The sequence below is a fragment of the Schistocerca gregaria genome, chromosome 8 (genome assembly GCF_023897955.1).
Source record: "Schistocerca gregaria isolate iqSchGreg1 chromosome 8, iqSchGreg1.2, whole genome shotgun sequence".
In the NCBI taxonomy this organism is placed as follows: domain Eukaryota; kingdom Metazoa; phylum Arthropoda; class Insecta; order Orthoptera; family Acrididae; genus Schistocerca; species Schistocerca gregaria.
In genome coordinates this window covers 101,816,153-101,888,241 of record NC_064927.1, presented here as the reverse complement: position 1 = coordinate 101,888,241, position 72,089 = coordinate 101,816,153, and the positions used below count along the sequence as shown (strand labels likewise).

The 72,089-nt window shown below is 56.2% G+C and overlaps 1 protein-coding gene across 1 annotated transcript; it reads left to right on the top strand.

The window, feature by feature from the left end:
- Positions 1-21,400: 21,400 nt before the first annotated feature.
- Positions 21,401-22,444, top strand: LOC126285054 (uncharacterized). The gene has a single exon (XM_049984377.1). It carries the CDS (start codon positions 21,401-21,403, stop codon positions 22,442-22,444), a length of 1,044 nt encoding a protein of 347 aa, XP_049840334.1.
- The last annotated feature ends 49,645 nt before the right edge of the window (positions 22,445-72,089 follow it).

Genomic DNA, 72,089 nt, shown 5'->3' with positions numbered 1-72,089 from the left:
ACAAGGCAACCGACCGACCACGACAATCAACACCTTCCCGACGTTCTTTGATGGCCCTGAGAAGGGCCGTTTTTGTTTTTGTCCGGGACCGCGCGACAGCCTCTGGTTGCGCGCCGGCCACCAGGCGACGGTGTCAAGCGCCAAGCGCCAACCGCCAAACCCTTCCCTGCCCTTTTTACTTCTTCTTCTTGGGCGAAGCCTTCGCCTTAGACGGCGTCGCCGTCGCCTTCTTCGGGCGCGGCGCCTTCGGCTTCTTCGTCGGAACCTTGGCGGCCTTCTTCGCCCTCGACGGCGACTTGGCCTTGGCCGGCTTGGCCGCAGCCGCCTTCTTCGCACCCGCGGGAGCGGCCGACGCCGCAGACGCCTTCTTGGCGGCGCCCGCCTTCCGACCGGTCGCCGCCTTCACGCCGCCAGCCTTCTTTGCGCCGGCCGCACGGGCCCCCTTCTTCTCCTTGCTGGCTGGAGCGGCGCGCTTCTTCTTCGCACCACCGCCACCACGAGCCTTGCCGCCCTCGGCCGCCCCGCCGCCGGCGCCGGCAAGCTTGAAAGAGCCCGACGCGCCCTTCCCCTTCGTCTGCACCAGCTCGCCAGCCACGACGGCCGACTTGAGGTACTTCTTGATAAAGGGCGCCAGCTTCTCCGCGTCCAGCTTGTAGTGCGCGGCAATGTACTTCTTGATCGCCTGCAGCGACGACCCGCCGCGCTCCTTCAGACTCTTGATGGCGGCCGTCACCATCTCAGAGGCGCGCGGGTGCGCAGGCTTGGCGCGCGGCTTCTTCGCAGACGACGCAGACTTGGCCTTCTTCGTAGTGCCGGTGGCGGCGGGTGCCGCGGCAGTCTCGTTCGTAGCCGCCTGGTCTGCAATCTTTTGCTTGTTCTCTTTTTTTTTGTTTCGCTTCCTTCTCTCCTTCGACGACGCACAACAGCGAGGGGCGCGCAGCAGAGAATAGGCGCGCACGCGCCTGGCCCAGCCAGTGTCGCGGGCGGGCGCGGACGGCCGAGAGAGCGGCCGCCACTCGGCGCGCCGCCGCGCCGCCGCGCCGCGCCTCTCGCGCTTGCTACCAGTCGCTACGGGGATGTCGACGCGTACAGACCACGTTAGCTGCGCTCAGGAGGGGAGTGACCGCCGTGCGGTGGGGCTTGCCCCGCCGCCGGCACCGTCAGTCACTCCACCGGTGACGACCAGGCAAAGGAGGACGGGAAACGATCTATTGACGACCACGGCACGTGAACTGGACTTCGCAGCGGAATATTCCACGGACACGTCGGTCGAGGACGACGCTGAACAGCAGTTTATTTCCAACCTCCGTCAGAGTGACAGACGCTTGAGAGGAAAATTGCGCCAACGTCCTTCAACATCGCAAATCGACGAGGAAGGGTTTGTCCGCCCTCCCAAGAAGAAAGTGGCACGAAATCGGCAGGCAGTTTCTGATGACGCGATCGCCCTGCAAAATCGTTTTGAGGCTATGGAAGAAGGCGACGAGGGAACGAGTGCGGCAGCGCCGCCGGAACCACCGACACAGCAGCAACGTCCTGCACCGCCGCCACAGCAGAGGATACCGCCCATCGTCTTACAGTATCCTGCAGATTATCGCACGTTGTACGAGTGGCTTAAGCAGCACTGCAAACAGTCCTTCACCGCTAGGCAGGCCGGCGGGGATAAGCTGAAGGTGACGCTGACTCACACGGACGACTACATGACAGTCATGGATATGGTTGGCGCCCAGGGCATCGCCTGTTATACTTTCCCGATGGTGCGCCCACCGGTTCTGACAGTTGTCATTCGAGGGATTCTCAACTCCCTTCAAAATGACTATGTGAAGGAGTCGCTTGAAGAGCTCGGTTTCGTGGCCACCGTCGTGGACTACCACAAGATTCCTGGCACGAACAAGAAGTCAGGCTTGCGGGTCGTCGTGCTGCCTGACACGGACCGCCATCGTGAAATTTTTCAACTGACCAGGCTCTGTGCCCTGGCTGTGACGGTGGAGAAACTTCGGAAATCACGTGGAGTCCTGCAGTGTTATCGCTGCCAGGGCTTCAACCACGTCGCTCGCCATTGCACCATGCCGGCTATGTGTGTCCGTTGCGGCGGGGGTCACGAGAGTAAGATCTGCACTCACCCTCGGCAGGAGCCTGCGAAGTGTGGCCTTTGTGGTGGGAACCACCCGGCCAACTATCGTGCTTGTCCGAAGCACAAGGAGGCCAGTCGGCGCCAGCGTGGGTTACCACCGTTGAACGCCAAGCGCCGCTCACCGCGAGGCGCCACTAGGAACACCGTAACGTCCACACGGGCGGCAGCAGACTCTCGCGCGCAGCCGCCTACCTTGATGGAGCGGCGCCGAGCCTACGTCGTGCAGCGCTCTACGGCTGCCGATGTCGCCAGGGGTGGGGTTCAGAACCCCGCTCTTGCTCCTGGTTTGGACCTGTCGCAGACTTCTTTTCCGGTGTTACCACCGCGTCGCCTTCCGGATGCTGGCCGTCAGCACCCCTCCGGGAGTCAACCCCTCGATGCCGACTGTGACGTGAAGACTCTTCTTCACACGATGCTTGCTGCTCTTGCGGAGATGACCAAGGCCATTCACGCACTCCCAGCTACTATTGCAGCCGCGGTCGAGGCGACCGTTCGAGGAGCACTACGTGCAACCAGCGAAGCACCCTCTACCCAGCATGGCCAGAATTAGACGCCTGGAGGATCTCTGCATTGTTACTTACAATGCCAACGGACTCTATCACGACCTCCTGGACCTGCGGCAGTTCCTTCTTGACCATGACGTGGATCTCTGCCTTGTCACGGAGACCCATCTAAAGCCTGCACTCCGGGCCAACATTGCTAACTACCGGTGCTACCGTACTGACCGCCTGACGGCTGGGGGCGGCACTGCTATCTATGTCAAAGCCAGTATTCGTCACTATGCTGCACCCACGCCGCCGCTCCAGACCTTTGAGACGACGGCGGTCGCGGTTGAGACCTCTGCCGGCCTCGTGACTTTCATCGCGGCCTATCGTCCACCACGTGGACCTCTCAAAATGGATGAAGCCCGAGCGCTGCTCCAAGTTCGTGGCCGGCTCTTCGTCGCAGGCGATCTCAATGCAAAGCACGCCGCGTGGAACTCTATCACCACAACGCATAATGGCCGGCGACTTCTTCGCGTCCTGGACCAGGTGGACGCCTATGCCTGTGGGCCAGACACTCCCACCTGTTTTCCATCCAGGGGCGCTCCGGATGTCCTGGACTTTGCGATCACCAAAGGGCTGCGGCAGTTTCTCACAGCGGAGTCAATCCATGCGCTGAATTCGGATCACGTCCCTGTCCTCTTCAGGCTTGCTGTTACCCCATCGTCACAGCCTGCTCGTCGGGACCTCAAGAGGACGGACTGGGACCGTTTCCGTGCCCGCCTCACGAATTCTGTTCATCTTCACCCTGAGGACGACGCTCGCGACGTGGACTGGGTGGTTGATGAATTCACCGCCGCTGTGGGGAATGCTTTGGATTCTTCCACGCCGCGCCCTCGACGATCTCCACCGCCACGGCCTGGTCTTCCACCGGACATCCTCGATCTCATCCGTGAGCGAAATCGGCTTTTCAAGGACTGGCGGCTTACACGGGACCCTCACCTGAAGCGGCATGTCAACTTTCTCCGCCGGACCATCAAGTCCGCCATCATTGAACATAAGAATCGTCAATGGGCGTCGCAGCTATCCTGCTTCACACCGGATGCCCACTCCTGGGACGCTGTAAGGTTTTTCACCAAACGGAAGACCTCCGTTCCTCCTCTGGACGTTCCTGCCGGCGTCGCTTATGCACCTTTAGACAAGGCCAACGCGTTGGCCGACGTCTTTGAGGCAAACTTTCGCCCCATCGATGACCCCATCGATCTGCAGCATGTTCACCACGTGGAGGGGGCTATGGCCACGTACTTGGCGGAAGACACTGGCGAGGAGGACGATCTGCTCGTTCCCATCACTCCGGCGGAAATCAAGTCCACCGTTGCTGCCTTATCGTCGACCAAGGCGCCGGGTGCTGACGACGTTCCTGTGAGGGTCCTAAAGGAGTTGCCGCACATCGCTTTCGTGATACTGGCCACTATCTTCACCAGCATCATCCGGACGTCCACTTACCCAACACCTTGGCGGCGTGCGATTGTTGTGGCTGTTCCTAAACCGGGTAAACCCCGTCAGGATCCTCGCAACTACAGGCCTATCAGCCTGCTGCCTCACCTCAGCAAAGTCTTCGAGAGGCTTCTGCTGCGCCGCTTACGGGACTTCCTGGACCACCGTCGCATTCTTCCGCCTGAACAGTTTGGCTTTCGGAAGGGGCATTCCACCTGCCACCAGTTGATCCGTGTGGTGGAGGAAATTACCCTCGGCTTCAACAATAGGGAGTTCTGCAGCGCCATCTTCTTGGATGTCTCGAAGGCGTTTGATAGTGTGTGGCATTGCGGGCTGCTGTATAAACTCAAGGACTTGGGCTTCCCGAAGAAGATCGTCCATCTCCTCGCCTCGTACTTGCAGGGACGCCGCTTTCAGGTGCGGATAGGCGACGCCCTGTCCTCGACTCGGCTGATAACGGCTGGCGTTCCGCAGGGCTCTGTCCTGGGCCCCACGTTGTATTCCATCTACACGTCGGACCTCCCTCGGTCTCCCCGCGTCGAGAGGGCCCTGTACGCTGACGACACCCTTCTCTACACACGTAGCCGCTGGCCAGCAGCTCTCCGCCGTCGGTTGCAGGATGCATGCTCTGACCTCGAGACGTGGGCGACGAGATGGCGAGTCTCCTTTAATGCCCTCAAGAGCCAGGCCGTCATTTTCACCAGACGACGCTCGCCGCAAGTCCAGCCGATCCGCCTGTTTGGTGTGGACATTGAGTGGACCGACGCCGCCACCTACCTGTGGGTCATTATGGACCGTCAACTGACGTGGCAACGGCCGGCAGCGGCTGTCCGCCTTAAAGTGCACCAACGTCTGGCGGCCTTGTACCCCCTCCTCAATGAACGATCTGCTCTCTCCGTGAGGAACGGGCTTCTCGTCTACCGTCTCTTTATCCGCCCTGTGATGGATTACGCCAGCGCTGTCTGGGGCAACGCCGCGACTAAGCATATTCATCGCCTTCAGCAGCTACAAAACAAGGCCCTCCGCCGTATCTTTCACGTTCCTGCCACGTTCCCATCTCGCTTTCTCCACGAGGCAGCTCAAGAAGAATATGTTCTGGCTCGTTTTCAATGCCAGGCCAGACTTCTTTATCGTTCTGCTGGGGACTCTGCAAATCCACTCATCCGGAGCCTCGGTGCCCCGTCTGATGACAGAGACCGCTATAAGCGGCCCAGTGCTATACTTACTCGCTAAGGTGCAGAGTATAGCCCTCTTCTTGTAATTCCGGTTTCTCCACCGCCTGCATGCTGACATATGAATGAAAGTGATGTCCATTCTTTCCTTATATAAATCTGCTGTTAGTAGTAAATGCCTAATTGGTAAACACTACATTTCCTAAGTTGAAGACACTCTGATGATGCGGACCGGCGGCGCTTGCTACCGCCCAACGTCCGACAGCCTGCGCGGAGCAGCAACCACCCGCGCCATTCAAACCACCGAGGATGGGGCTACACACACCGACACCACGGTCGCCAACCAGTCGCCGCGGCGGCGCCGCAAACCACGGCCAAACTGTAGCTACCGCGCGCCACAGCCTGGGTCGGCCCGCCGAGAATCGCCGCCCCCGCCCAAATGCCGCCCCCACAGCCCCAGCCGACAACCCGCCACAATGGCCAAACCTTCGTCAAAACTCCCACACCGTCGCCGCGGCAGCCCGGCCACCGCGGCCGGCGCCACAGCCACACGAGCCGAGTCGTGCGGCGATGACGGCCGTGCACAAACGCACCTCCGCCGCCCCATCGCCTTCCGCCGTTTTCCTGATCGGCCCGCAGCCATCGGGCCACGGCCGCGGGCCGTCCTCCTCCTCTCGCCTCGCCCGCCAACACCCACAGCCCTTCCAACACATTTTTTCTTTTTTCTTTTTTTTTTTTACGATCGCCGCCTGCGCAACATGGCACCGGCCGACGGAGCGCCAACACCCCCGAAAACAAAACAAAACAACAATAAACAAACAAACAAACAAAATAAATTACCAGCCAGCCCCAACTACAGACATACCGAATCTGCCCTCACAGCCGACCTTACACGCCTCAACGTCGAACAAAGGTGGTTTCTTTCTTTCACGGTTACCTTACCTTAGGTTACGTTAGGTTAGGTTAAGAAGGCGTCAGGGTTAGGTTAAGCGTTGACGTGACGTCACGTCACGTGTTAACGTCGGCGTTAAGCTAAGGTTGCGGTCACGTACGTTAGGTTAAGGCGACTTGGGGGTTGGCTTAAGAGCTTAGGTTAGGTTACGTGAGGTTACGTTAGGTTAGGTTAGGTTAGGTTAGATGGCTGCGTTAAGGGCTTAAAGAAGTTAGGCTAAGGCGTCGAGGCGGCCGCACCCCCTTAGCTGCTGCGGCTCGGCCACGCCACGCTTTGGGGTTTCATAAGGTCGCGCGGCGGGTCGTCGGCACGCCGCAAAGGACAAAACTACAAGACGACGTCGAAAAACAAACAACAAGTAAAAAATAAATGAGTAAAATAAACGACGCCGACAGGCGGGGATCAGCAGAACGAGCAGATTCCGGAGAGCGAACGAGACACGCACGCACGCACGCACACGCACACACACACACACACACACACACACACACACACACAAACAAACCCCCCCGAGCCGAGAGAGCACAGCACCACGTGTCGGCCGCCGCTCACCCGACTCGGCTGGGCTGGGCTGGGCTAGGCTGGGCTGGCGGCCGGGCCGGATTGCACGTACGGCTACAGCCACTACCCGTACACAGCCGCTCTTCACGCAACACCAACCAAATGGCGCGCCCGCGGCTCGTCGCGGTCGCAGCCGCAACGCCACGGCGGCACACTTTCGGCACCACCGTTTTCGCGCGCACCGCAAACAAAACGCAGCCGACACACACAGGAAAAAAAAAATCGACTCGCCCAGTACGACAAACGCGCACGCCACCCCACCCACCAACCAACCAACCAGTCGTCGTCGTCGTCCCGAAAATCAAACAAACTCTCAAAAGCACAGCCCCTGCTGCCAACGACGCAGGCGCCACGCAGCTCCCTTCCCGCCACACTCGATTCGCAGCGCAACTCACCCGGCACACCGTCAAACGACGGGCTCGCCGCATCGCCGCAACCTACACACCTTTCCCGCCACGACGCACAGCCCCACCAGACGCCCGTGCCGCAACGACACTACTGCACTACCACTACCGCACTACTCCTCTCGCCCTTGCCATACACAACACAACACGCCAAAAAATGAAAATCAAAATACAAACAAAAACACCGCCCCCACGACCCAAACACATGCACGGCACGCCAACACACGTGCACACCCCACACGCGAGGCAAGGCACGCAGCAAACGGCGTCCCCTCCGCGTCGCGCCATCAACCTACACACACAAGGCAACCAACAACAGCCAGCCAGCCAGCCCCACTCTCACGCCGCAAAAACAGAAAACACACCGAAACCGCCAAACGCCGCACATTCGCGCTTCGCACTTACCACACACCTCTCGGCAGCCGTTTCTCACACAACGACGCGACGCGACGCGACGCGACGCGACGCACATACATCATCACGGGCTACGCACGCACACCGCGACCCACTTTTTTACGACGCCCTCGGCAGAGCACACGTGCCCACAACAACGCCGCCCACACACAGTCGACACAACGACGCAGCGCGCAGCAGACGCGGCCGCAACACATACCTCCCCGACGACGCGCCAACACCGCCAGCCACTGCTCACTCGCCCAAGCAACCCGTGCACACAACTGCCACACGCGTCCACCACGCCGCCGCCAACCACCCACCCGCCCGCCAGGGGGCGCTCACGTCCGCGACAACAGCGCGGCACGGCCGGGCCGATTCCCGAACCGGGCCGAGCCGAGCCGCCGCCTCTCCACTCGGCACGCCACGTCCTGCTTGCAAAACACATGGCTCGTCCCTCTGTACACACAACGCGGTCGCCGCCGGCATCTATCTACCTGCGCATCGAGCCAGGCTGGCAAGCCCAGACTTAAATAATGCACTTCACCAGCCAAACAAACCCACTCTTCCTGTCTTGCACAGCGCATGCAACTGCCCCAGGAGCCGGGCCCGCCGCCAGCGTCTCCTCCTCCTCCTCCTCCTCTGGGCACAGGTGCGGTGCGGTGGCCGCCCGTCCAGCCACCCAGCCAGCCAGCCGTTCCCACTGCCGCGCACCCGCCCCGCCCCTGCTCTGCAGAACAAGAAAAAACGAAAAAGTACCAACACACGCACCCAAAGCGTAGCCAGACAGACCAGCCTCTCCAAGGCCACACACACGCAAAAAAAAAAAAAACAACAACAACAAAAAAATAAAATAAAATAAAATAAAATAAAAAAGAAAAAGCAAGCTGTCGCCTCGCCCCCGCCCGTCCCCCCACCACATGCCCACAAACACAACCGCCACCACGTTCGCCCCCTCCGCTTGTTTTCCTTTCTACAATTTCCCTCTTTTCCACCCAATATCCCGCCGCGGTTTACGGGCACCGGCCGATTTTGCGCCCGCCCACATGTGCCTACTCCCCACCACCATTTCCTCCGCAGCCCGCAGCCCACTTTTCCCCCCTCCCTGCCCACACCACACCACACCGACGTGCTGACGTCGACACGCACCCAAGACAGGGGCCACGACCGTCTTTTTTCCTGGGCCCATCCCCGCACCGCACCGCACCGCACCTCCTTCCAATCAACGCTGTGGCGCCTGTGTCCGCGCGAGACGCGTGCGCGCCGCCTCTCTCAACATCCGTCCGCCGTCCGCCGTCCGCCGGCCGGCCCGTTTTTCGCCCCCAGGCCATCCGTCAACCACCACTGCCCCTGCCCCTGCCCGCCCCGCACCACACCACACACCGCTGCTTGCCCTGGCCGTTGCCACCAAAGGCGCCAACCGCAGCCCGCGCGCGCCAGAAAGAGATGGCAAAACTACAGGGACCCAGCCGACCGACGAAAATCAGAGCAATTGGCCGGGAGGATCAAAAAGAGAGCTCCAAAAACCACCGTAGCGAGGCGTGGGAGGAAACGTTACGAGAAGCAGAAAGGAACCAGGAAAAATTCTGGAAAATTCTTAAAACTCGAAAACTAAACACGAAACATCTATACAGCCGCTCCATGGGGAAGGAACGTGGAATAGTCAACGACCCCACAGACCGAGCTGAAGCACTGGCGGATTCACTAGAAAGGCAATTCCAAGCACCAGATGCGGTAGATGACGAAACTGATGACCACCAGGAAATGGTACTCAGAAGGGTAAAACCGCATCCTAAGTGCCCCGATCAGAACATCTTTCAATCCAATAAACGCAGAAACCCCATATCTTATCACATCACAAACATACATCCTAAGAAGGCATCAGGCCCAGATTCCATCAAACCGCAACTACTACATCATCTACCTCCAGCAACTATCAATTATCTATCTAACATCAATATATAATGCTTGCTTCAGACTTAACTACTTTCCCAAAACTTGGAAACAGGCCCGAATCATCACATTACCAAAGCCAAACAAGGACTTATTATTTCCGCAAAACTATAGGCCAATTTCCTTGTTAGACTTCCTTGGAAAGGTTCTCGAAAAGCTCATTCAAACTGAACTGAAGAAATTCTTAAAGGATAACAACATAATCATCCCAGAACAATTCCGATTCCGCGAAGAACACAGCACCACCCACCAGGTGACCAGACTAGTCGAGCACATATGTCAGGCCAGAAACATTAGACACAGTACTGGAGCAGTCCTGCTTGACATTGGAAAAGCATTCGGATAACGCCTTATCTACAAGCTCCACCAGTACAACTGCCCCATCCACATTATTGCTTCTTCTCTCCGCAACAGAGCATTCTATGTCCATGTACCAGGAGCGGCAAGTAACATTAGATCCATAGAGGCTGGAGTCCTGCAAGGCTCAGTGCTGGGGCCCATTCTCCACTCAATATACACAAACAGCTGGGAGGACACTTGTCACTATTTGCAGACGACACTGCAGTCTACCGCAGCAGTTCTAACCTGCAATATAGAGTCACAAAAATAGAGCAACACCTACAATCCATCCAGAAATGGGCTAACCAATGGAAAAAAAAAAAACAATAAATGCGGAGAAAACCCAAGCAATACGATTCACATTCAAAAGAATACCTCCTAACCTGCATATGCGCTTCAGAAATAACAATCTTCCATGGTCAGGCACAATAAAGTATCTAGGCATCAAGCTAGACAAGAGGTTGACATTTAGATACCATGTTACACACATTTGTAACAAGGCTGCAGGAGCAATATTCAGACTGTACCCAATCATCAAAGGAAACAGAATAAATATGCGCGCCAAAAAGAAAATCTTCAAAACCGTCATAGGAACCAGCCATCACTTACGGCTCTGAAATCTGGTCCAATGGCCGCAGACACCAACATAACAAAAGTAAAAAAGGGTGCAGAACAAATACTTCAGAATTGCTGCTGATGCTGCCCGGTACCAGACAAACCGAGACATATACACAAATCATAACATACTCAAAATCCCGGAAATCATCCAAAGAAAATCCATAAAGTTTTTCCACCAAACCACGGATTCGAACCACCCACTCATCAGAAATCTGGGACAAAATCCACCCGACCCAAGAACGACATTTCCCATCACGACAAAACACCAGAAACTACAACATACCATGATAAACAAAAATAAAATAAAAACACCATAACACTCACTTAAACAACAAACATCTACACACACCCAAGAGACCCTATCATCCCATCATTTTGTTACCCAACATAATCAGACAGAAGGCAGGGATCAAGGACAGATCCGGAATTCGAGTACAGGGGTTAAAAATACCCATCAGACCAGCTCTCTCTCTCTCTCTCCTCCTCGCTTCTCCGTGCCGACGCTGCCCCGCACACGCGTTCGCGTTCGGCCGACACCACACGACAGGTCTTTGGGGCCCCGCCACTGCGCACACGCACGCCTCCTCCTCTTCCGTTGTTCTTTTTCGCTTTTCTTTTCTCCCCCGCCCCCCGCTCTCACCGCCACATCCCGCAACCCTTGGGGGATGTTTCCCAACATCAACGCGCCCCAATTCCACTCTCTGCCCGTGCCGCACTCTCCACTTTGCTTCTCCCCGTCCCCTACACACACGACTACCGAAACCCCGGTTGACACACCTTCTCGTAGGACACGGGTGCGTGCATGCGTTGTCTTGACGGTGACAGCAACAGCAACAGCAACGATCCGTCGTTCCCATTCCCCCCCCCCCCCCCCACTCGGTTAAGAACCATGTTCAACCCACACTACACAACAAGGGGGGCACACACGAACGCGAAAGAAAGGGCAGGGCAGGGCAGGGCAACTATCTCGTACACATTCTTCCTCAGAACCCACATATCACATCAACGAACGGGAGGGCAATTGCGGACTCAGCCGTGTCAGGCAAATCCAACCAACACCTCCCACGGAAACCCTGACACTAATCCAGCAGTACGTCCACATACATCGCCACACCAAATACGGGTGACGAGTGAGCAACAAATGGAACAATACACAACAAGGCTGACCTAATAAAAACTGCACGTCACGTCATACCTTCCAGACAGACGCAGTTCCGACGGGACGGCGGAACCGTATACGTACCTTTCATCCACAACAACCGACCGACTGGACACACCCGCGTCTCCAGCCAGCCAACCACCAGGGCCACACAGCCCGCAAGTTTCAGCGTCAACACTTCTTAACGTACGATGCAAACTTTTCAAAACATTGCCACACACACACCACGAAAAGCGTCAACCTCTCTCACACTGGATACACTCAACACTTTTTGTCGGCGGAGCTTGAGGCCAACGGTTGACACACCCCCACCGGCCACACAGTTTCCCTTTGAAAATTGCAGTGAGGGAGACGCGGCATTACGAGAGGGTTGTTTCCGAGAGCGCGAACTGGACGGAGCTGCGACGCCGCCGCCGCCGACGACGACGACGACGACGACGAGGGGTAATGAATGCAAGCAATGCCGCATGACAGCCTATCACCAAAGTTTCACCCACAACTGCACAGGTCCCACCCCCTTTTCGCGCCATACTAGTGCCGATCGTCAATTACAGCTCACGGTGTTCGCATTTGCCACTTGACGGGGGGGAAAAGAAAACTAACATCTGACACGCCATGTGTTTCTCTCTCTGTTATATCTAGGTCATTGGGCAGCCACTGTAAAAAAAAAAAAAAAAAAAAAAATTTACGATATGGTTGGGTAAGTGATTTAAAGACAACAATTGTGGGTCACACACCATAGACCATTTCGATAGTGTTCTTGTTTTTCTCTTTTTTCTTTTTTTATCGCTCAATTGAAATAAAACCTGGGGATGATGCGATGCTGCGATATGGCACAACGTCGTCCATTGTACAACTCGGGAACAAAAAGAAACCAATTCAGGGAACGTTCGTTCCTTCACAACGTTTCTTTCAACGCACTTGGTCTTTACCATCCTGTATTCAAACACATTTCCTTTCATCAACTAGGGCATTTCCATAACAGTTTGTTTCCGTTTCTGTGAGCACAATACTGCTTCTTCGACGTCATTTCACCATCTTAACTAGACAAACAACAAATAGGAAAAAAAGCCTTGAGAACCCCGTCCACCAAATTTCAGTTAGCATGGCATCAAGATTCTTTTCCGGGGAGTGCAGTGCAGCTGACGCTGCTCAGACCATATACAGTCGCCAGTCTCACTGAACTCTTGCGCATTCTACGCTACGTGACAATGCGTGGTCCCACGTCCAAAAATGAATGAATGAATGAATGAATCAAACCCGCCCAGAGAGCGTCTTGTGCGAGGGGACACACAGGGGACACCACCAAAGTTAGAGAGAACGTTTCCACCACGGCAGACACTTACACTTACAGCAGCCGCGCCGTTACGCGCTTTTCTTTTTTTCCCCACTGCACACCTCCGACACCACGGGAACGTTCACCGTCTCGTTGCCCTACACTGGCGTTTCTTTTCAACCCCCCCACCGTATTCCTCGCACCCCGGACATTCGACCGATCACAAAGTGCAACCTCTCGTTACCGTCGGGTGCCCCTCTTCATCCCCGGGGAGACGGACCGGATCACCGGTGCCAACAACAAACAAAAACAAAACAAAAAAAACAACACCACCACCACCACCGACGCCGTCGTCTCGCGTCACCTCACTCAACTGAACGGAAAATACACGTACATCCAGAATGACGACACCGCCTCCACAAACAAAAACAAAAACAAAAACAAAAAGCAGACGTCAGACGTCAGGTCGAAAGAGGGTACCGTACGTTGTGGCGCGTGTCTCCTAACTCACCTCGCGCGTACTAATACAATACAATGGGTGTCTCCTCACGTTCACACAGACCTCCACGCTCCACTTTTACGTCGCCCAACCAAGCAACCAACTAACTAACTAACTAACCCACCCGCTCGGCGTAGAGCAGCAGTAGGCGGCAACGTGTTTCTCATCCTCGCCACCAACGGTGTGACATCCGACAATCGCGGTTTGCTTTCCTTTCTTTCTTTCCGTTCCACACCTCCGGCCATACCATACAAAGGGGACAAAAAATATATCAAACAAGCCAACTCCAGCGATCCGCCCCACTAACACCAACACCAACACGTCTCGAAACACCCACGCCCACTACCCGGCTGTGGCTAAAGTGCGTATCCCAACGTCACACCAAAACCAAAGGCGCCGGCGCCGCACCACAGCTACAGCTACAGCTACAGCTACAGCTGTGCCGCCGTCCACCCGCTCACAACAACAATTCCGCCCTTCCCGCAAAGGCATTTTGGTGGCCCTGAAAAGGGCCGTTTTTTTTTCTTTTGCCGCTCTCGCCGCGCCGCGCCGCGGACGAGCCTCCTATTTCCAAGAGCCACCTCCTTACTTGGAGCTCGTGTACTTGGTCACCGCCTTCGTGCCCTCGCTCACCGCGTGCTTGGCCAGGTCGCCAGGCAGCAAGAGCCGCACAGCGGTCTGGATCTCGCGGGACGTGATGGTCGAGCGCTTGTTGTAGTGCGCCAGGCGAGAAGCCTCGGCCGCAATGCGCTCGAAAATGTCGTTCACGAAGCTGTTCATGATGCTCATCGCCTTCGACGAGATGCCCGTGTCAGGGTGCACCTGCTTCAGCACCTTGTAGATGTAGATGGCATAGCTCTCCTTCCCCTTGCGCTTCTTCTTCTTGTCGCCCTGCGAAATGTTCTTCTGTGCGTTGCCAGCCTTCTTGGCGGCTTTCCCGCTAGTCTTGGGCGGCATCACGAACAAACAGGCAGGTAGGCACGCAGTCAGTCAGTCAAGCGCTCCGCTCTAGTCAGCGTCTCCCCACACAGTGGCACCCGCCGCGTGTGGGTTGTCGGATGGGTTCTAGGACCCTGTTGTTTTGAAGGACCGAGACTTAATTTAGCTCCTGCCTTCTGTCTGATGTTTTGGGGAACGAAACTGATGGTTTGGTGTCGTCTTGAGTGTTATTTTGTTGTGTACCTGTAGTCGGATGTAGTTTGCTTAGATGTGGAATTGTCGAGTGATTGTTATTTTCGGGAATTTGGTGATGGTGTGCTCTGGGTTTATACCGATGATGCGGATGTGGGGGTATTGGGAGGCTGCGGCTTTGGTGAAGAATGATTCGGATTTCTGCTTGATGATGTCGGTGATGTGGGGGAAGTTTGTGAGGTTGTATAGATTTCTGTTTGACTGATAACGGGGTGCATTGGTAGCCAGTCGGAGAAATCTGTTGTGAACTGCTTGCACTTTCTTCAAGTTCTTGTCGCTGGTCAGCGACCAGAGTTCCGACCCATATAAGATGGCTGGAAATACTATCGTCTTATACATCTTTAGTTTAGTTCTAATAGTTAGCCCATTCCCTTTCAGTAGTGGATACAACTGTGATATGGCTTGGGACCCCTTGTTGCAGATTTGCGTGATGTGCTGTTTGAAGGTCATTCTCTTATCAAAAACTACTTGCCAGACTAGATCTGTGTCGTTAAACCTAATAATGATGTTTGGACTCATCCTCCGATGTGTGAACATGATGGCTTGAGTCTTGGTGCTGTTTATTATGACCTTCCATAGGTTTGCCCACTTCTGAATTATCTCCAGGTGCTCTTGTAGTTTCCTTGCGATAAAGTGGAGATTTGGTCCACTCCTATACAGGGCCGTGTCATCAGCAAAGAGGGAGAGTTGACCTCCTCTTAGCTGTGGTATGTCATTTGTATAAACAGAGTAGAGGACTGGGCCCATTACGGAGCCTTGCGGTACTCCAGCTTCTACCTGTTTGATCGAGCTGTCGGCTCCTGATAAGCGCACATAGAAGGTGCGGTTTCGAAGGAAGGAAGTTAGCATGTGTAGGAGGTGTTTAGGACAGCCGTATTCATTGAGCTTGTATGTCAGGCCATAGTGCCAGATGCGGTCGAAGGCTTTCTCTATGTCGAGAAAGACCGCGCCCGTACTATGCCTGATGTTTTTGGCCTTGCATATGTATTCAGTTAGTCTCATAGCTTGGTGTATTGTGCTATGTTCCTGCCTGAATCCAAACTGTTCCGGTATGATAATATTGTTCTCTTTGAGGAATCTGTCCAGTTCTTTCAGAATGATTTTTTCTAGCACTTTCCCCAAGAAGCACAGGAGTGAGATCGGCCTGTGGTTTTGAGGAAAGAGGTGGTCCTTCTGTGGTTTTGGAATCGTTATTACTTTAGCTTTCTTCCATGGGAGTGGGAAGTAGTTCCTTTCCAGGCAAGCATTTAGGATGTGCGTGATGAATTCCAGTGTGTTTGGTGCCAGGTGTTTGAGGTGCAATGGGCTGACTTTGTCTGGGCCACCTGCTTTCTTGTTGCCTATAGTTTTTATTATTACGCTAACTTCCTCCGCTTCTACTGGTCTAAAGGATGTTGTGACTGGGGCCCTGAGGATCCTGTTGACACAGGCGATCACCTGCTCTTCATGGTCGTCGCTCTCCTGATCGTTCGTATTTGGTGTTCTGAATTGTAACTCCAGGGAGTCGGCCATAGCTTCCGCCCTTTCTTGTGGTTCATAGACTATTCCATTTCTACCGTGGAGTGGTTGGAGCGAGGTGTTGCCTGTTTTTCGTGACTTGATGACCCTCCAGAACTTATCTGGTGTGCTCTCCATGTCCGTTAGGAGGGCTTCCCAGCAGATGCTTCTGTGTGTTTGGAGTTCCCTCTTGACCCTCCTGGCTAATCGGTACATCTGTGCCCTGTCGGCTGGGTCTCTATAATTCTGCCACCTATGCCTGTAATATTTCTTCTCAGCTAAGAGGTCCTGTATATGATGTGGTAGATCAGTTCTGGAGGTTGTATGCGCTATAGTTACCGTGGCCTTCCTGCCACACTCCGTTATGACCTCCGTTATCTCATCTATAGCCCTGTTGATGTCTCTTCGAGAGCGGAGTTGACCCACAGGTGGTGTTGACTGTTCAGTTAAGTTGGTATACCTCTCCCAGTTCGTGTGTGATGTTCTTATGGTCCGTGTATCTACCTGTCTTGTGGGGTCACCTCCTAGAGTGAGGATCACTGGATTGTGATCAGAGTCTAGGTCGTTGATGACTCTGATCGATGTCTGGAGCCTGATGTTCTTCAGCAGGTAGATATCTAGGATGTCTGGCCTATGTTGCGAATAGTAAGGGTAGTGGGTCGGAACATCTGGTGCTATCACAGCAATGTTTCTGCGTGCATTTAGGTATGGACGCAGAATCCTGCCATTTCTGTTTGTGGTTCTACAGTGCCAGTCGCCGTGTTTAGAGTTGAAGTCTCCACCTAGGATAACTGTGTCTGCTTGGTTGAATAGGATATCCAAGTCGTCCGTTTGGAGGTTGGGCGTCCCCGGCGGGTTGTAGACTGCCGCGATATTCATCAGTCTGCCTCCTATTTTAGTTTCTATGGCGGTGGCTTCAGCCCTACGCAGTCCTGGCAGTTGTACCTGGCTATAGGCTAATCTATTTTTGATGAGCACAGCCGTCCCGCCTCCAGGTCTATTCGGCCTGTCCTTTCTGACGACTGTGTAGTTTCTGATTTTAAAAGAGGTGCTTGGTTCTAGGTGGGTCTCCGTGATTAGGGCGATGTCTACCCTGTGCGTATCAAGGAACTCCTGCAAGGTGTTCCTCTGGTCTAGAATTCCATTTGCATTCCAAGTCATGATATTTACCTCCTGATTAGGGGCTAAGAATGGAAACAGCAGCAGTGAAGATAATACTGATTTTTGAGATTGGATCTGTTGCTTGTCGGAGTTTTGCTGCTGTGTCCTGAATTGTATGCAGTATTTTTGGTATGTTGAATTGGGACAGGAGGCCTAGGATGTCCCGCAGGTCGGCTCCTAATCCGGCTGTGGCGGGAGGAGCAGTAGAATTTTGTGATTCATCAGGTGCTACGGTGGCTGAGGTGGAGGGGGTTGGCTGTGCTGTTGTTTGCGTAGCCCAAGGATTTGATAGTGGGTGTCTAGTGTTCCGGTTTTTCATTTTTGGAAAGTTCTTGGGCCCATTTCTGGAGCTGGGGGTGGGGGCGGGTTGGTTTGAGCTGCCTTCAATTGTGACCTGGCCTGTCGCGCCTGCACGATCGCTAACCGTGTGGGGCATTTTGTGTAATTTGCTGTGTGGGGGCCTTTACAGTTCACACAGGTGGGGGCGGTTTCGAACTTCTTTGTGCATTCCTTTGACTGGTGGTCTTTGCCACACTTTACACAGTTCGGTCGAAGGTTGCAGTGTCTGGCTCCATGTTGGAACCCCTGGCAGTTGTGGCACTGCGTGGGGCCCTTTGGTGTTCTGTACGACTCGACATTTACTTGTAGGTGCAGTAGTGATTTTAATTGATATATTTTTCTAGCAGCTTCAGTGTTCTCGAGGTGAACTTGGAAATTCGGCTGGAGCCGCTTTTCCTTTGCTCCTTCGTCCATAGTTGCCATCTGGGCCACTTTCAGTACTGGGAAGTTGAGTTCTAGTAGAGCTTCGTGTACCAAGGCTGGGTCCATGGTTGCTAGGAGCTTCTTGATTACCACATTTAGTGGTTTGTTGGGGGTCATTTCGTGTGTGTAATATTGGATTTTTTCGTTCCTCAGGAGAGAAATAAGCTTGTGGTAGTCCTGGGGATGTGAAAACTGGTATGTGACCTTTCCCCCTCTGGAGAGAGTTTTCATGGATCCCTCTAGTTTCGGTTTGATAACTCCTAGTATGTTCATGTAATTCTTTGTGTCGTGCACTACAATCGGCGGTACGCGCGGTTGTTTTTCTGTGCTTTTGGCGGGAGTTGGTCGGTCTCCTGCGTCATCGTCCTTGAGTACACTGAATTTGTTTGCAGTGGGAACCTGTGCTACAAGCTGCTGGTCAGATGGTTGGGAGAGCATGGCGTCCTCGTCAACTACCAGGCGCCCAGGATCGGATTCTAATTCAGAGTCACTGTCGGTTATAATGTCGTCAGACTTTCTTTTCGGTTCTGTGGCTTCCTCACACTGGTTGGTATCGATCGGACGCTTTTTTTTGTTTCGTTCATCCCCATTATGCAGTCGTGTGTGTGTGCATTGTCTGTACTATGTTCTGTGTGTTCTGTTTGGGCTGTATATGATGTGCTGGCCGCGGGAACCCCAGTGGGCACCGCGGCGGGCGGAGATGGTTGAAGGAACGTTTCTGATATTTCAGACAGTCGGCTGGGATGCGTTATTAAGTCTGCCTTTGCCTCTGAGTACGCGGGCTGGTCCCACGTGAAGGGGGCCCTGGCCCTCGAAATCCCTAACTAACGCTAGAATCTGGCTAATCCAGAATCGCCGCCTGCGTTTTGCGAAAGCACGAGGTCGGTGACAAAGCACGCAAGTCCCAAGCAGCAGAGGTCGCTCCCACGTGGCGAGAGCGGCGGTCGGGTTTTCCCCAGGCGCGCAACACAATGGAGCGCGGAGCGCAGTAATAACAGCGTCCGCTCTCCTCGGCTACACGACTCGGAAATGGGCCTGGCACCCGCCGCACGCCGCCGCCGCACCTTTACCAGCTCGCCCTGCTGCGGCCGCCGACCAATGGGGCGGCTCGCACCGTTTGCGTTGTGCTTTTCTCGCTTCTTTCGAAACTAGCCCATCGCCATGTCTGGACGCGGAAAGGGAGGCAAAGTCAAGGGCAAGTCAAAGTCCCGCTCAAGCAGGGCTGGGCTCCAGTTCCCGGTCGGCAGAATCCACCGCCTCCTGCGCAAGGGAAACTACGCCGAGCGCGTCGGCGCCGGGGCACCCGTCTACCTCGCCGCCGTCATGGAGTACCTCGCGGCTGAGGTGCTCGAGCTGGCCGGAAACGCGGCCCGCGACAACAAGAAGACGCGCATCATCCCGCGCCACCTGCAGCTCGCCATACGCAACGACGAGGAGCTCAACAAGCTCTTGTCGGGCGTCACCATCGCACAGGGAGGTGTCCTGCCCAACATCCAGGCCGTCCTGCTGCCAAAGAAGACCGAGAAGAAGGCCTAAAAGAGAAACAGCGCAATCGGCACCGCCGCGTGCTCCCTTGGCACGCAGCGCGCCATTTGCCGCCTCGGCTCGGCTCAAAAACAAAACAATCGGCCCTTTTCAGGGCCACCACACAAACCTAGGTCCAAAGCAGAATTCCAGTCGTACGTCGCACCACTTCTCTCTCTCTCTCTCTCTCTCTCTCTTTCTGTGTACGGTTTTTCCTTCTTACACACACACACACAGGCGCCGCCATCTTGTACACACGTACTTAGCCACCTCCTCCACTCCACGCACGCACAGTCTCGCGACCATAACCAGCACACATGGCGCACAACAACACACCTCAAAAATAACCCCTCGGCACTCAGCCGCGCCGCAACACACAGCCCATCCACCGACAAAAAGCATACAAGCAAAGAGGGAGGGAAGTAAGGAAGGAGCTGACACAACGCAAGGGCACGCTTCCTTCCCTCCCAACCGCACCGCACCGCACACCACGTCAAAAAACTCCAAACAAAACTAAAAGGCCAAGTAGACTAAAAAAGAAAAAAAACAACCAGCAACACAGACTCTTTCGCACTTTTCAACTTCCGAACACTGTGGTGGCCCTGAAAAGGGCCGTTTTTCAATCTCTCTTTCTTTCCTTTCCTTCCTTCGGTCTCACACCGCCTAACCGCCGAAACCGTACAGGGTGCGCCCCTGCCTCTTCAGGGCGTACACCTCGTCCATGGCCGTCACAGTCTTGCGCTTGGCGTGCTCAGTGTACGTCACCGCGTCGCGGATCACGTTCTCCAGGAACACCTTCAGCACTCCGCGCGTCTCCTCGTAGATCAGACCAGAGATGCGCTTCACGCCGCCCCTGCGCGCCAGGTGGCGGATCGCGGGCTTCGTGATGCCCTGGATGTTGTCGCGCAACACCTTGCGGTGCCGCTTGGCGCCACCCTTGCCGAGCCCCTTTCCTCCCTTGCCGCGGCCTGTCATTCTTCTTCTTCAAGCGTCTCAACCACAATAATATACAAAAAAAGCAAGGCAAGCTCCTCACCCGGCGCTAGCGAGTCGGCTACGGTTGTGGCGCCCAGCGCGCGCGCCGCCCCCCTATATAGACTCTGGGGCCCCGCGGCCCGCCCTCCCCTCCCCCCACCACGCGCACCGAGGGCATATAAGCGCAGCACCGGGGCGCGCGGGCCCGCCCGCCCCGACCCCGCCCGCCCCGACCCCGCCCCGTCGTGTTCCGTCCCCGGCGCACTCCGAGCTAGTATGTCGAACGGAGCAGACGTGACGCGCGCTGCGAAAGCAAAGAGTGTGGCGGCCCGCCGCCAGGTGGCACCTGTGCCGCCTGCGGCCCCGGCCGGCCCCTCATTTACGACGGACCAAGCTATGGAGGAAGGACATCCGATGATGATGACCGCCGCTCTGAACACGGACTCCGAACCGGATTTAGTTATGGATTTAGCAGACTCTGAAGACGACTACGAAGACACACGTTCGACTGCGAGTGCCGCCACGGCCTCTACGACGACTTCTCGCCGCAACCGCGGCCCTGACACCGCCTCCCAGAAGCGGGATCAACCGGACGATGCCTTTGTGCATCCTAAGAAAAAGCGGGTGGCGAGACAACGCCCAGCACCGGCCGCAGAAGCGGAACTTCCTGTTGCCAATCGGTTCGACAGCCTCGACCATGACGAGCATCCGGCCCCATCAGACGCCACTGCCTTGCAGCCCGGCCAGCCGGCCGCGCCGTTACCGACTTCGACGTCCACAGGCCGCATCCCGCCTGTTGTCATGCAGTTTCCCCCCTCATATCCGGCGTTCTACGACTGGCTGTCGGAAAGAATATGAAGCAGCCTTTCTCCTGCAAGCAGACGGGCGGTGAAACAGTGAAGATCACTCTCTCGTCGTTGGATGACCATCGAGCAGTGATGGGCTATGCAGGCGACGCGGGCCTACCGACGTACACCTTCCCGGTGGTCCGCCCGGCCATCCTACAGGTAATCCTGCGCGGCGTCATTCGGACGCTGCCAAATGACGTCCTCAAACAGCAGCTGCAGAAGATGGGCTTCGCGGCTACCACCGTCGAATACCACCGCATGCCGGGCACAAACAAGTTGTCTGGCCTCCGACTAGTCATCCTACCAGACTCGACCGACCACCGGAAGATCTTCCAAGTGACGCGACTGATGGGCCTCGTCATCTCAGCAGAGCGCCTCCGAAGGACCCGTGGCAACATTCAATGCTTTCGCTGCCAAGGGTTCAACCATGTCGCTCGCCACTGCACATTCCCCTACCGATGTGTGAAGTGCGCGGGCGACCACGACTTCCGCTCCTGCCCAGCAGCGAAAGAGACTCCAGCCAAATGCTGCCTTTGTGGCGGTGACCACACCGCCAATTTTCGGTCTTGTCCGGCACACAAAGCCGCCAGCCGACGCCGACGGGGACTTCCGCCGCTCCCCAAGACAGCTCGAAGAAGACGCTCTGAGGCCGGCGGCCGACAGCGCCCAGCAGCACCCCCATCCAGTGCGCCGACGCTCATGGAACACCGGGCGGCCAAGGCCTTAGGGCCGCCCCCTCACGCTCCAGCCGTATTGACACACGATGACGCCGACGCGCCCTCTGCCGCACCACCTCTGGCGACTGCTGCGTTCCCGCCCCTGCGAGAGCAACGCCGTCCTGCCGCCTGGGCTCGCCCAGCACCGACAACACGCCCAGATGGCCCTGACGACATACGGGACCTCGTCGCCCTCATGCAGACAATGACAACTGCCATCATGGAGATGAACATGGCCATCCAGCAACTGCCGACAACCCTTGCAGCAATCGTGGAGAGCACCGTCCGCGGTGTGCTCCTCGCTTCCGGAGTCCAACAACATCAAGATGGATAGACGACCTCACGCAACAGATCTCCAGGTCATGGTGTTCAACGCCAATGGCCTCTGCCGCGACCTTCACGAGTTCGAACATCTCCTGCGGACGCAAAACGTGGACATCGCTCTGGTCGGGGAGACCCACTTCAAGCCTGGACTGCGGACCAACCTGGCAAACTATTCCTGCTATCGCCACGACCGACCGACCCGAGGGGGAGGCACAGCGATCTACATACGTCGCGGTCTTCGCCACTATGCCGTCCCACTCCCGCAGCTACATCAGGTCGAAGCCACGGCCGCGGCAGTTGAGACCACTGACGGCGCCATCACATTCATCGCTGTTTACAGGCCACCACGCCGACCTCTCAACAGGGAGGACATCCGTGCCCTGCTTCACCTACCGGGCCCGCTGTTCCTAGGAGGCGATCTTAACGCCAAGTCAGCTGCCTGGAACTCTATCCGGGGTACTGCAAGCGGCCGGCTGCTGCTCACTCTTCTGGAACAAGAGGACTCGCACGCGTGCGGACCGGAAGAGCCGACGTGCTATCCCTCAAATGGAGCCCCTGACGTGCTTGACATCGCCATAACCCGCCGTCTGCGATATCAACTGTCGGCCGAGGTGCTACACGCCATGCACTCTGACCACCTGCCAGTGATGTTTGAGCTGGGTATCGAGCCGTTCAACAGCCCACGACGTCCAAACTACCGGCGCACAGACTGGGGCGCATTCAAGAACGATGTCCGCCGACGCCTGATGCACCCGCCGCCTGCAGCGGATGACGACGTCGATGCAGCTGCCGAAGTCTTCCAGGAGGCGGTCAGCACCGCCCTCGCAGCCGCCACTCCTCTGTCCGCCGCCACTGCACGCCGCCGCCCGCCGATACCGCCGGCTGCCCTGGACATGATCCGCGCCCGAAACCGGCTACTTCGGGAATGGCGAGTAACGCGGGAACGCCGCCTCAAGCGCCGGATAAACGAACTTCGCCGCTACATCCGGACAGCAGTCGAAGAGCACAGGAACTCCGTCTGGGCCCAGCGCCTTGCTGCCTTCTCCAGAAGCGCGGAGGACTACGGCTGCGCCCGCCATTTCACTGGTCAGAAAAGGTCGACTGTGCCCCCTCTCCAGACACCGACAGGCGCCGCCTACACACCGGTGGCGAAGGCAGACGCCCTTGCGGATACCTTTCAGGCCACATTCCGCCCGCTCGACGACGATGTCGACCGCCATCTTATCGACCTGGTCGACGCAGAGGTGCCCACCTTGCTGGCCCGCCACGATGAAGAAGCTGACGCTCAACCTGAAGTCTTCTCCACAGCGGAGGTCGCTGCGCAGCTGCATGCCCTCGACCCGAGCAAGGCGTCGGGCGAAGATGAAATTCCCAGCCGTGCCCTACGGGAACTGCCTGCAGAGGCTGTGATATTTCTCACAGCCCTCTTCAACTTGATCGTGCGCTGCTGTACCTTTCCGCGCGCCTGGACCCGCGCGATCATCGTTGCTGTGCCCAAGCCGGGCAAAGACCGTCGCCTGCCCGCCAGCTACAGGCCCATCAGCCTGCTTCCGCAGGTTGGGAAGGTGTTCGAACGCCTGTACCTCCGCATACTGCAACACCACATTGACGCCTACCAGCTGCTGCCACCGGAACAATTCGGATTCCGGGCTGGCCTGTCCACGGAACTGCAGCTCATCCGTGTTACCGAGATGATAACAGAGGCCTTCAATCGTCGGCACTACTGCGCTGGCATCTTCCTGGACGCCTCGCGCGCCTTTGATAGCGTCTGGCACGCCGGTTTGCTTTGGAAGATGCATTCCCAAGGTTTCCCGCCCGCTGTACTCCGACTCATCGCGTCCTTCCTGACTGGCCGCACCTTTCGGGTGCGGGTTGGCGACGACCTTTCGTCCCCTCGGCCTATCCTCGCGGGGGTACCGCAGGGGTCAGTCCTCGGGCCGACTCTCTACGCGCTCTCCACAGCTGACGTTCCGCAGCCACCTCAAGTAAAGCGGTACATCTACGCCGATGACCTCGCGTTCTTCGTCTCGCATCGGCGGGCGGAAGTCGTCCACTGGCGGCTGCAGACAGCCTGCGATGCGCTCCTCTCCTGGGCATCCCGATGGCGACTCCACTTCAACGCTGAGAAGAGCCAGGCAGTATTGTTTACGCGGCGGCCGTCACCCCACCACGCCTTCAACATCCGGCTTGGCGGGAGGGCCCTGCCTTGGAGTACCCAGGCACATTACCTGGGGGTCACCCTCGACAGCCACCTCACCTGGCAACCCCAGGTCACTGCTGTCAGGAAGAAGTTTGATGCCAGGCTGGCCCAACTTTACCCACTTCTCAACGAGAGGTCCTCTTTAACGGTGGAAAATGGCCTGCATATCTACCGGCTCTTTCTCCTGCCGCTTCTCCACTATGCCAGCGCTGCATGGGGCAATGCTGCACATTGTCACCTCCATCGGCTGCAGACAGCTCAAAACAAAGCGCTCCGAAGGGTCTTCCACGTGCCCTGGATGTTTCCGGCACCTCCACTTCACGCAGCGGCGGATCTCCCCGAGGTCCTCCCTGGCTTCCGCATCAGAGCGCAGAAGCTGTACGACAGAGCCCATCACTCGTCCGCGGACTTGGAGCGCCGCAAGACCAGAGAGAGTCGTACCAACGCCCTGTAGCACTTCTTCGCCGCTAGGGCCTGACTCAATTTTTCATTCTTCTTTCTCTTCTTTAATTCTTTTTCCTTCTTTGGCCTAGCGCCACCTGACGTCCTCCTAACTTTCCCACCCTGAAGCCAAAACCCCCAGCTGAAGTCCAACCCACATTTCGGCTTTGTCCACTGCCGATGGAGGCAATGCCCATGGGTAATATCCTCCTCCTACCCCCCCCCCCACCTCTCTCACTTGAGAGGTCTGCAGCAACGGGTGTGCGACGCGCGGGCACGTTGTCAAGGCAGCACCGGACGCCGTCGCGCACGCATATCCACGCCGCATCCGCATCCGCAGTAGCCATGGCCCGGACAAAGCAAACGGCCCGCAAGTCCACCGGCGGAAAGGCGCCGCGCAAACAGCTCGCCACCAAGGCAGCGAGGAAGAGCGCGCCCGCCACCGGCGGTGTCAGGAAGCCCCACCGCTACAGGCCGGGCACCGTCGCCCTGCGAGAAATCAGGCGCTACCAGAAGAGCACAGAGCTGCTCATCCGCAAGCTGCCATTCCAGCGCCTAGTGCGCGAGATCGCCCAGGACTTCAAGACCGACCTGCGCTTCCAGAGCCCTGCAGGAGGCCAGCGAGGCCTACCTCGTCGGCCTCTTCGAAGACACCAACCTGTGCGCAATCCACGCCAAGCGAGTCACCATCATGCCCAAGGACATCCAGCTCGCGCGCCGCATCCGCGGCGAGCGCGCCTAAACCGCACACCGCCAAAAAAACAAACAAAACGGCCCTTTTCAGGGCCACTAACGTCTCTCCGTCGCGAGCAAAACTTTGTCGGTCGCAACGACTAGTTCCCCACTCACTCCAGTCCAGTCGTCCCACCCCCGGCACGGCTCGGCCCGGCGCCGCCGTTTCCAAAAAAAAAAAAAGCACCGCACCGCACCGGCCGAGGCAAGTCGCAAGCGTCAAATGCGCCACCCACACAGACCACGAGACAAAACGTGACGCCCGGAAAGCAAAGCAAAAAAGAGTATTCCAAAACCACCACCAAGACAAACAAACAAACGCGGCGCAAAATAAATAGGTAAAAATAAAAAATAAAATACACTTTAACACCAACCACAACCGCGCGCCGCCGCCCACGCCCGCCAATGACCCCACAATCCAACCACCGCGGCACGCAAACAACATCCACACATGAAACAAACAAACGCCAGCAAGCAAGACAGACAACAACAAGGCAACCGACCGACCACGACAATCAACACATTCCCGACGTGCTTTGATGGCCCTGAGAAGGGCCGTTTTTGTTTTTGTCCGGGACCGCGCGACAGCCTCTGGTTGCGCGCCGGCCACCAGGCGACGGTGTCAAGCGCCAACCGCCAACCCTTCCCTGCCCCTTTTACTTCTTCTTCTTGGGCGAAGCCTTCGCCTTAGACGGCGTCGCCGTCGCCTTCTTCGGGCGCGGCGCCTTCGGCTTCTTCGTCGGAACCTTGGCGGCCTTCTTCGCCTTCGACGGCGACTTGGCCTTGGCCGGCTTGGCCGCAGCCGCCTTCTTCGCACCCGCGGGAGCGGCCGACGCCGCAGACGCCTTCTTGGCGGCGCCCGCCTTCCGACCGGTCGCCGCCTTCACGCCGCCAGCCTTCTTTGCGCCGGCCGCACGGGCCCCCTTCTTCTCCTTGCTGGCCGGAGCGGCGCGCTTCTTCTTCGCACCACCGCCACCACGAGCCTTGCCTTCTTGATAAAGGGCGCCAGCTTCTCCGCGTCCAGCTTGTAGTGCGCGGCAATGTACTTCTTGATCGCCTGCAGCGACGACCCGCCGCGCTCCTTCAGACTCTTGATGGCGGCCGTCACCATCTCAGAGGTGCGCGGGTGCGCAGGCTTGGCGCGCGGCTTCTTCGCAGACGACGCAGACTAGGCCTTCTTCGTAGTGCCGGTGGCGGCGGGTGCCGCGGCAGTCTCGTTCGTAGCCGCCTGGTCTGCCATCATTTGCTTGTTCTCTTTTTTTTTTGTTTCGCTTCCTTCTCTCCTTCGACGACGCACAACAGCGAGGGGCGCGCAGCAGAGAATAGCCGCGCACGCGCCTGGCCCAGCCAGTGTCGCGGGCGGGCGCGGACGGCCGAGAGAGCGGCCGCCACTCGGCGCGCCGCCGCGCCGCCGCGCCGCGCCTCCCGCGCTTGCTACCGCCCAACGTCCGACAGCCTGCGCGGAGCAGCCCCCAACCTGCGCCGCAACCACCCGCGCCATTCAAACCACCGAGGATGGGGCTACACACACCGACACCACGGTCGCCAACCAGTCGCCGCGGCGGCGCCGCAAACCACGGCCAAACTGCAGCTACCGCGCGCCACAGCCTGGGTCGGCCGCCGAGAATCGCCGCCCCCGCCCAAATGCCGCCCCCACAGCCCCAGCCGACGACGCGCCACAATGGCCAAACCTTCGTCAAAACTCCCACACCGTCGCCGCGGCAGCCCGGCCACCGCGGCCGGCGCCACAGCCACACGAGCCGAGTCGTGCGGCGATGACGGCCGTGCACAAACGCACCTCCGCCGCCCCATCGCCTTCCGCCGTTTTCCCGATCGGCCCGCAGCCGTCGGGCCACGGCCGCGGGCCGTCCTCCTCCTCTCGCCTCGCCCGCCAACACCCACAGCCCTTCCAACACATTTTTTCTTTTTTCTTTTTTTTTTACGATCGCCGACTGCGCTACATGGCACCGGCCGACGGAGCGCCAACAACCCGCCACAGGCGAAAACAAAACAAAACAACGATAAACAAACAAACAAACAAACAAAATAAATTACCAGCCAGCCCCAACTACAGACACACCGAATCTGCCCTCACAGCCGACCTTACACGCCTCAACGTCAAACAAAGGTGGTTTCTTTCTTTCACGGTTACCTTACCTTAGGTTACGTTAGGTTAGGCTAAGAAGGCGTCAGGGTTAGGTTAAGCGTTGACGTGACGTCACATCACGTGTTAACGTAGGCGTTAAGCTAAGGTTGCGGTCACGTACGTTAGGTTAAGGCGACTTGGGGGTTGGCTTAAGAGCTTAGGTTAGGTTACGTGAGGTTACGTTAGGTTAGGTTAGGTTAGGTTAGGTGGCTGCGTTAAGGGCTTAAAGAAGTTAGGTTAAGGCGTCGAGGCGGCCACACCCCCTTAGCTGCTGCGGCTCGGCCACGCCACGCTTTGGGGTTTCATAAGGTCGCGCGGCGGGTCGTCGGCACGCCGCAAAGGACAAAACTACAAGACGACGTCGAAAAACAAACAACAAGTAAAAAATAAATGAGTAAAATAAACGACGCCGACAGGCGGGGATCAGCAGAACGAGCAGATTCCGGAGAGCGAACGAGACACGCACGCATGCACGCACACGCACACGCACACACACACACACACACACACACACACACACACACACAAACAAACCCCCCCGAGCCGAGAGAGCACAGCACCACGTGTCGGCCGCCGCTCACCCGACTCGGCTGGGCTGGGCTGGGCTGGGCTGGGCTGGCGGCCGGGCCGGATTGCACGTACGGCTACAGCCACTACCCGTACACAGCCGCTCTTCACGCAACACCAACCAAATGGCGCGCCCGCGGCTCGTCGCGGTCGCAGCCGCAACGCCACGCCGGCACACTTTCGGCACCACCGTTTTCGCGCGCACCGCAAACAAAACGCAGCCGACACACACAGGAAAAAAAAAAAAAAAACAGAGCGCGACACAGGCGGCTGCGCACCTTTCGCCAGCCGGCAGGCAATCGACTCGCCCAGTACGACAAACGCGCACGCCACCCCACCCACCAACCAACCAACCAGTCGTCGTCGTCCCGAAAATCAAACAAACTCTCAAAAGCACAGCCCCTGCTGCCAACGACGCAGTCGCCACGCAGCTCCCTTCCCGCCACACTCGATTCGCAGCGCAACTCACCCGGCACACCGTCAAACGACGGGCTCGCCGCATCGCCGCAACCTACACACCTTTCCCGCCACGACGCACAGCCCCACCAGACGCCCGTGCCGCAACGACACTACTGCACTACCACTACCGCACTACTCCTCTCGCCCTTGCCATACACAACACAACACGCCAAAAAATGAAAATCAAAATACAAACAAAAACACCGCCCCCACGACCCAAACACATGCACGGCACGCCAACACACGTGTACACCCCACACGCGAGGCAAGGCACGCAGCAAATGGCGTCCCCTCCGCGTCGCGCCATCAACCTACACACACAAGGCAACCAACAACAGCCAGCCAGCCAGCCCCACTCTCACGCCGCAAAAACAGAAAACACACCGAAACCGCCAAACGCCGCACATTCGCGCTTCGCACTTACCACACACCTCTCGGCAGCCGTTTCTCACACAACGACGCGACGCGACGCGACGCGACGCACATACATCATCACGGGCTACGCACGCACACCGCGACCCACTTTTTTACGACGCCCTCGGCAGAGCACACGTGCCCACAACAACGCCGCCCACACACAGTCGACACAACGACGCAGCGCGCAGCAGACGCGGCCGCAACACATACCTCCCCGACGACGCGCCAACACCGCCAGCCACTGCTCACTCGCCCAAGCAACCGTGCACACAACTGCCACACGCGTCCACCACGCCGCCGCCAACCACCCACCCGCCCGCCAGGGGGCGCTCACGTCCGCGACAACAGCGCGGCACCGCCGGGCCGATTCCCGAACCGGGCCGAGCCGAGCCGCCGCCTCTCCACTCGGCACGCTACGTCCTGCTTGCAAAACACATGGCTCGTCCCTCTGTACACACAACGCGCCTGCCTGCGGTCGCCGCCGGCATCTATCTACCTGCGCATCGAGCCAGGCCGGCAAGCCCAGACTTAAATAATGCACTTCACCAGCCAAACAAACCCACTCTTCCTTTCTTGCACAGCGCATGCAACAGCCCCAGGAGCCGGGCCCGCCGCCAGCGTCTCCTCCTCCTCCTCCTCCTCTGGGCACAGGTGCGGTGCGGTGGCCGCCCGTCCAGCCACCCAGCCAGCCAGCCGTTCCCACTGCCGCGCACCCGCCCCGCCCCTGCTCTGCAGAAGAATAAAAAACGAAAAAGTACCAACACACGCACCCAAAGCGTAGCCAGACAGACCAGCCTCTCCAAGGCCACACACACGCAAAAAAAAAAACAACAACAACAAAAAAATAAAATAAAGTAAAATAAAATAAAATAAAAAGAAAAAGCAAGCTGTCGCCTCGCCCCCGCCCGTCCCACCACCACATGCCCACAAACACAACCGCCACCACGTTCGCCCCCTCCGCTTGTTTTCCTTTCTACAATTTCCCTCTTTTCCACCCAATATCCCGCCGCGGTTTACGGGCACCGGCCGATTTTGCGCCCGCCCACATGTGCCTACTCCCCACCACCATTTCCTCCGCAGCCCGCAGCCCACTTTTCCCCCCTCCCTGCCCACACCACACCACACCGACGTGCTGACGTCGACACGCACCCAAGACAGGGGCCACGACCGTCTTTTTTCCTGGGCCCATCCCCGCACCGCACCGCACCGCACCTCCTTCCAATCAACGCTGTGGCGCCTGTGTCCGCGCGAGACGCGTGCGCGCCGCCTCTCTCAACATCCGTCCGCCGTCCGCCGTCCGCCGGCCGGCCCGTTTTTCGGCCCCCAGGCCATCCGTCAACCACCACTGCCCCTGCCCCTGCCCGCCCCGCACCACACCACACACCGCTGCTTGCCCTGGCCGTTGCCACCAAAGGCGCCAACCGCAGCCCGCGCGCGCCAGAAAGAGATGGCAAAACTACAGGGACCCAGCCGACCGACGAAAATCAGAGCAATTGGCCGGGAGGATCAAAAAGAGAGCTCCAAAAACCACCGTAGCGAGGCGTGGGAGGAAACGTTACGAGAAGCAGAAAGGAACCAGGAAAAATTCTGGAAAATTCTTAACACTCGTAAACTAAACACGAAACATCTATACAGCCGCTCCATGGGGAAGGAACGTGGAATAGTCAACGACCCCACAGACCGAGCTGAAGCACTGGCGGATTCACTAGAAAGGCAATTCCAAGCACCAGATGCGGTAGATGACGAAACTGATGACCACCAGGAAATGGTACTCAGAAGGGTAAAACCGCATCCTAAGTGCCCGATCAGAACATCTTTCAATCCAATAAACGCAGAAACCCCATATCTTATGACATCACAAACATACATCCTATGAAGGCATCAGGCCCAGATTCCATCAAACCGCAACTACTACATCATCTACCTCCAGCAACTATCAATTATCTATCTAACATCAATATATAATGCTTGCTTCAGACTAAACTACTTGGAAACAGGCCCGAATCATCACATTACCAAAGCCAAACAAGGACTTATTATTTCCGCAAAACTATAGACCAATTTCCTTGTTAGACTTCCTTGGAAAGGTTCTCGAAAAGCTCATTCAAACTGAACTGAAGAAATTCTTAAAGGATAACAACATAATCATCCCAGAACAATTCCGATTCCGCAAAGAACACAGCACCATCCACCAGGTGACCAGACTAGTCGAGCACATATGTCAGGCCAGAAACATTAGACACAGTACTGGAGCAGTCCTGCTTGACATTGGAAAAGCCTTCGGATAACGCCTTATCTACAAGCTCCACCAGTACAACTGCCCCATCCACATTATTGCTTCTTTTCTCCGCAACAGAGCATTCTATGTCCATGTACCAGGAGCGGCAAGTAACACTAGATCCATAGAGGCTGGAGTCCCGCAAGGCTCAGTGCTGGGGCCCATTCTCTACTCAATATACACAAACAGCTGGGAGGACACTTGTCACTATTTGCAGACGACATTGCAGTCTACCGCAGCAGTTCTAACCTGCAATATAGAGTCACAAAAATAGAGCAACACCTACAATCCATCCAGAAATGTGCTAACCAATGGAAAAAAATAACAATAAAGGCGGAGAAAACCCAAGCAATACGATTCACATTCAAAAGAATACCTCCTAAGCTGCATATGCGCTTCAGAAATAACAATCTTCCATGGTCAGGCACAATAAAGTATCTAGGCATCAAGCTAGACAAGAGGTTGACATTTAGAGACCATGTTACACACATTTGTAACAAGGCTGCAGGAGCAATATTCAGACTGTACCCAATCATCAAAGGAAACAGAATAAATATGCGCGCCAAAAAGAAAATCTTCAAAACCGTCATAGGAACCAGCCATCACTTACGGCTCTGAAATCTGGTCCAATGGCCGCAGACACCAACATAACAAAAGTAAAAAAGGGTGCAGAACAAATACTTCAGAATTGCTGCTGATGCTGGCCGGTACCAGACAAACCGAGACATATACACAAATCATAACATACTCAAAATCACGGAAATCATCCAAAGAAAATCCATAAAGTTTTTCCACCAAACCACGGATTCGAACCACCTACTCATCAGAAATCTGGGACAAAATCCACCCGACCCAAGAACGACATTTCCCATCACGACAAAACACCAGAAACTACAACATACCATGATAAACAAAAATAAAATAAAAACTTCATAACACTCACTTAAACAACAAACATCTACACACACCCAAGAGACCCTATCATCCCATCATTTTGTTACCCAACATAATCAGACAGAAGGCAGGGATCAAGGACAGATCCGGTCCTTCGAGTACAGGGGTTAAAAATACCCATCAGACCAGCTCTCTCTCTCTCTCCTCCTCGCTTCTCCGTGCCGACGCTGCCCCGCACACGCGTTCGGCCGACACCACACGACAGGTCTTTGGGGCCTCCTCCTCTTCCTTTGTTCTTTTTCGCTTTTCTTTTCTCCCCCGCCCCCCGCTCTCACCGCCACATCCCGCAACCCTTGGGGGATGTTTCCCAACATCAACGCGCCCCAATTCCACTCTCTGCCCATGCCGCACTCTCCACTTTGCTTCTCCCCGTCCCCTACACACACGACTACCGAAACCCCGGTTGACACACCTTCTCGTAGGACAGGGGTGACAGCAACAGCAACAGCAACGATCCGTCGATCCCATTCCCCCCCCCCCCCACTCGGTAAAGAACCATGTTCAACCCACACTACACAACAAGGGGGGCACACACGAACGCGAAAGAAAGGGCAGGGCAGGGCAGGGCAACTATCTCGTACACATTCTTCCTCAGAACCCACATATCACATCAACGAACGGGAGGGCAATTGCGGACTCAGCCGTGTCAGGCAAATCCAACCAACACCTCCCACGGAAACCCTGACACTGATCCAGCAGTACGTCCACATACATCGCCACACCAAATACGGGTGACGAGTGAGCAACAAATGGAACAATACACAACAAGGCTGACCTAATAAAAACTGCACGTCACGTCATACCTTCCAGACAGACGCAGTTCCGACGGGACGGCGGAACCGTATACGTACCTTTCAGCCACAACAACCGACCGACTGGACACGCCCGCGTCTCCAGCCAGCCAACCACCAGGGCCACACAGCCCGCAAGTTTCAGCGTCAACACTTCTCAACGTACGTTGCAAACTTTTCAAAACATTGCCACACACACACACACACACCACGAAAAGCGTCAACCTCTCTCACACTGGATACACTCAACACTTTTTGTCGGCGGAGCTTGAGGCCAACGGTTGACACACCCCCACCGGCCACACAGGTTTCCCTTTGAAAATTGCAGTGACGGAGACGCGGCATTACGAGAGGGTTGTTTCCGAGAGCGCGAGCTGGACGGAGCTGCGGCGCCGCCGCCGCCGCCGCCGACGACGACGACGACGAGGGGTAATGAACGCACGCGATGCCGCATGACAGCCCATCACCAAAGTTTCACCCACAACTGCACAGGTGGCACCCCCTTTTCGCGCCATACTAGTGTCGATCGTCAATTACAGCTCACAGTGTTCGCATTTACCACTTGACGGGGGGAAAAGAAAACAAACATCTGACACGCCATGTGTTTCTCTCTCTGTTATATCTAGGTCATTGGGCAGCCACTGTAAAAAAAAAAAAAAAAAAAAAAAAAATTACGACATGGTTGGGTAAGTGATTTAAAGACAACAATTGTGGGTCACACACCATAGACCATTTCGATAGTGTTCTTGTTTTTCTCTTTTTTCTTTTTTTATCGCTCAATTGAAATAAAACCTGGGGATGATGTGATGCTGCGATATGGCACAACGTCGTCCATTGTACAACTCGGGAACAAAAAGAAACCAATTCAGGGAACGTTCGTTCCTTCACAACGTTTCTTTCAACGCACTTGGTCTTTACCTTCCTGTATTCAAACACATTTCCTTTCATCAACTAGGGCATTTCCATAACAGTTTGTTTCCGTTTCTGTGAGCACAATACTGCTTCTTCGACGTCATTTCACCATCTTAACTAGACAAACAACAAATAGGAAAAAAAGCCTTGAGAACCCCGTCCACCAAATTTCAGTTAGCATGGCATCAAGATTCTTTTCCGGGGAGTGCAGTGCAGCTGACGCTGCTCAGACCATATACCGTCGCCAGTCTCACTGAACTCTTGCGCATTCTACGCTATGTGACAATGCGTGGTCCCACGTCCAAAAATGAATGAATGAATGAATGAATGAATCAAACCCGCCCAGAGAGCGTCTTGTGCGAGGGGACACACAGGAGACACCACCAAAGTTAGAGAGAACGTTTCCACCACGGCAGACACTTACACTTACAGCAGCCGCGCCGTTACGCGCTTTTCTTTTTTTCCCCACTGCACACCTCCGACACCACGGGAACGTTCACCGTCTCGTTGCCCTACACTGGCGTTTCTTTTCAACCCCCCCACCGTATTCCTCGCACCCCGGACATTCGACCGATCACAAAGTGCAACCTCTCGTTACCGTCGGGTGCCCCTCTTCATCCCCGGGGCGACGGACCGGATCACCGGTGCCAACAACAAACAAAAACAAAACAAAAAAAACAACACCACCACCACCACCGACCCCGTCGTCTCGCGTCACCTCACTCAACTGAACGGAAAATACACGTACATCCAGAATGACGACACCGCCTCCACAAACAAAAACAAAAACAAAAACAAAAAGCAGGCGTCAGACGTCAGGTCGAAAGAGGGTACCGTACGTTGTGGCGCGTGTCTCCTAACTCACCTCGCGCGTACAAATACAATACAATGGGTGTCTCCTCATGTTCACACACACCTCCACGCTCCACTTTTACGTCGCCCAACCAACCAACCAACTAACTAACTTAACCCACCCGCTCGGCGCAGAGCAGCAGTAGGCGGCAACGTGTTTCTCACCCTCGCCACCAACGGTGTGACATCCGACAATCGCGGTTTGCTTTCCTTCCTTTCTTTCTTTCTTTTCCGTTCCACACCTCCGGCCATACCATACAAAGGGGACAAAAAATATATCAAACAAGCCAACTCCAGCGATCCGCCCCCCTAACACCAACACGTCTCGAAACACCCACGCCCACGACCCGGCTGTGGCTAAAGTGCGTATCCCAACGTCACACCAAAACCAAAGGCGCCGGCGCCGCACCACAGCTACAGCTACAGCTACAGCTACAGCTGTGCCGCCGTCCACCCGCTCACAACAACAACAACAATTCCGCCCTTCCCGCAAAGGCATTTTGGTGGCCCTGAAAAGGGCCGTTTTTTCTTTTCTTCTGCCGCTCTCGCCGCGCCGCGGACGAGCCTCCTATTTCCAAGAGCCACCTCCTTACTTGGAGCTCGTGTACTTGGTCACCGCCTTCGTGCCCTCGCTCACCGCGTGCTTGGCCAGGTCGCCAGGCAGCAAGAGCCGCACAGCGGTCTGGATCTCGCGGGACGTGATGGTCGAGCGCTTGTTGTAGTGCGCCAGGCGAGTAGCCTCGGCCGCTATGCGCTCGAAAATGTCGTTCACGAAGCTGTTCATGATGCTCATCGCCTTCGACGAGATGCCCGTGTCAGGGTGCACCTGCTTCAGCACCTTGTAGATGTAGATGGCATAGCTCTCCTTCCTCTTGCGCTTCTTCTTCTTGTCGCCCTTCGAAATGTTCTTCTGCGCCTTGCCAGCCTTCTTGGCGGCTTTCCCGCTAGTCTTGGGCGGCATCACGAACAAACAGACAGGCAGGCACGCAGTCAGTCAGTCAAGCGCTCCGCTCTAGTCAGCGTCTCCCCACACAGTGGCACCCGCCGCACGCCGCCGCCGCACCTTTACCAGCTCACCCTGCTGCGGCCGCCGACCAATGGGGCGCGCGCGCAACCGGCCGACGCACCCGAACCCATAAAGGACCCCCACCCCGCCGGCGCCGGCACGCGCCACGCGACGCGACGTACGCACGCACGCGAGTCTGCGCTGAGATGTCGGAGCGAGAGGATGTCCGTACAGCGAAGGGTGTGGCGGATCGTCGTCCGGCAGAGGTTGCTTTGCCGGCGGCCCCATCCGGCCCCCCACCTAAGACGACCCAGGCATCGTCATTGGACACGACTATGGATTTCGAGTCGGCTGCACTGCAAGTACCGCTGCCCGAATCTGACGACGAGACGGCGGCACGACAAGAAGCGGCCACCTCCACCAGGACGAAGAAAAGGAGGGCGACCACCGCCACAGGAACTACTCGAGCCCCTCCTAAGGGAAAGAAGGCAAAACCGGCGGATGTCGTCGTCGATGAGGAAGGTTTTCAACTCGTCAAACGGCCGGCGAGGAAGGCTCAACTGTCATCTGCACCGCCGGTTCCGACGACAAACAGTTATGATGAGCTCGCTGAGGGTGTGGAGTTACCTACTCAGAAGAGTGAACCAAGGCCGCCGCCTATTGTGGTCCAACATACTGAAGACTACGACGGCCTCTACAGGATGCTGCTTCGTCTTGTTGGCCAAGACAACGTTGTCATCAAGCCTGCCGGCACCAACCTGTACAAGGTCACGCTGAAAACAGCTGATGACTACAGAAAGGTTACGGCTGCGTTCGGAGAACAGGAAAAGCCGTTCTACACTTATCCGTCGGCAACGGACAAGACGCTAAAGATCGTCTTTCGAGGGTTCCCTCGAAACTACAGCCTGGATCACATCCGGCAGCAACTGGAGGATATGGGCTATGGATTTGGACTCAGGTCGATAACCCGCCTACCGTCTCGCCGAACCAGAAAGGAGACGCCGCTGGTCCTAGTGGTCACTTGTGATATCCCACACAACCGTGGGCTGTGGCAGGTCACGAAGATAGCGGCGACACCAGTCACTACGGAAAAACTCCGCTCGAAGAGGGGAGAACCTCAGTGCTACAACTACCAAATGGTTGGGCATGTAGCACGGTTCTGCACGCTACCCCCACGCTGTGTTAAGTGTGCAGGGGAGCACGCTAGTCGCGACTGCACACGGCAGCGGACAGATGGACCGCCCAAATGCGCTGGATGTGGGGGAGAACATGTTGCCTCTTACCGCGGCTGTTCCAGCTTCCAACGGGCTGCGGCACGGAGCCGTGGCCAGCGCCCTGGCTCAATAAAGCGGCCTGCACCAGTCAGACCTGGAGTCAGTTTTGCTGCTGCTGTTTCCCCTGGCTCCTCTCCGCAGGCCCCCGTACCTGCGACGGCGCCAGCCACTGTTGCAACAGCTGCAGACAACAAGAAGGCCCGCCGTCCACGAGGCACAGTGCGACCACCAGCACTGCGTCCTGATCAGCAACAGAGTGAAGACCAGGGACAACACTACCGCTTCCAACAGGGACGCCAGGTTGTCGTCGTGGAAACCCCAGCTCAACACCCACACACTGCATCTGCACCCTCCCAGGCGGCCGATTCCAGCATGGAAGAAATGAAGCTCCTCCTGCAAGAACTTCGGGAGCTTCTCAGGGATATCCCGCGGCAACTCATCGCCGCTGTTAGTGCAGCCGTTCAGGCAATCACCACCGGACCACTGAAGACCCAGCATGGCCCGTAGTCAACGAGGAGTCACTGTATGCGTGTGGAATGCCCAGGGCATCCGCACCCAAGATGGCGAATTTCGTCAGCTGCTGCGAGATGAAGCCGTTGACATTTGCCTCGTCTCGGAGACTTTTCTCAAGCCTGGAGTTCACGTCCGAGCAGCGAACTACGTGTGCTATCGGACTGACAGACCAACTCATGGCGGTGGTACTGCGGTCTACGTCCGGACTTCACTGGCGCACCATCAGATTCAGCTTCCGCCACTACAAGCGATGGAGGCAACTGCTGTAGCTGTTGACACCTCACATGGGCGCATCACGTTTGTGGCTGTCTACCGTCCACCTGGCAGGCAGTTACTCCAACAGGACGTTGAAGCGCTGCTGACATTACCTGGAAAGGTCTTTGCTGGCGGTGATTTTAATGCAAAACATACTGAATGGCATTCTCGTCTTACCAACAACCACGGACGAAAACTTCTCCGAGTCGCACAGCGGTGGAACGCCATCATCCTCGGACCTCATGATCCCACCCACTTTCCTAACAATGGTGGACCTCCAGACGTGCTTGACATTGCGGTGGCCAAGGGGGTGCCCTATGTTATATCTGCCAGCACTCGCAACGCCTTATCCTCGGACCATGTTCCAGTTATCTTTGACATCGATGTCGATGCTCAGCCAGTGTCGCGGAGAGGAATCCAGACCAGGAACACCAACTGGATCCGATACCAGGAGCTGATCGCTGAGGGCCTCCGAGATGCACCAGATGCTGCTGAGGTTGGAGTTGATGGCTATGCCCGATTCCTTCAAGACTGTGCTATACAGGCGGTGCACCGGGCCACACCGCGGCCGCGATCCGAACCACCTGACCGATCACGGCAACTGCCACCACATCTAATGGAGGCGATAACCACCAAAAATCGCCTATTCCGTGAATGGCAGCTGACACGAAACGCAGCAACGAAGAGGGCACTAAACCGGATGAGGAGAGAGATAAAGGTTGCCATTGCAAATCACCGCCATCAGGAATGGTCCAACCGCCTGGCCACTCTTCGGGTTGATGATGGTACTGCTTGGAAAGCCACGCAGTTCTTCCTCAGCCGACGACAGAGGATACCGCCGCTACAAGTCGGTCAAAACATCGCCAGCAGCCCAGCGGACAAAGCCAACGCCATCGCTGATGTTTTTGAACGAAATTTCCAGCCCATCATGGACCCCATGGATCCGGATCACATTCGACTGGTTGCACAACGTCTTCCGGTATTCCTCAATGCACCTGTGGGCGACGATCACATCGAAGAGGTGGATGCTGATGAAGTCTCCGTAGAACTTCGGCGACTCAACAAGCGCAAGGCGGGAAGCCCTGACCAGCTCACAAATGAAATGCTGCGACAGATGCCACCAGCAGCCATAGAACACCTGGCTCGACTTTTCAACAACATTCTCCGCACTGGACACTATCCTCAAGCATGGAAACATGCGGAGGTAGTGCCCATCCAGAAGCCTGGGAAGGACCCTCGTTTACCAAGTAGCTACAGGCCTATCAGCTTACTACCAGCAGTCAGCAAGGTCTTTGAAAGACTTTATCTCCGACGCTTACAACGTCACATTCAGGAAGAACGTCTACTGCCGGACGAACAATGTGGTTTTCGCCCTGGTCATGCAACAACGCACCAACTGCTTCGACTAGTCGAAGAGGCCCTTGATGCCATCGAACGACGGGAGTTTTTCGGGGCCATCTTCCTGGATGTCTCACGGGCGTTCGATTCTGTATGGCATGAGGGGCTCCTTTTCAAGCTTCTGGACCTCGGTGTGCCCCTGCCGCATGTCCGCCTTCTACAATCTTACCTCGCCAACAGAAGCTTCCATGTCCGCACGGAGGACTTGTCGACGCGCCATCTGGTCAGGGCTGGAGTTCCCCAAGGCTCCGTCCTCGGCCCCATACTCTACATCCTGTATACTGCAGACATGCCGCGGATGGACAGGGTCCATCTTGCCCTCTACGCAGATGATACAGCGATGTACGCAAGGAGCATGAATGCAGCTCTACTCCAACGACGCATGCAAGCAGCAGCTGACACACTTAGTCAGTGGGCCAGGAGGTGGCGCCTCAGCTTCAATGGGGCTAAGACGCAAGCCCTCCTCATCACGAAGAAACATATTCCAGCTGCTCTACAGCAGATCACCATTAGGGGAACCGCCGTACCTTGGGGCACTACAGCAAAGTACCTGGGTGTAACGCTGGATAGAGGGCTCACTTGGAGACATCACATCGATGATATAGTCAAAAAGGTCACGGGTAGAATGACACAGCTCTACCCCTTCCTCAATCCATCAACTGCAGTCCCGCCTGACCTGGGTGTTGCGATGTATCTGACTCTAATCCGTCCACTCATCGACTACGCCGCTGTGGTTTGGGGCAACGCCGCAGCGAGCCATGTCGGAAGACTACAACGACTCCAAAACCGGATCCTACGGCTGGCGTTGCACCTCCCTCGGGACTTCCCGTCGGACGACCTTCACCGAGTCTCGAACATTCCAACTGTTAGAGAGAGGTTTCGCCAGGCTGCACGACTTTTCTACGAGAAGACCATGCAGTCAACAAATCCGCTCCTCCGAGCACTAGGCCACCGTGTGCAACGTCTCAACGCCACCAGATGGCCACATCTGCTTCGCGACCAATAAGTTGCAAGCATGCCAGGAACGCCGTCCCAGCAGACTGAAAGGACATAAACACAACGAAAGGACAACCCACACACACCGCCAGCTTGGAGGAATAGCCAACCAGCTTAGACTCCACCGAACAACAGAGACCAATCTGTCTCTGTCAGGCTGAAGCAAGCAAGCGCCGGCACCCACTCCGCTGCTCGATTCGCTGCGGCTCGCACCGTTTGCGTTGTGCTTTTCTTTCTCGCTTCTTTCGAAACTAGCCCATCGCCATGTCCGGACGCGGAAAGGGAGGCAAAGTCAAGGGCAAGTCAAAGTCCCGCTCAAGCAGGGCTGGGCTCCAGTTCCCGGTCGGCAGAATCCACCGCCTCCTGCGCAAGGGAAACTACGCCGAGCGCGTCGGCGCCGGGGCGCCCGTCTACCTCGCCGCCGTCATGGAGTACCTCGCGGCTGAGGTGCTCGAGCTGGCCGGAAACGCGGCCCGCGACAACAAGAAGACGCGCATCATCCCGCGCCACCTGCAGCTCGCCATACGCAACGACGAGGAGCTCAACAAGCTCTTGTCGGGCGTCACCATCGCACAGGGAGGTGTCCTGCCCAACATCCAGGCCGTCCTGCTGCCAAAGAAGACCGAGAAGAAGGCCTAAAAGAGAGACAGCGCAATCGGCACCGCCGCGTGCTCCCTTGGCACGCAGCGCGCCATTTGCCGCCTCGGCTCGGCTCAAAAACAAAACAATCGGCCCTTTTCAGGGCCACCACACAAACCTACGTCCAAAGCAGAATTCCAGTCGTACGTCGCACCACTTTTCTCTCTCTCTCTCTCTCTCTCTCTTTCTGTGTACGGTTTTTCCTTCTTACACACACACACAGGCGCCGCCATCTTGTACACACGTACTTAGCCACCTCCTCCACTCCACGCACGCACAGTCTCGCGACCATAACCAGCACACATGGCGCACAACAACACACCTCAAAAATAACCCCTCGGCACTCAGCCGCGCCGCAACACACAGCCCATCCACCGACAAAAAGCATACAAGCAAAGAGGGAGGGAAGGAAGGAAGGAGCTCACACAACGCAAGGGCACGCTTCCTTCCCTCCCAACCGCACCGCACCGCACACCACGTCAAAAAACTCCAAACAAAACTAAAAGGCCAAGTAGACTAAAAAAGAAAAAAAAACAACCAGCAACACAGACTCTTTCGCACTTTTCAACTTCCGAACACTGTGGTGGCCCTGAAAAGGGCCGTTTTTCAATCTCTCTTTCTTTCCTTTCCTTCCTTCGGTCTCACACCGCCTAACCGCCGAAACCGTACAGGGTGCGCCCCTGCCTCTTCAGGGCGTACACCTCGTCCATGACCGTCACAGTCTTGCGCTTGGCGTGCTCAGTGTACGTCACCGCGTCGCGGATCACGTTCTCCAGGAACACCTTCAGCACTCCGCCCGTCTCCTCGTAGATCAGACCAGAGATGCGCTTCACGCCGCCCCTGCGCGCCAGGCGGCGGATCGCGGGCTTCGTGATGCCCTGGATGTTGTCGCGCAACACCTTGCGGTGCCACTTGGCGCCACCCTTGCCGAGCCCCTTTCCTCCCTTGCTGCGGCCTGTCATTCTTCTTCTTCAAGCGTCTCAACCACAATAATATAAAATCAGAAAGCAAGGCAAGCTCCTCACCCGGCGCTAGCGAGTCGGCTACGGTTGTGGCGCCCAGCGCGCGCGCCGCCCCCCTATATAGACTCTGGGGCCCCGCGGCGCGCCCTCCCCTCCCCCCACCACGCGCACCGAGGGCATATAAGCGCAGCACCGGGGCGCGCGGGCCCCCATTCCGAGCTGCGATGTCACTTGCGACTGAAGCGTGTTCCGGAGCTGAGGGTGTGGCGGATCGCCGCCTGGCGGAGCTAGCTTCGCCAGCGGCCCCATCCGGCCCCCCACCTATGTCGACCCCGCTCATACAACCGGATTCTGAGATGACTCGTTCTTTGGACTCGCAACCTGCGAGTGCTACGTCTTCCGTTGGCGGCTTGTCGCTAACGCTGTCCTCTTCTACTGACTCTTCTGGGCGATGTGGCATCGATTCAGGAATCGATGCCGCCGCCCTTAGGCGGTTAGATAGGGAACGTGGCGCGTCAGGGCCCCCTTCACGTGGGACCAGCCCGCGCGCTCCGAGGCAAAGGCAGGAACCCACTCTTTCTCGTACCTCGTCCGCCCTAGACATGCCGGATATTTCCGACGCTGTCAATGTGTCCGAGCAATCGGACTGTGACTCTTTTGACGACTTCATGGACGACAGCGACATCACGGAGGGCCTGGAGGAACACCTTACCGCCCTCCGTGACGCCGCCGAGGAGGGAGAGTACCCGTTTGACCCCGCCTTGGGAGCTCGGCGGTTTCTCTACCCTCACGCCGCCGCCGCTGACAGTGCCGTCGACTCCATGCAGGTCGAGCAGGAGTCCCGCAAGAGGAAGCCTGCTGCGGCCTCTTCTGACTCTGAAGCCGCCCCCACCGCCGCTGCACGTGGAAAGAAGCAGAAAGCAGCATCCGACGCCGAGGGATTCACCATCCCCCGCAAGACGGCGCCCCGCCGCCACCTTACTGTGCTGTCTGCGGTCCCAGTGAAGAACCAGTTTACGCCGATTTCTGACAGCGCGGCAGACACTCCTCCCGCTCCCTCCCAGCCCTCCCTCCCCAAACCTCAGCCCCCCCTCCCATCCTGGTGGAATATACCGAACCTTATACCCAACTCCGGCAACTCCTAGACCACATCACCGAATCTGACTACCGCGTGCGGCAGGCTGGCGAAGACCTCTACCGCCTCTACCTACAATCCCCTGCCGACCTCAGGAAGGTCATCCATGTCTTTGGAGACCAGAAAATCGGCTGCTCCACCTCCCTACAGAGGTCGCGGCGGCTCCGGGTCGTTGTCCGCGGCCTTCCTTTTAAGTATACCACCGACGACCTCCGAGAGGCGCTGCATTCCCTCAATGTAACCCCAGCTGTCATTTCCCGTGTCGTCTCTCCCCGCACCAAACTCCCCACCCCCCTCTATTTTGTTTCTGCCGACGACACACCGGCGAATAGAGTCCTCTTGACTCTCACCGCCATATACCGTTGTTCGGTCTCCATGGAAAAACCTCGTTCCCGGCGCCTGATTCTCATTTGCTACCGGTGCCAGGGCCTGGCGCACTATGCGAGTGATTGCACTCGCGCAGTGCGCTGTGTCAAGTGCGCCGGCGGCCACGAATCAACATCCTGCTCGAAACCTCTCGATGTCCCCCCCACCTGTGCGCGCTGTGGTGGCGCCCACACCGGCAGCTACCAGGGCTGTCCGAAAATCAAGGCGTTTCGCGCCCATCAGCGACGCTCTGCAGTCCCTTCCCTTGTGGAACACCATGCTGTTGGCTCTGCAGGTCCACCTGCATGGCACCGTCCGCCTGGCCCATCTTCCCTCCCGCCCTCCCACCCCCCCAATCACCTGCAACCTTCCCACCCCTCCCCACCACCCCTCCTCGCCACCCCCATCCCCCTCCTACCCACCTCCCTCCCTCCCCCTACCCCCAGCAAGCCCCACTCACCCCAGCTCCCAACAAGCCCCCTCCCCTCATTCCCCGAGCCCCTCCTGGTCCTTCCTCGCACCCTCTCCTCTCCTCCTCCGTCCCCCCAGTCTTTGGAGACCTAATCTCCAGTGTTGTGGATGCTTTGACATCTGCGATCACTGGGGCCCTCGACGCCCTCCTACATTCCATTCCCCAGCAAATTGCTGCTGCCCTTTCCCACTCCCTCTCCCCCATCACCGCCATCCTCCCCACCCCCCGTCATGGCTGTTAGACTTCATGGCCTCACCGTCCTCGTCTGGAATGCCAATGGCATCCACCGCCAGCAAGGGGAATTCCGGCAGTTTCTCCTAGACGAAGGTGTCGATATCTGCCTCCTCACAGAATCCCACCTCAAGCCAGGGGTCAGCGTCCGGGTCCCCAACTTCTGCTGCTACCGGACCGATAGGCCGACCGCGTTTGGAGGTACCGCAGTATATGTCCGCGCCTCCCTCCGCCACCACCCTATTACCCTCCCCGCCCTCGCCACCCTTGAGGCCACAGGCGTCGTCGTGCACACTGTGCTAGGACCTATGACCTTTGTGGCCATCTACCGTCGGCCCCGTGGCCTCCTCCATGCCCCTGACTTCGCCAGAGTCCTGTCATTAGGCGGCGACCTCTTTGTTGGGGGTGACTGCAATGCCAAGCATACTGCTTGGCACAGCCACCTCACGAACAACCATGGCCGTCGCCTCCTTCGTGTGGTCGAAGCTCATGGTGCCCGTGTAGTCAGCCCGTTTGATCCCACCATCTTTCCTCATCGTGGTCCTCCAGATGTCCTTGACATCGCCCTCGTGAAAGGTCTCCCCGTCCCTATCACCGCCACCACCCGAGCAGCCCTAGCCTCTGACCACGTCCCTGTCATCTACTCCATCGACCTTGTCGGGTCCTTGGAGCCGCCCCATGCCTCCTTGGACTTACGGGGCATCAACTGGGACGCATACCGGCGACGCGTTGAGGCGGCTCTGCCCACTATCCCCGACGCCGCCAGGGTGGGGGCTGACCTCACCCTCACCCACTTCACAGATGCTGCCATAGCAGCTGCGGCTGCTGCCACCCCTCACCATCCCCCACTACCGCCTTCCCACTTGCGTCCCCTACCCCCGGCCATCCGTGCCCTCATCACGACAAAGAATCGGACCATCCGTGAATGGCAACACACCCGCGACCCAGCTACCAAGCGCCGTGTTAACTGGATGCCGCGAGATACGGGCCGCCATACAAGCTCATCGCAACGCCACCTGGGAGGCAAAGCTCACTGCTCTCACCCTCCACGACGCTTCTGCCTGGCGCCTGGTCTCCCAGTTCCTCCAGAAGCGTCCCGTATTCCCCCCCTCCTGGTCGGTGCTGCGGCTGTGTGCGATCCTGACGCTAAGGCCAACACCTTGGCTGATGTTTTCGCACGCAGCTTCACACTGATCGAAGACCCCATCGACTCCGCCCATGTTCGCATGGTCACGACCCATGTCCACCGGTTCCTTGGCGCCCACGACCCTGACGATGTCATAACCCCAGTCACGGACGAGGAGGTCGCCCGGGAGCTTCAGTGCCTCCATCCTAGGAAAGCCGGCGGTCCCGACAACCTGACCAACACGCTTCTCAAACAGCTTCCCCCACCCTCCATTCCCATCCTTACCTCTGCCTTCAATTCCATCCTCTCCACCGGGCAATTGCCTTCCCTTTGGAAACATGCGGAGGTGATTGCCATCCATAAACCCGGTAAAGACCCACGCTCCCCTTCCAGTTATCGTCCCATCAGCCTTCTTCCCGCCCTCTCCAAGCTGTTTGAGCGGCTGTACCTCAAGCGGATCCTTATCCATGTCGCCCGGGTGCGCGTGCTCCCAGACGTTCAATTTGGTTTCCGCCGTGGCCATGCCACCACGCACCAACTCCTCCGCCTCATCGAGGAGGCGCTGGACGCCATCGAGCATAGGGAGTACTTCGGGGCCATCTTCCTCGACGTCTCCCGGGCCTTTGACTCAGTCTGGTATGAGGGTCTGCTGTATAAACTCTTTGACCATGGCTTCTCCACCTGCCACGTCCGTCTCATCGCCACGTACCTTGAGGGCCGCACTTTCCATGTCCGTATCCCAGGAGGTACCTCCACCAGGAGGCGCATCAGGGCGGGTGTACCTCAGGGGAGTGTGCTTGGCCCAGTCCTCTACAGCCTTTACACGGCCGACACGCCCACCATTCCGCGTGTTCATCTCGCCCTGTATGCTGACGATACGGCAGTTTACGCTCGCTCCCGGAGCAAGGCCCTCCTCCGACGACATCTCCAATCCGCCATCGACACTCTCATGGAGTATGCGAAAAAGTGGCGCCTCGCATTCAACCCTGCGAAAACCCAGGCTCTCATCATGTGTAGGCGCCGGTGGCCCATCAACTACCCCCCCATCACTGTCCTTGGCACACCTGCCCCATGGGCAATGACTGCCAAATATCTGGGGGTCACCCTGGACAGGGCAGTCACCTGGCATCCCCACATTGAAGACATCCGGCGCAAGGCATTGGGGCGCCTGGGTCAGCTCTATCCCTTCATAAATCCATCTTCCTCTCTTCCCCAGCATCTCGGCATCCTCCTCTACACATCCCTGATCCGACCCATCCTTGAATACGCTTCAGTTGTGTGGGGCAACGCCGCTCCTACGCATCTCCACCGTCTCCAGACGGTGCAGAACCGTGCTCTCCGGCTTGCCTCCGACTCCCATACCGTTTCCCCACCCGCGAACTTCATTTGCTTGCTGGTGTCCCCCTCCTTCACGATCGCGTCTGCTCCTCCGCCATTTCCTTTTATCACCACTCCCGCCAATCAGCCAATCCTCTCATCCTTTCCCTTGGCACCCGCCTCCATCTCCTGGCCACCACCCGATGGCCTGACCTCCTTGCCCACTGATACCTGGTCCCCACTTCTCCCTTCCCTTCCTGCTCCACACCTTTCCATCTTTCAATTTCCACCTGTTGACGCCAGCTGCTCAACGCCTCCTCTACGTTCTCTCGTCCTTTTCCCTCCTTGCTCTAGTAATCCAAACACTCCCTATGCTTTCTTTTCCTGGGACCTCTCCCATCTCATTTATTGGTTCCCCAAACCATCATTCTACGAGTGTCTGCCTCACCGTCCGTGTCAGCACACGAATCGGTGGTCATCGTTTTTCTGATCTTCTTCTCTCATTCTCTCTTCCTTTTCTTCTCTTCAATCTAATTATAGACTGGCTTGTCAATTGAGCCTTTCGTCTTCCTGCTTCTCTTACTGTCCCTTCCACTATCCTATTCTCTAATATACATTAAAAAAAACCGTCACCAGGCCAAAAAAATATATATGCACAACGCCAAGCCTTTCACTACCGCCAAGACTCCACTTGCCACACCGCCATGAGGAAGGCGAAGCGCATCAGCGCTAGGACTTCCTACTCAAGCCGAGGGTCCACCCTCACCTGTGCAGCGACAGCGACAGCGACAGCGCGCGGGCCCGTTGTCAAGGCAGCACCGGACGCCGTCGCGCACGCATATCCACGCCGCATCCGCATCCGCAGTAGCCATGGCCCGAACAAAGCAAACGGCCCGCAAGTCCACCGCCGGAAAGGCGCCGCGCAAACAGCTCGCCACCAAGGCGGCGAGGAAGAGCGCGCCCGCCACTGGCGGCGTCAAGAAGCCCCACCGCTACAGGCCGGGCACCGTCGCCCTGCGAGAAATCAGGCGCTACCAGAAGAGCACAGAGCTGCTCATCCGCAAGCTGCCATTCCAGCGCCTAGTGCGCGAGATCGCCCAGGACTTCAAGACCGACCTGCGCTTCCAGAGCTCCGCAGTCATGGCCCTGCAGGAGGCCAGCGAGGCCTACCTCGTCGGCCTCTTCGAAGACACCAACCTGTGCGCAATCCATGCCAAGCGAGTCACCATCATGCCCAAGGACATCCAGCTCGCGCGCCGCATCCGCGGCGAGCGCGCCTAAACCGCACACCGCCAAAAAAACAAACAAAACGGCCCTTTTCAGGGCCACTAACGTCTCTCCGTCGCGAGCAAAACTTTGTCGGTCGCAACGACTAGTTCCCCACTCACTCCAGTCCAGTCGTCCCACCCCCGGCCCGGCCTGGCCCGGCGCCGCCGTTTCCAAAAAAAAAAGCACCGCACCGCACCGCACTGGCCGAGGCAAGTCGCAAGCGTCAATAGCGCCACCCACACAGACCACGGCACAAAACGTGAAGCCCGGAAAGCAAAGCAAAAAAGAGTATTCCAAAACCACCACCAAGACAAACAAACAAACACGGCGCAAAATAAATAGGTAAAAATAAAAAATAAAATACACTTTAACACCAACCACAACCGCGCGCCGCCGCCCACGCCCACGCCCACGCCCGCCAACGACCCCACAATCCAACCACCGCGGCACGCAAACACCATCCACACATGAAATAAACAAACGCCAGCAAGCAAGACAGACAGACAGACAGACAGACAACAACAACAACAACAACAACAAGGCAACCGACCAACCACGACAAATCAGCACCTTCCCGACGTGCTTTGATGGCCCTGAGGAGGGCCGTTTTTGTTTTTGTCCGGGACCGCGCGACAGCCTCTTGTTGCGCGCCGGCCACCAGGCGACGGTGTCAAGCGCCAAGCGCATACCGCCAAACCCTTTCCTGCCCGTTTTACTTCTTCTTCTTGGGCGAAGCCTTCGCCTTAGACGGCGTCGCCGTCGCCTTCTTCAGGCGCGGCGCCTTCGGCTTCTTCGTCGGAACCTTGGCGGCCTTCTTCGCCTTCGACGGCGACTTGGCCTTGGCCGGCTTGGCCGCAGCCGCCTTCTTCGCACCCGCTGGAGCGGCCGACGCCGCAGACGCCTTCTTGGCGGCGCCCGCCTTCCGACCGGTCGCCGCCTTCACGCCGCCAGCCTTCTTTGCGCCGGCCGCACGGGCCCCCTTCTTCTCCTTGCTGGCCGGAGCGGCGCGCTTCTTCTTCGCACCACCGCCACCACGAGCCTTGTCGCCCTCGGCCGCCCCGCCGCCGGCGCCGGTAAGCTTGAAAGAGCCCGACGCGCCCTTCCCCTTCGTCTGCACCAGCTCGCCAGCCACGACGGCCGACTTGAGGTACTTCTTGATAAAGGGCGCCAGCTTCTCCGCGTCCAGCTTGTAGTGCGCGGCAATGTACTTCTTGATCGCCTGCAGCGACGACCCGCCGCGCTCCTTCAGACTCTTGATGGCGGCCGTCACCATCTCAGAGGTGCGCGGGTGCGCAGGCTTGGCGCGCGGCTTCTTCGCAGACGACGCAGACTTGGCCTTCTTCGTAGTGCCAGTGGCGGCGGGTGCCGCGGCAGTCTCGTTCGTAGCCGCCTGGTCTGCCATCATTTGCTTGTTCTCTTTTTTTTTTGTTTCGCTTCCTTCTCTCCTTCGACGACGCACAACAGCTCCAGTCCACGATCATCGAACTTCGTCAAGTGTTGGAATGTAGTATTTACCCGAAGGCATTGACTACACCGGCTGAGGGTCGGAAAAGAGGAACATCAGGAGTTTCTGTATTGGCTTCTAATTACGTGGTATTCGGAATATACAATCTGTGGGAATTGATGTGTCTGTTAGTTGCAACTGCCGGCATTATCGCAGCAGCAGTGCAACGGGCCTCTGATAGAGGTCACGTTCATCTATAGGCGCCCCAAGGTTCCTGATTAGGGGATTATCTGATGCAGGAGCTTTGTTGTACATCTTCCGTGCGATGGCCTGAAAGCGAGAGAGCACTTCCTGTTCGTGGGCGGCTTCATGTAGATATCGCGCTAGAAACTGCGGATGCACGTGAAAGATCCGGCGAAGCGCCTTATTCTGCTGCGCCTGTAATCGGTGAAGGTGGCGATGCGCCGCATTGCCCCAGGCAGCGCAGGCATAATCCATAACAGGACGCACGAACATCCTATAGATGAGGAGCCCATTGGTGACAGAGAGCGCCGAATGCTCGTTCAGCAGGGGATAAAGCGCCCCCAGCCGCTGCTCAACCTTCCGTCGAACTGCGAGCACCTGCTGCTGCCAGATGAGTTTGCGATCCAAGACGACCCCGAGATAAGTGGCCGTCGGCGTCCAGGGGATGACCTCGCCGAATAACTGTAGGTGCTCATCATGTGGCGGCGTCCTCTTGCGCGTGAAGATCACAGCTTGGCTCTTCTGGGCGTTAAACCTTACACGCCAAAGAGTCGCCCACTCTTCGAGGGCGGCGCACGCATCCTGGACACGGCGATACATGGCTTGGGGCCACCGGCTGCGTGTGAAGATCGCCGTTTCATCTTCGTACATCGCGCGCTCCACCCGGGGAGAGGTTGGAATATCAGCAGTATATAGTGAATACAGTGTCGGACCGAGGACCGAACCCTGCGGGACGCCGGCGGCAATAGGACGGATCGTCGAGGTAGAGTCGTCAATGCGGACGACAAAGGTGCGCCCCCGCAGATAGCTTGCCATCAGGTGGACGAGGGACCGAGGAAATCCATGCATACGGAGCTTCCACAGCAGCCCGGAGTGCCACACACTGTCGAAGGCCCTTGTGGCATCAAGAAAAATGGCGCCACAGTACTCCTGGTAGTTGAAGGCCGTTGTAATAGCCTCAACAACGCGGACGATTTGCTGCATAGAGGAGTGGCCACCCCGGAATCCGAACTGCTCCGGAGGCAACAGGCGACGACGGTCCATAAGAATCTTGAGCCGGTGAAGGAGGAGCCGCTCGAAGATTTTGCTGAGCTGCGGAAGCAAGCTGATGGGCCGGTAGTTGTTAGGGTTCTTCCTGTCCTTACCCGGCTTGGGTATGGCGACTACGACAGCGTGCTTCCAGGCAGCCGGATATTTATGCGTCACCAGAATTGCACTGAAAAGGCGGGCAAGGTACGCATGTGCTGCAGGAGGCAATTCCCGGAGCGCCCTCCCAGGGACGTCGTCGGCGCCAGGAGCCTTGTTAGCGGCCATCGCCCGGATGCAGGTGGTCACTTCATCGGTGGTGAAGATGGGAAGATGATCGTCGTCAGGGCGGTCGACAGAGAGGTAGGCCTCGAGGCCACGGTCCACATCATGAACGAACTGTTGGTCCACAGGATCGTCGAGTGGGACGAAGTTCGCCTGAAATACATCGGCAAGGGCGTTAGCCTTATCCACGGGTGTATAGGCAACACCAGTCGGCGAGTCCAGAGGGGGCAGAGGGTGCTTCCACTTGGTAAAGAAGCGCACCGCGTCCCACGCGTTGGGATCCGGGGTGAACGATGCCAGCTTCTGAGCCCACTGGTCGTTCTTGTGGGAGTTGATGGCGGCCTTGATGTTACGGCGGAGAAGATTGACGCGCCGCTTCAGAAGGGGGTCGCGGGTAAGGCGCCATTCCTTACTGAGACGGTTCCTGATCCGGATTTGATCTAAGATGTCAGCCGGCAGTCCCGGGCGCCGGGACAGCGAACCTCGGGACACAGGCGTGGATCTGAGCAGCGCTGAGTGCACGACAGCGTCGAAGGCAGTGACGTCAGCGTCGACGTCGTCGATGTCGGCGTCAAGACGTGGCTGCATGCGGGCGGAGACGTCGGCACAATAGGCAATCCAGTCGGTACGCCGAAGATTAAGCCGAGGCGAGCTCACGGCGGGATCAACAGCAAGATTGAAGAGCACCGGCAGATGGTTGGAATTCAACTCATGGACGACATCAGCCATCATGAATTGATGCAGGCCTTTTGTGATGGCGAAATCAAGGACGTCCGGCGTGCCACAGGACGGGTAGCAGGTCGGCTCGTCAGGCCCGCAAGCGTAGGCACCAACGCTGTCGATGACTCGATGGAACTGGCGGCCGCTGTGGGTGGTATGCAGAGAATTCCACGCCGCATGTTTGGCGTTGAAGTCGCCGGCCAAAAAGAGCTTCCCCGGGAGACGGAGCAGCGCATAGGCATCGTCGACGTCCAGCAGGTAGCGAGGAGGACGGTAAACGGAGACGAAGGTGACGACCCCCGCTGACGTCACCACAGCCACAGCCGTCGCATCCATCTGTCGTAAGGGTGGAGTGGGCACGACATAGTGGCGGATATTCCGCTTGACGTAGATCGCGGTGCCACCGCCGCGGGTGGGGCTATCGTAGCGATAGCACTTGTAGTTGGAGATGTTGGCCCGGAGACCCGCCTTCAGGTGCGTCTCCGTCACGAGAAAGATGTCGATGTTGTGTACTTCAAGGAAGTGCTTAACTTCCAGAAGATCGCGGAAAAGTCTGTCGGCATTGTATGTTGAAATACGAAGTTCCTCGAAACGTCGCACCCTATCCATGACGTTGGGGAGCGTCGTTGGTGGTGGGAAGAATGCTTCGGATCGTCGATTCGACGGTGGCAGCGAGTGTAGCGGGTAACGCCTGGATGGCGCGGCTCATCTCGGTGACCGCCGTCATCATGGTCTGGAGTAAGGTGAAGAGGTCGTGGGAGCCGACACTCGGTTGCTGGCCGGGCTGCGGGGTGTGGTCGACGGGATGGCGGCGGCGCAACGGCGGAAAGGCGGCGGGGCCGTCTGGAACGTCCGTCGGAGCGGCAGATGACGCAGGGGCGTCTCTGCGGATGACAGATGGTGCAGCAAGTGGACGCTGCCAGGCGTTAGGAGGACGGGACTGCGAGTGTGAGCCCTGTCCCAGCTGCGGGGCCCCCACGTGGCGGAAGCTGGCAGGAGTGCTGCTGACGACGGTGGTCCTTCGGCGGCGATCCCTGGCGGTGAGCGGCGGAAGCCCTCGTTGCCGTCGGCTGGCCTCCTTATGTTTGGGACACGACCTGAAGTTGGCGGGGTGTCGTCCACCACACAGGCCACACTTCGCTGGTTCTTCCCTCGGTACTGGACATTGCCGGCTGTCATGGGCGCCGCCGCACTTGACGCAAACAAAGGGCATCGTACAACCACGAGCCACATGGTTGAAGCCCTGGCACCGGTAACATTGCGTCACCCCACGTGACTTGCGGAGTGTTTCTGCAGACATAACAAGTCCGCAAAGGCGGGTGACGTTGAAAATCTTGCGATGGTCCGGCGTGTCAGGAAGGATTACAATTCTGAGGCCTGACCGACGGTTAGTGCCCGGAATTTTGTGGTAGTCCACGATCGTGGCGGCGAAGCCGAGGTCTTCTAGTTCTTCTTTGACCCAGTCGTTAGGGAGTGAATCCAGAATCCCACGAAGAACCACCTTCAGCGTCGGCGGCCGAACGACCGGGAAAGTGTAATTTGGAATCCCTTGCGCACCCAGGAAGTCCATAACGGTGGTGTAATCGTCGAGGGTGGAGACCGAAAGCTTCAGTTTGTCACCGCCCGTCTGCCGAGCGGTGAAAGGCTGCTTTAAGTGCTGCTTTAACCACTCGTAAAATTCCTTATACGACGAGGGAAGCTGCAGCACGATAGGCGGAATGCGCTTCTGCTGTTGCGGTTGCTGCTGCTGCGCCTGGTGCTGGAGACTAGGCTGAGCTGCATCGTCGGTATCTTCAGGGATGTCATCAAACCGGTTGTGTACCGGAATATCCGCCGCCTGCAGCTGTACTTGCGCCGTCCGAGCTTGGCGCTTCTTTGGCGGCTTGCGGAATCCATCGTCGGGAACGTCGGCCGCGTGTGAACCACCATCAGTGCCCCTCTTCTTCCGAGAAGCCGCCGTCGATGGTGTCTGCCTCAGGACGACGTCATCGTCGATGGAAGTGTCGGAGAAATCGGCCAAATCGAGGTCCATGGTCGAAGCCGGGTCCGTCATACTCTTGTTCCTCTCCTCCATAGCCCTGGTCGTCATAGATGGAGGGCCGGATAAGGCCGTCAACGGGGCAAGCCCCACAGGACGGCGATCCGCCACACCCTTCGCTCCGCGCACGTCTGTCTTCTGCGACATCTGGCACTCGAATGGTGACGCACAACAGCGAGGGGCGCGCAGCAGAGAATAGCCGCGCACGCGCCTGGCCCAGCCAGTGTCGCGGGCGGGCGCGGACGGCCGAGAGAGCGGCCGCCACTCGGCGCGCCGCCGCGCCGCCGCACCGCGCCTCCCGCGCTTGCTACCGCCCAACGTCCGACAGCCTGCGCGGAGCAGCCCCCAACCTGCGCCGCAACCACCCGCGCCATTCAAACCACCGAGGATGGGGCTACACACACCGACACCACGGTCGCCAACCAGTCGCCGCGGCGGCGCCGGAAACCACGGCGAAACTGCAGCTACCGCGCGCCACAGCCTGGGTCGGCCCGCCGAGAATCGCCGCCCCCGCCCAAATGCCGCCCCCACAGCCCCAGCCGACGACCCGCCACAATGGCCAAACCTTCGTCAAAACTCCCACACCGTCGCCGCGGCAGCCCGGCCACCGCGGCCGGCGCCACAGCCACACGAGCCGAGTCGTGCGGCGATGACGGCCGTGCACAAACGCACCTCCGCCGCCCCATCGCCTTCCGCCGTTTTCCCGATCGGCCCGCAGCCGTCGGGCCACGGCCGCGGGCCGTCCTCCTCCTCTCGTCTCGCCCGCCAACACCCACAGCCCTTCCAACACATTTTTTCTTTTTTTTTTACGATCGCCGCCTGCGCAACATGGCACCGGCCGACGGAGCGCCAACCCCCCCGCCACAGGCGAAAACAAAACAAAACAACGATAAACAAACAAACAAACAAACAAAGAAAATTACCAGCCAGCCCCAACTACAGACACACCGAATCTGCCCTCACAGCCGACCTTACACGCCTCAACGTCAAACAAAGGTGGTTTCTTTCTTTCACGGTTACCTTACCTTAGGTTACGTTAGGTTAGGCTAAGAAGGCGTCAGGGTTAGGTTAAGCATTGACGTGACGTCACGTCACGTGTTAACGTAGGCGTTAAGCTAAGGTTGTGGTCACGTACGTTAGGTTAAGGCGACTTGGGGGCTGGCTTAAGAGCTTAGGTTAGGTTACGTGAGGTTACGTTAGGTTAGGTTAGGTTAGGTTAGGTGGCTGCGTTAAGGGCTTAAAGAAGTTAGGTTAAGCCGTCGAGGCGGCCGCACCCCCTTAGCTGCTGCGGCTCGGCCACGCCACGCTTTGGGGTTTCATAAGGTCGCGCGGCGGGTCGTCGGCACGCCGCAAAGGACAAAACTACAAGACGACGTCGAAAAACAAACAACAAGTAAAAAATAAATGAGTAAAATAAACGACGCCGACAGGCGGGGATCAGCAGAACGAGCAGATTCCGGAGAGCGAACGAGACACGCACGCACGCACGCACACGCACACACACACACACACACACACACACACACACACACACACACACACACACACACAACAAGCCCCCCCGAGCCGAGAGAGCACAGCACCACGTGTCGGCCGCCGCTCACCCGACTCGGCTGGGCTGGGCTGGGCTGGGCTGGCGGCCGGGCCGGATTGCACGTACGGCTACAGCCACTACCCGTACACAGCCGCTCTTCACGCAACACCAACCAAATGGCGCGCCCGCGGCTCGTCGCGGTCGCAGCCGCAACGCCACGCCGGCACACTTTCGGCACCACCGTTTTCGCGCGCACCGCAAACAAAACGCAGCCGACACACACAGGAAAAAAAAAAACAGAGCGCGACACGGGCGGCTGCGCACCTTTCGCCAGCCGGCAGGCAATCGACTCGCCCAGTACGACAAACGCGCACGCAACCCCACCCACCAACCAACCAACCAGTCGTCGTCGTCGTCCCGAAAATCAAACAAACTCTCAAAAGCACAGCCCCTGCTGCCAACGACGCAGGCGCCACGCAGCTCCCTTCCCGCCACACTCGATTCGCAGCGCAACTCACCCGGCACACCGTCAAACGACGGGCTCGCCGCATCGCCGCAACCTACACACCTTTCCCGCCACGACGCACAGCCCCACCAGACGCCTGTGCCGCAACGACACTACTGCACTACCACTACCGCACTACTCCTCTCGCCCTTGCCATACACAACACAACACGCCAAAAAATGAAAATCAAAATACAAACAAAAACACCACCCCCACGACCCAAACACATGCACGGCACGTCAACACACGTGCACACCCCACACGCGAGGCAAGGCACGCAGCAAACGGCGTCCCCTCCGCGTCGCGGAGAAAACCCAAGCAATACGATTCACATTCAAAAGAATACCTCCTAACCTGCATATACGCTTCAGAAATAACAATCTTCCATGGTCAGGCACAATAAAGTATCTAGGCATCAAGCTAGACAAGAGGTTGACATTTAGAGACCATGTTACACACATTTGTAACAAGGCTGCAGGAGCAATATTCAGACTGTACCCAATCATCAAAGGAAACAGAATAAATATGCGCGCCAAAAAGAAAATCTTTAAAACCGTCATAGGAACCAGCCATCACTTACGGCTCTGAAATCTGGTCCAATGGCCGCAGACACCAAAATAACAAAAGTAAAAAAAGGGTGCAGAACAAATACTTCAGAATTGCTGCTGATGCTGGCTGGTACCAGACAAACTGAGACATATACACAAATCATAACATACTCAAAATCCCGGAAATCATCCAAAGAAAATCCATAAAGTTTTTTCCACCAAACCACGGATTCGAACCACCCACTCATCAGAAATCTGGGACAAAATCCACCCGACCCAAGAACGACATTTCCCATCACGACAAAACACCACAAACTACAACATACCATGATAAACAAAAATAAAATAAAAACACCATAACACTCACTTAAACAACAAACATCTACACACACCCAAGAGACCCTATCATCCCATCATTTTGTTACCCAACATAATCAGACAGAAGGCAGGGATCAAGGACAGATCCGGTCCTGCGAGTACAGGGGTTAAAAATACCCATCAGACCAGCTCTCTCTCTCTCTCCTCCTCGCTTCTCCGTGCCGACGCTGCCCCGCACACGCGTTCGGCCGACACCACACGACAGGTCTTTGGGGCCCCGCCACTGCGCACACGCACGCCTCCTCCACTTCCTTAGTTCTTTTACGCTTTTCTTATCTCCCCCGCCCCCCGCTCTCACCGCCACATCCCGCAACCCTTGGGGGATGTTTCCCAACATCAACGCGCCCCAATTCCACTCTCTGCCCGTGCCGCACTCTCCACTTTGCTTCTCCCCGTCCCCTACACACACGACTACCGAAACCCCGGTTGACACACCTTCTCGTAGGACAGGGGTGCGTGCGTGCGTTGTCTTGACGGTGACAGCAACAGCAACAGCAACGGCAACGGATCCGTCGATCCCATTCCCCCCCCACTCGGTAAAGAACCATGTTCATCCCACACTACACAACAAGGGGGGCACACACGAACGAGAAAGAAAGGGCAGGGCAGGGCAGGGCAACTATCTCGTACACATTCTTCCTCAGAACCCACATATCACATCAACGAACGGGAGGGCAATTGCGGACTCAGCCGTGTCAGGCAAATCCAACGAACACCTCCCACGGAAACCCTGACACTGATCCAGCAGTACGTCCACATACATCGCCACACCAAATACGGGTGACGAGTGAGCAACAAATGGAACAATACACAACAAGGCTGACCTAATAAAAACTGCACGTCACGTCATACCTTCCAGACAGACGCAGTTCCGACGGGACGGCGGAACCGTATACGTACCTTTCAGCCACAACAACCGACCAACTGGACACACCCGCGTCTCCAGCCAGCCAACCACCAGGGCCACACAGCCCGCCAGTTTCAGCGTCAACACTTCTTAACGTACGTTGCAAACGTTTCAAAACATTGCCCCACACACACACCACGAAAAGCGTCAACCTCTCTCACACTGGATACACTCAACACTTTTTGTCGGTGGAGCTTGAGGCCAACGGTTGACACACCCCCACCGGCCACACAGCTGGGGGAAACACACACAAAAAAACCGGCCACACAGTTTCCCTTTGAAAATTGCAGTGAGGGAGACGCGGCATTACGAGAGGGTTGTTTCCGAGAGCGCGAGCTGGACGGAGCTGCGGCGCCGCCGCCGCCGACGACGACGACGACGACGACGAGGGGTAATGAACGCACGCGATGCCGCATGACAGCCCATCACCAAAGTTTCACCCACAACTGCACAGGTCGCACCCCCTTTTCGCGCCATACTAGTGTCGATCGTCAATTACAGCTCACGGTGTTCGCATTTGTCACTTGACGGGGGGGAAAAGAAAACAAACATCTGACACGCCATGTGTTTCTCTCTCTGTTATATCTAGGTCATTGGGCAGCCACTGTAAAAAAAAAAAAAATTACGACATGGTTGGGTAAGTGATTTAAAGACAACAATTGTGGGTCACACACCATAGACCATTTCGATAGTGTTCTTGTTTTTCTCTTTTTTCTTTTTTTATCGCTCAATTGAAATAAAACCTGGGGATGATGCGATGCTGCGATATGGCACAACGTCGTCCATTGTACAACTCGGCCATCCTAAACATGCGTCTCCTGTCTTGGGGGTCACGAAAAGTTTGCCATCTCTTGCGCGTTCTGTTCTTGTCCGTAATTAGTTGCGCAAGGTCTGGGGGCAGGTTGCTCCGTCCGCTGTTGTGCGTTATTTTGATGGTTGATGCTTCCCCACACGCCGTGATGATTTGGGTTAATTCTGCTATAGCCTGGTCGATTTCTTCTGGGGTCTGCATGTCAGGAGCCTGGTCAGGTATGTGTAGAGTGACCAGTTCCTTGTACCTCGCCCAATTTGTGTTGTAAGTTGTAATTATTCTGTTACTTGGAATGTCTTGGTCACCCTGAAATCTTAGAATAACAGGGCTATGGTCTGAATTTAGGCTGTTGATTACCTCTGTCGTTGTGTTGAGGTTAACGTTTTTTAAGAGGAATATGTCCAATTTGTCAGGCAGACACCTGGAGTCATAGGGAACATGAGTTGGCTCATCAGTTGAGACAACCCTTACTGCTGGATGGTTATCAAGGTATCTCAGTAGTTTGTTGCCACTTGTGTTTGTAGTACGACATCCCCATGCCCTGTGCTTGGCATTCAGGTCCCCTCCTATTATGGTTCTGTGGTTTATGTCCAAGAGATCGTCCAGGTCACTGGGAAACAGTCTGGCTTGGGGTGGGTGGTATGCCGCCACCAGAAGTGTGGGGTGGTTGTTAAGAATAACTTCGACTGCTGTTGCCTCTGTGTTTATGAGTGGTGGCGTTTGTATTATCCTGTGGCATATTCGATTTTTAATGAGAATGGCTGTACCGCCACCTGGTCTGTTAGGGCGGTCATTTCTGGCCAACACATAATTTCGGACTCGAAAGCTCTCATCAGGGGTTAGGTGGGTCTCGTTTAGGAGTGCCACATCCACCCCATGGTCACCGAGGAACATCTCGAGCTCGAATCGGTCGTGGGAAACACCGTCAGCGTTCCAGATGGCGATAGTGATGTGCTGGTTTTCATTTGCCATTTTGGAGCAGGGGCAAGATGTTTGTGATAATTAGTGTCACTTTACTGAGGAGATCTGGGGCTGCTAAGAACTGATTGATAATCTGTGTGATTTTGGTAACAAAATTTTGAGGGAGAAGGTTTTTGACAAACTGCCAGATTTGTGATAAAATTTGAGGTGTTTGTACCTGTGAGTCCTCTGTGATGCTTTGCTGGGCAGTGGTGTTGTCACTGGCGATGTTGGTTTGAATTGTCACCGCAGGAGCAGTTGGGGGCTCTGTGGCGGTTGCCATTGAATGACTGGCTAGTGGGGGAGCAGCCTCAGTCGCTGCAGAGGTTAAGGGGAGAGGTGTCGCACTTGTCTGTTCCTTTAGAACACAGGTGCTGGGGGGAGGTGCGGCTAGTGGCGGATGTAGAGTCACCTTGGAGGGCAGGATTCTGCCAGGTTGTTGTTTCGGGATTGTGGGCTTTGGTTTAGGGGAGTTTGGTGGGGTGCGCCCTGTTCTCACTATTTCGGCGAGCGTGGGCTGTGCTTGGGGCGGAGATCGCTCCGGTGGTGGGGAACAGGATGCAACTGCTTCCTGTGGTGTTGAGGGAGTTTCTAATGTATTTGTTCCCACCTGAGTTTGTTTTGGTGGAGGGGAGGAGTGTGGTGTATCCGCAGGTGGTGGCGGGGGTGGTTTTGTTGCCGCTGCTGTTCGCGGTGTGGTGGTTGGTGGGACATGTCTGCTGGTTGGGGGTGCTCGTCTTCGTTCCCAGGCCTGGACGATCCGCTCTCGCTCTGAGCAGCCCCTGAAGGAGGCTGGATGGTTGCCCCCACAGTTTGCGCACGTTGCTGGCGCGTCGGGCTTTTTAGTGCAGGCCCCAGAAAGGTGTGGTCCGGCGCATTTCACGCAGCGGGGTCTAAGTTCACACTGAGACGCCCCATGCCCAAAGCGTTGACACAGATAACATTGCGTCGGACCGTTTGGTCTTTTGTATAGCTCCACCGTGACCTGCATGTGTAGCAGCTGTGTAACTTTGAATATTTTGCGGGCCTCAGCAGTGTTCAGGAGATTCACTTGAAAATTGGCCGTTTTTATTCTGGGAGCCGAGACTGTTTCGCCGTATTCGTTTACAATGGTCTGCGGTTTCGTTTGCTGAAACACGTCCTGCACTTGAAACCCTTTCTCAATTAGGGCGTTTTTGACATCGTCTGTGGTCCAGTATGGAGTGAGCTTTTTAATGACGACCTTAAGTGTCCCCTTCGGGTCGTCACTGTATGTGAAGAATTCGATCTTCCGTTTTCGAAATTCTTCTTTGAGGAAATGGAAGTCCTCGGGATTTGTTGCCTGGTATACGATGCTGTCACCCTTGTAGGATGTGCTTAGTGCTCCTTTCAGCTTCCCTTGTATCTGACCGATGAGGGTAGTGTACCCTTTGGTCTCAAAAACTGTTATCGGGGGCACCCTTCTGCCTCTGGGCTGGCGCTGAGTTTGTGTCATTGCTGGGGGCACCGTTGTGTTTTGAGCGCCTTGCACCGTTCCGACGTCTGCAATTTGATTTTGCTTTTGATTATTGGACGCATCTGCGGTCGTAGTTGAGTGATCCGCCTGCTTTTGTTGATGTTGCTTCTGCTGGTCTGGTGGTGGTTGTCGTACTTTTGCGTCTTGCGCATTTGAAACCACGCTCTGGTTTTCGCGCGCCCGGAGTTTCTCCGCGGCTGCGGGTTGCGGGGGCTGCCCAGAGTTGATCTTACGTAGCCTTACGCTACGTCTGACTTCAGGGTCGGTCAATGAGGAGACCGAGCCCGAGTCGCTGTCTGTGGCTATGACAAGCTGGTCAGAGTCACAGCTAGTGTCTGACGAGGAAGGTGATGAGGGGGGATGAATTGAAGTATGTGAATGTGATGATGACGATGGTGGAAGTGAACTGTCGTGTGGCTGCACTCCATGAGGGACGCTGACAGAGGTTGGATCACGTGTGTCCGCCATGGCGGGCACCTACTCGATGTTATAAGGTTTCAGATAGGGAAGCCTATATTTCGACAATTTCCGCGCCAGTGGAAAAATTTCCCTACACCTAGCAGGCGCGGGATACCACCAAGGGCCTCACAGTCAGTCTGTTTGACTATGTGGCTCGGCGGGTCCCTGGACTGCAGCTTCCCTAACACCTATGGCACAGAAATTCTCGAACAATTTCGACTATTTATATTCTCCTACTCGAGGCGTGATGTTCCTCTTTCTTCACGGTCTATCCCATGTCAGAGCGAGCGCCCACGTGGTCTAGAACCCCGTCCGCGCCGAGTGTGCAAGACGACTTTTGCTTTTCAGAAACGACAGTTTTGCTTTTTACCGATAACGCACACCCGACCACGAAATCCAGAACACAGCGCGGACCGCCAGCACCGACGATACGACCAAGCACGAAGCTATTGCGCGAGCACGCAAGGCGGCGACCAAGCACACGAGAAGCAAGCAACGAGGCGAGCTCTGCACAAAGGCGGCGAGAGCGCGCGGTGGGTATTTCCAGGGCTGGGAGCACAATAGCGGCGCGGAGCACAGGTAGACGCACGTCCGTCCGCTTAGCAGTCCCACCTCGGAATGGCACCCGCCGCACGCCGCCGCCGCACCTTTACCAGCTCGCCCTGCTGCGGCCGCCGACCAATGGGGCGCGCGCGCAACCGGCCGCCGCACCCGAGCCCACAAAGGACCCCCACCCCGCCGGCGCCGGCTGAGTGGCAGTCAAGGGTTGAGCTTGCTCCTCTTACTTGCGCACTGTCAGCCATAGGCCCCCGCTTGCACGGGAGACAAAACAGGAGTGTTTCGGCTGCGCTCTTATTAAAGCCCAGACGATCATTCACGTCGAGTTGCTTATGCACCAGAGGCTGGGGCAACAGCTTGTCGGCAAATTGTCGTTGTGTTTTGCTTGCTGTTGGTTGGCGCGGCCTGGTGCGTGCCTTCTTGTTGTCGTGGGCCGGTTTTCCGGCTATTTCGGGCGTCTGTTGCTGCCGCAGGTACTCCACCTGCTCCTCCGAGGCGTAGGGCATATTCCAAGTCAGGGCCTGGTCACTGGCCGGGCCACCCGCGCTTGGTAGGCTGTTAGGGTCGGTGTTGTTGCTGGATACGTATAACGGTGACAACGAAGGCAACACCCGACACCCCTTTGGCGGCTTGTCTTCCCATTCGGCGTCCTGACATGGATCCCTCCAAGGTAGTAGGAGCGAGAGTCGTTCCCCAAGCGGGAGGCTCTCTAATCACACTTATCCACACTGTAGATGGCAACGCTAAGCAGAACTCTACTCCACCACCACATACACCCACACGTTTGGTGAGCTCACCACCGCTAACCCAAGCACTTTCCCTCCCCACCAAAGCCTTGCCACCCCCTGCCCAACTCGCCCCAGAGAGGAAAGCCAGGTATAATCCTCCACACCGCAGGGAGAGGGACATCCTCCCTAAAGATACCCCCACACCCAGACTGCAGTCCCTGGACAGGGAAAGGACGTCCCTGAAGAGAAACCGTAGTGCTAGGGACGCTGACAGTCCGAAAGAGTTGCGTAAGAGCAAATCTGAAGACGCATTGGCGGTCTCCCCATCGGCAAAAAGAGGCGCGCAGGAAACTGCCCTCTTAGATATGCCGATGGTGGAAGAAACAGTTAGAGAGAGCGACATAGTTCTCCCAGGAGACGTCCCGAGCGACGAACCGCCCTTCGAACAGGCCAGAAGGACGGTTCGCCGCTCCTCACTCCAAGACCATCTGCCCCCCCCCCCCCCCCCAATAGAAAGCAGAAATCGGTTCGAACCGATTGACCCACAAGAAGCCCCCCCCAGTACGACCACCGGTCAAAGCAGGAGCAAAGAAACTCAAGATACCGCCGATAATTGCAGAATGCCCGGAGTCCTATAAGGCACTCGAAGATCTGCTGAGAAACTCTCTCGGAAACGGAGAGTTTAGCACAAAATCGGGAGGCGGCGACAAAGTAAAGATCTTTGTCAAAACATCTGAGGAATACAGGAAGGTGAGGGATATCTTGCAAGAACAAAACATCCCTTATTACACCTTTAGGGTAGTGGATGAAAAGCCTATTAAGGCAGTAATCAGGGGTACCCTGAAAAAGATGTCCCACGAGGAAGTCAAGGCAGAACTCGTGGGACAGGGTTTCGATGTGACAACGGTCACACACGTCAGGAAAAACTGGCCCCTGAAACTAGCCATTCTAAAAGACACTCCTCAGAATAGGAGAGTATTCCAGATAAAAAAAATAATGTCAGTTGACGTAACTGTCGAGAAGCTACGACAGAAAAACAAATACAGGCAGTGCTACAATTGCCAGGGCGTAAATCACGTAGCCAGGGACTGTAAAATGCCCCCACATTGCGTGCGCTGTGCAGGAAACCACCAGTCCCGAGATTGCCCCAAAAAAGAGGATGGAGGGGAACCAGTCTGCTATAACTGTAAGGGCCCACACCCAGCCAGCTATGGCAGATGCCCCACCATCCTAAGAGCAATAGAAAAGCAGCAGGCTCACACAGCGTAACGACAGTCACGAAAAGGTACGAAGGGCAGGAGAAACGGTTGGAGGAACCAACAACAGCCAACAGAACACACCAGAAAAGAGCGGATGTTGAGCGAGACTGTCGCTCCAACCCGCCGCCACACAAGTGTAGTTGACGGGCGCCAATATTCTCGCGTATTGAGCCCAACCAACGATACCCCAGAACAAGCCAGTACTGATCCGACTGGCCCTCTCACCGTCGACAGGCACCAAACCACAAAACCGGAAGGACCTGCGCCCGCCAGCCAGCCACGGGTTGCAGAAGGCATGATATGCGGACCACTGAACAAAGGGCAATCTTGCTTCGCCGCCGCCAGTGACCAGCAAACATGCAGTAGCCAAACTCCCGCAAATCAGGGCGATATTGCGCTGCTAGCGAGTTCTATGAACCAGCTCATGGGGGCAGTCACGACGACACTCTCCATGATGCAGCAGCTAACAGCGCAATTCGCCGAAATATCAGCCACAATGGCAAAAATGTCCTCGCAATTAGCTGCGAAAATTACCGAAACCCCCAACACCCCCCACCATGGATAGGCGCCTACATATCCAAGGGCTTACCATCTGCGTCTTCAATGCTAAAGGTATTCACAAACAGGTACAGGAATTTAAGCAATTTCTGAAAGACGAGGACATTGACGTGTGTTTGATGTCGGAGACCCACCTCAAACCGGGGGTGAAAGCTTCGGCACCAAACTACGCAAGCTACCGCAAGGATAGGCAAACACACGGAGGCGGGGTTGCAATTTATGTAAAACGAGGCATCCCCCACCATCAGTTAATTCCCCCTGACACACAGTCAATAGAGGCGGTAGCCATAGAAATCCAAACTGCCACCGGCCCCCTCACGCTAGTGGCAGTCTATAAGAAACCAAGTGTCATACTCCATGAACCCGACATAGCGGCACTAACCCAGCTGCGAGGCAAACTCCTAATTGGGGGAGACCTCAATGCAAAACACTCTGACTGGAACTCCAGGAGAACCAATAGAGCTGGCCGCCAGTTACAGAGACTCGCGCGCACACACCAACTCAATGTGTGGGCTCCCGAAGAACCCACACTCTTCCCTCGAAACGGAGCACGCCCAGACGTTATAGACATAGCTATAACGAAGAGGATTACGGGCTTTGTGGCCGCGAGTTCGGTGAACAAAATGTCATCCGACCACAATCCCGTACTCTTCGAAATAGACGTGGGTGAATGGCTTCCGATCCAGAACGGACGCCCATCGTTCAAACGAACGAACTGGGAACAGTTCCGAGACGGACTAACGGAAGACATCACCCACACCCCGCCTCCGAACAGGGACAACACAGAACAGGCCCTCAAACACCTGACTCGAACGATCCTGCAAGCAGCGGAAGTGGCCACCCCGAGGCCCCCCGAAAGTGCACCCAAAAGTAGGCAACTACCCCCGCACCTGCTTGCACAAATACGACACAAAAATAGGATCGCGAGAGAATGGAAAATGACCCGAAATCCAGGTACTAGGAGACTACTAAATAGATTGCAACGAGAGCTGAGAGCAGCACTCGACGACCACAGAAATAACGAATGGTCTGCTCGTCTGTCCGCCCTTAAGGTGGAGGACAACAGCTTGTGGCAGGCAACTAAGCAATTTACTAAAAGACACGCAAAAATGCCGCCTCTGCACGGAGAGCGCGGCCTCGCGTTTAGCGCTGCTGACAAGGCAAACGCACTCGCAGACGTCTTTGAAAGACAATTCCTACCGGCAGAGGCACAGGATAGGGCCCACGAAGCCATCGTCAGAAGACAACTCAGGGTCTTCCTCGCAGCAGAAGACGATGAAGATGACGCACTGCCACCCTTCTCAGTAGAAGACGTAGTAAGCGCCATAAAAACACTACCCACAAAAAAAGCGCCTGGCCACGACGTGCTCACAAATGAAATATTAAAGAACCTACCACCTGTTGCAATCGAGCTCCTAACGGACATCTTCAACGAGATCACGCGATCGCGCAGATTTCCAAAAGCGTGGAAACACGCGGAAGTAATTGCGATCGCAAAACCTGGTAAGGACCCCCTTTTCCCGCAAAACTATAGGCCAATTAGTCTTCTCCCTACCCTGAGCAAGCTATATGAACGCCTTCTGTTGTTCCCTATTCAGCAGCACCTCACTAGGGAACAGATAATACCGAAAGAGCAGTTTGTCTTCCAAAGAAACCACTCTGCGACACAACAGCTGATGAGGGTAGTAGAGGCCGCTACCCTAGCACACAGCTATAAAGGCTACTGTGGAATGGTTATGCTAGATGTAGCAAAAGCCTTCGATACGGTCTGGCACTTAGGTATACTGTATAAGCTATATACCCAAGGTTTCCCTGGGGCAATGGTCAAACTAATAAAAAGCTACCTAACAGGACGAACTTTTGTAGTCAAAGTCGACAACAAATATTCCTCCAAAAGGGACATACGAGCGGGAGTACCCCAGGGATCGGTATTAGGGCCCACCCTGTACAACTGTTACACAGCAGACACCCCCACAGCCCAGCATGTTAAAAATGCACAGTTCGCAGACGACACCGCCTTCCTCTCTCTTAGTGGGAATCGCAGTGTCGCTACCGCGCGCCTCCCGTGCATCTTAGACAAGACGGAAACATGGGCCAAAAAATGGCGGATCACCATCAACGCCGACAAGACCCAAGCGATAATGTTCACCAAAAAGCTAGGGAAAAGACCTCCCAGATACAGACCTCCCCGGGTGTTGACATTCCAAGGCAGGAATCTACCATGGAGGAACTCTGCACAATACCTCGGAGTCACGCTAGATAAACGACTCACTTGGCAAACGCATATAGCCAACCTGAGGAAAAAAGCAAGCACTAGGCTACAGGTGCTATACCCAATCTTAAACGCCAGTAGCGGCCTTTCCGGCGACCTAGGTATCAGAGTCTACTGCAGCCTGGTCAGGCCCATATTAGAATATGCGTGCCCAGTGTGGGGCTACGCAGCAAAATACCTCATCAAGAAGCTCCAAACCGTACAAAATAGGGCCCTTAAAAGAGCCATACACGTAGACAATAGGTTCCCTACAAATGACCTCCATGAAATAACCGGTCTAAAACCACTGAGAGAGCGCTTCAAAGAACTCTCCATAGCATTCTACAGGCAGGCTCACCGCTCACATAACGAGCTAATCAGTGGTCTAGGGCAATATGACCCACAACAGTTTAGGTGTAAGAGACCAAAAATCCTTACACTAGATGACAATTAAAAAAAACACAAAAACCCCATAAAAATATATAAATACATAAATAAAAAATAATAAAAAAAATAATTGCAAAAAAACACACAAAACACAAAAAAAACAAAAAAAAATAAAAAAAATAAAAATCTAAAAAAAAACCCGGCAATCTGCCCTATAGGTTATACAAAAAATCGTGTTCACTGCACACACAGGACATACCAAAAACAGGCCAAAACTAGTATCACAAATCTAACACTAGGCACGAGGAAATGTCTACAGACAACACCCTCCACAAAAACCGGCTCTGAAATATGAGGCCAAACATTAGTGAAAGCAGCAGCCGGCGCCGGCACTCGCTTGGTGACAGCCGTACTGTGCGGTGATCGCGTGCTGGGCTGCAGGAGCGCGTACGGTACTGCACCAAGCCACAGGAACTCGCTTGCGGGAACAGTCGCTCGTTTGTCTGCGCTTAGGCCGGACATTTACGTGCACTGAGGCTTCCGAGCTCCTGATTTTCTTAAATCGGGAGCGGAGTTGCGTGAAGATTCCGACACTGGCGGCTGGTTTACCGGCAGCTTGTGGGCAGAATTGTCGTTGCGTGTTGCGCGTTGTGGGTGGACGCGGTTTGGTGCGCGTCTTCTCGCTGCCGCTGGCCGTGCTTCCGACCTCTTCGGGCGCCTTAGCTGCCGCGGAGATTATCTCTGCTCCTCCGAGTGCTAGGGTTCTTAGCACGCCAGGGCCTGGTCGCTGGCCAGATACCCGCGCGTGTCAGGCGTTAGGGTTGGTGCGCTGTTGGATACGTATAACGGTGCCAACGAAGGCAGCGCCCAACACTCTTTTGGCAGCTCTTGACTTTGCCCCCGGTTTCGCTCCCGAACATGGAGGATACGGTCACACTGGAAGTGACGCAGTCCACAGGGACAGGGTTCACCATTGGGCGAACCGACAGACGCGGAATAGGTTCAATAATAAGAGATCCATTCATACAAAACGTCCTCCCTCATCTGGATCCGGAAGAGGAACGCAAACTTATGTTGAGGATAATGAAAACAGAAAGGCGTAGGGAAAAAGCTAGAAACGACCTAGCAGAAAAACGCAGGCTCGAAAGAAAAGTCCCCCCCAACCTCACAACAGAAAGTAGGAAAAGAGAACGAAAAATTCTCCCGAAAACAACGGGAAAGGTAGGAACGAAAACCCGTACCAGACGCGCAAAGTCACCGGCGCGAAAAACCAAAGAAAGCAGAGGTGCAGACACGCCACCACTGTTCCCCCAGTTCACATTACAGACAAACCCAGAAGTACCCTACACCACCGACCCCGAAATAGGCCCCAGCAGTGAATCCAAACACCCCACACCCTGCGCGCCCAAAACCACCGACGTAGAAGCAGAGCCTACAACTGAAACCCTCTCCCCACAAAGCCCCGTCGCCCTAAGCAACATAGGCACAACACAACCCTCTCTCGCAGATACAACACAGGGCACAGACGGCGAATTCCAACTCGCACGAAAAACCGCCCGCCGCGCCACACCACCTGCACAGACTGGCCTTCAGCCAACACACAACCCATTTTCAACACTCACGGACGACGTGGAAAACCCGCCCGCCCCCATCCCACGACAGACCGGCGCACAGCAGCCAAAAAGTGTCCGTCTCCCACCCATAGTGGCCACCTTCCCTGCCACGTACAAAGACCTGTACACCACCATCAAAGAAGCGCTAGGTGGCGATCACTTCCAGGCCAAATCAGCAGGAGGTGACACAATCAAACTGACGGCACGGACGCTAGAGGATTGTAACACCATAAAATCCGCGCTAAAAGAAAAAGGCATCCCACACTACACATACCCCATCGGAGCGCAGAAGCCGCTGAAAGCAGTGTTCAGAGGCTTTCCCAAGGGAACAGACCCAGAAGACATAAAGTCCGCCATAACCACGCAAGGCTATGACGTACGATCGGTTAGGCGACACGGCTCCAATCAAGAAAAGCCTCTCTACGTAGCCACACTAGTGGATACCCCGCAACATAGAAAGATCTTCCAAGAACAAAGACTGATGGCGCTGGTTGTAACTCCAGAACCACTGAAACAACGTTCGAGAGCAGCTCAGTGCTTCAACTGTCAAAGGATAGGACACGTTAGCGCTAGCTGCAACATGCCACCCAAATGTGTACGTTGCGCAGAGGACCACGCCTCCCGAGACTGCAAACGGGAAAAAAATCAACCACTCAAGTGCGCAAACTGCAGTGGAGGGCATACCGCCAGCTACCTGGGCTGCCCCGCACAAAAACGCGCACGCGAGCGCCGACAAGGGAATACGAAGGCCGCGGCCAACGCAAATTCCGCCAAACACCACGGCAGCACAAACGCGGAGACCCTCAGGAAAGGCAACAGACCTGCTTCAGGCAACACACCTGCGACAACAAACGCACCCGCCAACACTGACAACACCCCTCCCGCCACACACGCAGCGGCGCTAACGCCACGGCCACAGACTGTCCCAAAACAAGCTGACCAGGCGCCAAACAGGCAACCACACAAACAAACTCCCATACCAAAACCCGACGAAAACGCGCAAACACATCACTTCTCCACCGCACTCACACAAATCATCAAACTCATGGACATGCTCATGCAAACAATGACCATGAGCTTTGAAAAAATCACAGCCGAAATACGATCGGCAGTCAGGCCCACGCAGGAAACTGCGACAACCAGTGTCATCAGTCACCACCATGGATAGGCCAGCTATCCAGGGACTCACAATGTGCACGTTTAACGCAAATGGCCTCGTCCAACAGGCACTCGAATTCGAACAGTTCCTGGCGGACGAAAACATCGATGTATGCATGGTGTCCGAAACTCACCTTAAACAGGGAATCAGAGTAAGGGCACCAAACTACCTCAGCTACAGACGAGACCGACCAACTGCAGGGGGCGGGGTAGCGATATACATTAAAAGGGGGATACCACATCATCAAGTATATCTACCAGACATGACGCAGTTGGAAACAGTAGCAATTGAGGTAACGACAACCACAGGACCGGAAACTGTGGTTGCGGCATACTGTCCTCCCACACGCAACTTAGACAAAGAAGACATTGCCAAATTAGGGCAAATTAGAGGCAAGCTCGTAGTTGGGGGAGACCTCAACGCAAAACACACAGACTGGCATTCCAGGTGTGCAAACCGAGCCGGCCGACAATTGAAAAGCATCGCGCGCACGCACCACCTACATGTGTGGGGTCCAGAGGAACCCACACACTTCCCCCCGAACGGCAACAGGGCAGACGTTTTAGACATCGCTGTTACGAAAGGTCTCGCAGGTTTTGTGGCCGCGAGTTCGCTGAACAGAAGTCATCCGACCACAATCCTGTAATCTTTGAAATCGACGTGGGCGGGTGGCTACCGCCCTCCCAACGCCCTACCATCCACAGGCGCATAAACTGGGAACAATTCAAAGAAACTGTAACAGCAGAAATTGTAAATATCCCGCCCCCACCAGACAACACAGATCAAACGCTGAGAAGTCTTACCGACGCGATCCTGCAAGCAGCCCTGGGCGCTACACCCAGGCCCAGGCCCAGGCCCAATACAACCCCTCCCCAGACCCAGCGATTGCCACCCCAGCTGCTTGCTCAGATCAGACACAAAAATAGGGTCGCGAAGGAATGGAAACTAACGCGAAACCCGAACACCAGGAGGTTGCTCAATAGGTTACAAAGAGAGCTGAAGGCGTCACTCACTGAGCATCGAAACCAGCAATGGTCAAACCGCTTCACGACTCTAAAAGTGCAGGACAATAGCCTCTGGCAAGCCACCAACACTTCACCAAAAGACGCGCAAGGATGCCACCTCTGCACGGCGAGCGAGGACTAGTGTTCAGCGCCCAAGATAAAGCCAACGCACTCGCCGACGTCTTCGAAAAACAATTCACACCAGCAGAGGCACAAGATCGCGACCATGAAAGAATAGTTAGGCAACAACTAGCAGTATTTCTTGAAGCAGAAGATGACGTCGCTGACAATGCACCTACCTTCTCCCCGGAGGAGGTAGCCAAAACCATCAGATGTCTGCCCACCAAGAAAGCCCCAGGCCACGACCTCCTCACCAATGAACTGCTTAAAAACCTGCCCCAGCTAGCGATAGAAAAGCTTGCAGAAACCTTTAACGAGATCACACGATCACAAAACTTCCCTAAAGAGTGGAAGCATGCCGAAGTGATCGCTATCGCTAAGCCAGGAAAAGACCCCATCTTCCCCCAGAACCACCGACCCATAAGCTTACTGCCCACGCTCAGTAAGTTATATGAGCGCCTCCTACTGGTTCGCATAGAACAACACATACGCAGAGAAGGAATACTTCCCCAATTCCAGTTCGGATTCCACAACAAGCACTCAGCACCTCAACAACTAATGAGAGTAGTCGACGCCGCCACAGAAGCCTTTAACCGGAAAGGCTACTGTGGCCTCGTGCTACTAGACGTAGCCAAGGCGTTCGACAGTGTGTGGCACACCGGACTATTGTACAAATTGTACACACTAGGGTTCCCCGGCCATATCGTTAAATTACTGGGTAGCTACCTATCCAACAGAACCTTTAGCGTCAAAGTAGACGACGCTAAGTCTACCAAGCGTAGCATACGCGCAGGTGTCCCACAGGGGTCGGTGCTAGGCCCAGTACTGTACAACCTGTACACTGCCGACACACCGACCGCCCCACAGACACATACTGTGCAATATGCCGACGATACGGCTTTCTTCGCGAGCAGCAGTAACAGAAGAATCGTCACCAACAGATTGCAAAACCTGCTC

What these genes read in the sequence shown, in the direction of transcription:
- LOC126285054 (XM_049984377.1), top strand. Translation starts at nt 21,401, where the DNA reads ATGAAGCAGCCTTTCTCCTGCAAGCAGACGGGCGGTGAAACAGTGAAG.